The sequence below is a fragment of the Lonchura striata genome, chromosome 3 (assembly GCF_050655825.1).
Source record: "Lonchura striata isolate lonStrDom1 chromosome 3, ASM5065582v1, whole genome shotgun sequence".
Lineage (NCBI taxonomy): Eukaryota > Metazoa > Chordata > Aves > Passeriformes > Estrildidae > Lonchura > Lonchura striata.
The window spans coordinates 32739401-32811489 of record NC_140705.1 but is presented as its reverse complement, the minus strand read 5'-3'; the positions used below and the strand labels follow the sequence as shown (position 1 = coordinate 32811489).

Here is a 72089-nt window from a genome sequence, read left to right as displayed (position 1 = left end):
AGGGAGACATTTCAGGACATGGCATTCTGTCAAAACAAAAAGTAAAATAACAAATCTTGAGTAAACATTTCTGTTCTGTGCCTTTTGTAATGATGGGTATCTGGATTTCTGGCTTATAACACTAGTTTCTCTATAGAAAAAAAAAATAAACACTTCCTAAACATACTTTTTGGAAAAAGAAGGTATGTGTAGCTCAATAATTGGAATGAGCATTGGGCAGCATTGTAATCACACTGAAATCTAGTCCATTACATTAAAATCCAGCCTTGAAATGGTAACAGCAGGTAATTTTGATTCAGTACAGATGGAAAAGAAGTTTTGTAGTGTTGTTTACCCACCAAATGATGCTGAGATAGTAGTCTGGGCAGGTGGAAATATTCCAGCTCTAATCTACCCTACCTAGATAACACCAGGAGATGGAGATGATGGTTTGGAGCAGCAAGCAGGCTTGCAGCCTGAAGATGTAGGTTTCCAGTATACCCAGCACCATCTCCACCCTACTTTTGCTTCTGCTTACTAGATGAAGCTGGGGCACTGTGGTTCACCATACTGTCTAGGTATTTTCATTTACAGTCTAAAAAGAGCAAGAGGAGTGCCTCAGCATGAGGAGTGTCTGAAGAAGGAGAGGCCTTTGCCCTGTGGAGTTGTGGTCCTGAGCCTCAGTCACATACCTCTCACAGCATGTGACCTGCTGGCTCACTGAGGGTGTTTGTGGGTGCCAGAAGTCAGTGCTAAGGACACCCTGTGTTCATCCTTTGCCTCTGGAGGGATTGGCTTGTCATGTAGCTCTGAGCAACCTGTTGCTCCTGTCCTCACTCTCTAAGGATATCTTTTATCTCCTAGAATTGTTGCAGTCTGGACAGAGGGTACAACACACTATTTGGCAACTTTTACAGTGACTGACCCCATACCTTCCTGGAACAGAATCTGCATAGCTCACACCAGGTGTGTTTCACACAGGATCATTCATTTCCATGTGGGAAGTTCAGCATTCTTGACTAGTGCCCTGTACCAAGGCAAAACCAACCTGGTTTGGTTTCCTTCAGTCTGTCACTGGCTGACTGTTGTCAGCCTTCAGCAACTCTCTTCTTCCTAGACATCACTACCAGAGGAGAAGCCTCAGCCAAACCTGCAACCAGGCTAGCCAGAAATTAAGTGTTTGCAAAAGTTATCTCCCCCAGGATTATCATCAGCTGCAAGCTGTGAGGATGATTCCAAATGTTAGATTTTTCATGGAAAGGAAATTTTCAGGATTTTGTGGATTCAGGATGAAGTTGCAATAGTTTCTATCTATTCAAATATACCTAATTTCCCCATTTGGTCTTCTTTTCTATGTAACCAAACACTGGTTTTAATTTACATATTATGAGACACTTCTTGTTCTGAGATATGTTGCAATAATATTCAGTCAAACACATGTTTCCAGCTGAACTGTAAACCTCTTAAGAGTATCTTTTTTTTTTTTTTTAACAGAACCCCTGTCACAGCCTTGATGGAATTTTTGAATATATATGTGTACATAAATATGTATATGTATGGCACTGATATAATAACTACACTGGTTTTAGCTGTTCCCATCTCTTCACTGTACAGTCCCAATTGCTCTTCAGACAACTGTCAAAAACACAAAAATGTTTTCACCTTACTCTGTGCTGTTTCTGTGTGGCAGAACAGCTCCTTCCTTTGACTTATTGCCTGGGTCCAAGTACAGAAGGCCTTGCAGCTGGACCCCTCACCCACAGATATAGAGACAGCTCCAAAGCTACCCAGACAAAGCTCCCCTGGGAAGAGTGGTGATGCCAATATGTTCTGGAGGGTCTGGATTTTGTTGATGCAAGCTGCTGGTTTCCCCTCAGGGGCTGGTGCACAAAATTTCTTCTTTGCAGGTTCTTGCTGGCCCAGATGTGGTCAGTCAATAACCCAGCCAGAGCCTCCCACACAGAGGTGCTGCACCAGTTATTTCCAGCTCTGGGGCCTTCAGCATAAGAAGGACATGGACCTGCTGGAATGACTCCAGAGGAGGACCCTGAAGATGATCAGAGAGCTGGAGCACTTCTCCTATGAATGCAGGCTGACAGAGTTTAGGTTGTTCAGCCTGGAGAAGAAAAGGCTTTGGAAAGACTTAAAGCAGCCTTCCAGTACCTAAAGGGGCTTTACAAGAAAGCTGGATGTGGACTTTTTACAGGGGCCTGTAATGATAGGAGAAGGGGGAATGGCCTTGAACTGAAAGAAGGCAGGTAGGCATAGGTCAGACATGTGTGCAGAAATCCTTTACTGTGAGAGTGGTGAGGTGTTGGAACAGCTTGCTCAGAGATGTTGTGAGTGCCACATCCCCAGAAGTTGGCCAGAAGGCCAGGCTGGATGGGGCTTGGAGGAACCTGGTCTAGTGGAAGGTTTCCCTCCCAATGGCAAGGGGGTTGGACTAAGATGATCTTTAGGGTCCCTTCCAACCCAAAGCAGTCTATGATTCTTATAGGAGGACCTACACTTCATCGTGCTGCCTGCCACCCTCCTGCCAAAGGGATTTTTCTAATGAGAGTAAGCACAATGTCTGTGCCACAAGAGATCACCCAGGGTACAAGCAAGGCTTTGCATAATTGTCATGCTTCTTATCCAAGTGATGGCTACTACAGCTGCATGCCTGGATGTCCTGTTGAACTCCAGCTCATGACCCAGCTCTGGACCACTCTGGTCCTGGCCCTTCCCCATTGCTTCAGTCAGTTTTGGTGGTCCAAACAGAAGAAAAACATTAAGAGTGGTAACGAGGCACTCTGTAATCCAAAAGAGAGTTAGTCACTACTGCTGACTTCCTGAAATCCTTTTAGAACTGAGGCCTGCAAAAATAGTAGCATTTTGCCAAACATCAAGCCAAAACTTGAAAAGTTTAAAAATGTGTTGCAAATATGTAGAAAACATTTTCTGAGTTTTATGGAAAGTGTTGAAAAACTATTAAAAGTAGTAGTTGCGAAACAACAGCTGTACAGATTTGTTTGCTTGGGCTGTGTATAAGCCCTGAGTACCTGTTTCAGCCCAGACTTAGATGGTGATTCGGTTTTATACAGAGGCTTAACTGAATCTAAGCTCAACTGATGCTCTCTAGCCTGACTTCTGCAGCTCATGGACAAATATTCCATTCCAGGAAATAGGATCACCCCAACTAAGAGCTGAGTGTCATTCCTGAAACTGTGGAATGTGTCTGCAGAGAGCATCGAGGCTGCTGGCTCTCTCATACAGCACCCTGGGGAAGCAGCAGGCCTTTAGGAGGCACAAATCCAGAACATAACCCTGCTACTGCTGTTTCTCCTTAAGTGAAAATTGCATTTTACCCACAGAGACAATAAAAATGCCAGCTAGTTAAACTGGGTAAGCTGCTGCAGATAAGGTCTTTCTCCTCTTATCATCCCCCTGGATATAAATAGTGGTTTCTTTTAGCCTGATTTTATTGAGAAAAAAGCTTGCACTGAAACAAACTCTTCTGGTTTGATGCTGCGGCATAGACACTCGAGGCAATACCAAGCATCTGGATGACACTACACCTCAAGAATCAGAATTTTAATCCCATTGGAAACAAATGTAAAGTCACACAACCTTTGAGCCGCCTATAAACCACGAAGCATGAGAAATATAATGGAATAACTGAAGCATTCAAGTATCCTTTTGGTACAATCCCAAGTACAGCACACTGCTGACAGTGCAGCCAGCAGCAGGGATTGCTGTGGAAGGAGCTGGGCATCTGAGCCAGAGCAGGCTGGAGTCAATAAGTTTTTCCACTTACTTTAGTGGACTTAGAGCTCAGCTTTTAATGACTCATGCATTCTATGGTGCTGACTGAGACAACCTTCCTTCCTAAGGAACCTGAACTTGGTATCAGAAGTGAGAGAATTCAATCAGAAGTCTTAGTTTGCTGTCCCAGGCTTTGAAAATAGCGATACTAAATTATATAAATAAAGGATATAAATACATAAAAGCTGTGTAACCTCAACATAGCATCCTTTTGCCTCACTGATGAAAATCAGATGGTTCTTTTCTCCAGTGTTCTTGTTACTGAGGAAGCCTTTGTTAAAATAGTTCTAAAGCTCACATCATGTGCCCTTGTACCACCTCTCCCGTGCTGTGACACGAGGGTGAGGCTGCTGTATTACCTTTGAACTGGAAGTCAGTTTGAAGTTACACAATTCTTTATGACTTCAAATTTGTCAGACAGAGGTTGTTTTGGCTTATGGTGGGTGACATACTGCACATATCCAAGGAACCAAAATAAACCACATCAGGCAGAAAAACTGTTAAATTGTGGAATACAGGTTTTTGAGAACATTTAACTGCATTCATAAAAATAAGTAAAACAAAACATTCTCTATACATAAATAAAAATATCAAATATCTTTCTACATACATAATCATTCGTGTAATTTCTGGGAGGACTTACCAGAATTAAAAAGAATAATCCCTTTAAGATAGGCGTATTCTTTTCCACTTATGTCCAGGTCCCAGAATTTCCACAATAAATTCTTCATCTTCTGAACTTCTTTGAAAGATGCTCCTGCTGATGAACTGCCCAGTTCATTCATAGCTGTTGAAGACTGATTGAGGAGGATATTTTTCAATAAACTGGTGCCTGGAATCTCTCTCAGGTCAAAATCCAGTCCTTCTTGTGCCATGCCCAGGACAAATAGAGGGGCCCAGTTCTGTTGGATGAGGACATACTGATCCTCCCAAGGCATGTGATAAAAAGAAGGTAGGTTTCTAATAAAAGTTGAAGTCTTCAACAGCACTTCAGAAGCTCTTCTGCGTGTGGCTTCTGGTGTTCTCAGGACAACTCTTCTCCTGTCCAAACAAGGGCAGCCTTTGCTTCTTGCACAGCAGTGGGGACCGCAATTCTGCTGGTGCCACTTGGTCTCACTTCCATGCTCTTTGTTAAGGATCTGGTACAGGATGCTTTCAGAATGGTGTGTCTCACACTGACATTTCCCAAATTTCTCAGCTGGGATCTTGGTGGCCATGGAGGCAGAGCTCCCTGTGGCAGGAAACAGCATGTCTGGACCTACACGTCAGCAGAAGGGGAGGGCCTTTCTGCCACACAGGGAGGCATTGTGTGGTTATATAGACATGGGCAGGTGTTGAAAAGTAATGTGACCCTGATCCATAAGGTTACCTTGAACTTTACTTCCACCAGTGTGATTCAAATGGGGCGTGGCTGCAGGCTGCTGGTGTCCCTGGGCTGTTGTAGCCCCAGGGGAGTGGGTGGCATGGGCCAGTCCTGGGGATGGAAATCCTGTATTTAAGAATTACCTCATGTTTCTTTGAGATTTGAGAGAAACTTCAGAGAAGGTCAGCTGCTGGAGCTCATGACAGTGTTCTCTTGCATTTCACACATGATAATTTCAAACACAGAATGTGAGGGCTCAGAGTCATAGAATTGATTCATTGGAAAAGACCTTTCAGATCATCAAATCCAGCTATTAACCCAGCACTGCCAAGTCCACCACCAATCCATGTCCTCCAGTGCCACATTTACATGCTTTTAAGTGCCTCCAGGAATGGTGACTCTACCACTTCCCTGAGCAGCCTGGGCACCTGGGCATTGACGTAGAACAAGATGACACAAGATACCCAGTACAGCTTCCTCCTTCAGATTATTTCTCCCAGACAGGCTGTGTAATTAAATTTTCCTCATAGAAACTAATGAGGAAAAAATGGCATTTCATATTAGTGTACATGTGACCTTTTGTAGCAGTTCAAGAGCTGAATGACTGAATTGTCAGGACTCTTCAGACAACATCAGGGAACACTAGGTAGCAGGAATGAAAGGAGCTCAGCCTTAATAAGAAGACATTAAAACTTCAAGTTTTAGTTACTTCACACTCTACTCTCTTGCTTGCTCTTACACAGGGGAAAAAGTACTAAGTTTTCTTCACCAAGCATGATGTTTATGCATTCCTATCATCTGGGCTCTTAGCATGTCTCAGCAAAAACTGGGCATTAAAAACAACAGCTTGAAGGTCTCTATCTGCCAGATCTCCAAACCCTTGTTGTGTAAAAGCCTCTTCCTCACCATCAGATGCGTAGCTGCAAATTTGTGTTTTGCTACACTAGGTTTAGGTTTTTTCCATGCTGAGCTATTTTAAGAATTACATTCTTTAACTCTTCATGATATTTATGTTGCAAAATTTTCTCTTTCTGAGGAGACGAAAAGTGGAAGAAGAGATGAGTGCTCCAAAGTTGAGAAATTAGGAGTGTAATGCTGCTGAGGTGCAGTGACTACTAACTGCTGTGGAGGTTCAAGGCACACACAGCACTGAATGCCATGGGGTATTTGCTTGTCCACCTGTGCATTCATTCAACAGCTCCCTGTATCCTGTCCATTGATGGGGTACCAAAGAGCTTTGTAAGTTAAATGGCACAGCCAAAGAAAAGTCCCCAGGAATCCCCTCCTTCTTATTTGTGATGTAAAATTCAAGCTGGCTGAATGGAATGAACTCCAGTTAGAGGGCTATTGCCATCTGAGGTTCAGCATGAATTACAGTGATTGGCTAATGGCTGTACTAGAAAGACAGACTGAGCTTGCTAAAGTCATTCTTGCAAAGTGTTTGCTTGTGAAAGGAGTTCTGTCTCCTAACTGCTGGTGATGTTTCAGTAATCTAGGCAACAGAGTTCTGAGCAACCCAGCTCCTGTGCTCCAAGAGCATCTCATGGTTAGCCATTTCACTGTCTTGATTCATGTCACTATTTCACAGCTCCTATTAACTGTGCTTATGAAAATTCTCCTTCAGGTTAAATTGGTTCTTTTCTTACTTTTTTCCTTCTGAGGTCTGATCAGTCATATGCAGAGTCCTGATGTCAGCACCATATGGTATTGGATACCATTTCTACTTGTCATCATTTTCCTTTGGTTGTGTATAGATCTAAGAGGCAGAAGTAAATTATACTTCTTTTTATTAGAAATTCCCAGTGTACATATACATATACATATACATATACATATGCATACGCATACACATACACATACACATATACATATACATACACATATACATATACATATACATATACATATACATATACATATACATATACAATGTGTGTGTATATATATATATATATAAAATTATATAATAACTTTATGACTATTTACCAAAAATAAGAGTAAAGGTCACTGCACCAGTATGACTGCCTAGGACGCATTACACATTATCAGCTTTCCTGAAAATAATGATTACTTAGAATTATGAGTCAACATTGAATTGCAGGTGAAACTGATCCTGGTCATCCTGATTCAAAATTGACTGAAATGAACTTCCTGTGTGACCCAATTTTCTCAAAGGTAGAAGAACAGCAGCTAAATTTAGCTCTATAGTCATAAATTAGGCACAGTTAATTTTTCTTTCTAAATCTTACCTATAGAATGGTTGCAGCCACATGTACCTAGATATAAAGCATCTAAGTCTTGATGCTGTAGTACTAATGCTTCATACTTTCAAATGTTTCAAAGGAAGCACACAATACAAAACCCAATTTTGTGATATGATAAATCCCCATGGATTTTTATCTATTTTAGCTGTCTCTAGCATGCTGGCTTGAGAACAATAAGACACACACCACTTTTTTCAGTTTTGTATTTATATACTTTTTCAACCTAGAAGACACTCGTGCCCACAAATACTGCCACCACATTCTCTCTGAAACCATCAGAATTGCTCCTCGGGCACAAGTGTTGCCATTTGGACAACAATACAGTGTGTCCTAAGTTCACACACAAAATTAAAAGAACTCAGAGAGAGCTGGTTTGGATTAGATATACAAAAGGAATTATTTACACTGAGGCACTTGTGAGGCACTGGCACAGGCTGCTCAGAAAAGATGTGCTCCCATCACTGGGAGTGTTCAAGGCCAGGTTAGAAAGGGCTTTGAGCAACCTGGTCAGTGGCAAGTATCTCCTGCACATGGCAGAGGGGTTGGAGCTAGATATCTTTAAGGTCTCTTCCAACCCAAGCCATTCTATGACTCTATGATTGCTGTAGATAGCTCTTTTATAGTCTCTCCATTGCTGGGAATTAAAATAATAAATATCTCATTGGGTCCAAACATATAAGACATTAACTATTTTTGGCTCATAGTCCATAGCATTAAATCATTTAATGGAATACCTGGAAGTCTGAAGAGACTTGTCATATTAGTAGAGGAGCTTACGTGGCAAACTTATCCTTACCTTGGCAGTAGCCAAACATGAATCTTTCAGGAAGAGTGTATGATATATACCACTCTTCTCATGACTGTTTTGCTTGCCTTCAATAATTTGCATCTTAGTGAAATCCTGAACCAGAATGATTTTATGCATTTAACACTTTCAATTAATTTCTAACCTATGTTTTATGCAGTCTGCTCCTAAAGCCACAAGAACGTCCACATTAGCCTATGTCAAGAAGTTTTCTGTGGATGCTTGTACGTGAGATAAAACTTGATCAAACATTACATTTATGGGTGCCTTCTTGCTCTTCTACTGTGGAGGAAAAAAAGGACTCAATCAATCAATCAACCAATCAATCCCTATTCATCCTGTCTTGCTTGGCCTACTTTATAAATCTCAGTAAGATTCCAATGGTCACTTTTTGTCCAAACTAGAAATGTAGCTTCTTTCTTTAGAGTGACACAAGGCCTTTGATCATCTGGTTAACCTTCTCTTTCCTAGCCTACATCTTTTCTAAGATATTCTTTAGAGGGATGTGCACAAAGCATCAGAATAGGACACAGTATCCAGGATTTAAGAAAGCATGGATTTATACAGAGACAGGATGAAATCCTCAATTTTGCCTTTCTGAGATGTCACTTCTGAACAATGAGCTGTTGTTGCCATGGAACAGTCCCAGCCCCCAGGTTTTATTCCTGAATGATGGTCATCAGTTCAGAGGCTCTTAACTTCATCAGGAGCAGAGTCAGGAGTGGTTTATGTGCATCTTTTGCTATATATGCATATACACATATACTTAATCATCATTTGACACCTTGTTGATGATTTTCATAAAACCTTTCTGCAATTCTTCTGACAGTCCTGTCTTCCTCCAAATAATTTTGTACCATCAGCAGACATTGGTGTTCTCAAACTTTGAAGGCACTGCTTTTCAGAATAGTTCACTCAATGCTGTGAGTTGTTTAAAAGACTATAATAATTTAACTATGAGGCAGAAAATCTGACACTGTCTTTATAGTAGAGCGTCCATTTATACAAGCATATAAATGTTGGACTATACATATGTACACCATGTATATAGTAACCATCTGATTACCAAGCATTGATGTGAACTCTCCTACTTTCCTAAAGTTAGAGGCAGATGCATTCCTGGAGGAGAAGAATCCTCTGCTGTTATTTCATATGGGCTTTAAGAAGGAAATGCCTTCCTGGGAAACTGACTGCAGCCTTTCTGGCGTCACACCAGGCTGATATATGCACACATTCCTTAATTCAGTGACCTCTTATCACTCTGGTCTCATCTAAAAACACTTAATTGGCCTATAAACATCCATATGACTTCAGAACAGGAATCTCTAGGAGTTTTATACAATGTGCTTTCTGGGAGACGTTGGGTGAATTCCACGTCACTGGCACTTTTGAGAGCAGCTGACCTCTCTAACAGCCTTAAGAAAAGGAAACAGTAATAAAAACATTATCTTTCTAGAAGGGTTCCATTTCCTCCATCTTTCTTGAGCAATAAAGGCATTAATTTGTCAGCTAGAGAAACTAAAAACTACAATTCAGACTGTCAGCTTTGGCTAGGCAGATATTGGGAAATACCAAGTCCACGTAGAAGCCTGCTCAGCTTTTAAACAAGTTCTGAAACACTGTCTCTAGCTTATGAGAATGCCATGGTAAAGTAGGATTTGACATATCTGAAGCAAGTCTACATGAATAACAAATCCAGTTAATTTAAACATGCTTAACCTACCTTGAAGCTCAAGTGATTGAGAGTAAGCATGTGCTTAAAATACTTTGGTTGGTTATGTCTGATAAAATCAGCATCTTTTTTTATGATAGCCATTTGAATAAATCAGCAAATTAATAGAGAGGCAGCTGTCCTGCCGTAAAGTGTTGTCTAACACTGAAACTAGGCTTGTTTTAAATTTCTCTCTGGTGACTGAGTTAGATAGAAGGCAAGCATCTCTGAACTTCTGCCTCAAATCTTGATGTGAAACAGGAGCTCTGAGAAGCCCCCTCCCTAAAAACCTATCTAAGGCATCATATTTAACTCCTCCTATTCTTTGTTTCAAGAAACCTTGGAGTAAAGTGACTTTTAAAGTGACTTTTCAGCAGGTGCTGCTCACTAGCTGAAGTAGAAGAGTTTATCTTCATTTAAAACCAAGGACATTTTCTTAGAGATATTATGCTGCCTGACAATATCTCAGCTGTTGCAAATGTGAATGCAAACATGTGCCATCTGGAGTTATAACCAAATATGAGACTAAAATATTAGCACAGAAAGCAAATAACAGCTCAGCAGCTCTCCTCAGGAAGAAGACAGGATGACACAGGAACATATTTCTTAACTCTTCAGTTTCTTATAAATCTAAAGAAGCAATAGATTTCTTTGCATACATATGCATAAATGAACCCAAAAGGGCTCTTCATGTCGTTTAAGAAAGCAAAGAAACAAGCAAAAACCAACAAACCTAGCTGGATAAGTAAACTCTTTCCACAATTTTTTAGTAGCTCTAACCTGCCTCACAGTAACATGGGGTCAGATCCTTCTTCACCACTTTGCACACCATAGCAGATGTGCTGCTTCTGGGACATTTCTCCCTTGGTGACAGGTAAGGGATTGGTTTAAGTCATGCTTGGAAATGGACATGAATCTGGAGACATGAATAGCTTTTAAGCTGCCCAACACCAATTGTTTGCTTTCTTCATACTAAAATTTTTACAAGGGTAAATTGGCAATTTTATAAGGGCACACCTTGGGATACAGAGATTCTAAAATAAACCAGAAGTGACCTTGTACAAGTTTGTGCCATTTTTCTCCAGCTTCCCCACTGAGGAGATGGTATTTGTACAGTCACCGCTATCAGCGCTGGGACAGGCACCATCTGTCATTTTAAACACAGATAGATGTACCACTTATTATTGCTCAGCAAGTGAAAAAGGCTGCAAAGCACAGTTAGAAAATGTTCCTGGCTAGCAATGCCATCTCCAGAGTGGCACTGAAAAGGAACTCCTCCTTCAGCCCCCCACCCTGCTGAGAAGAGTGGTTTAGATGATAAATGCTTTAATGTAGTATGGAGCCCACTATCCTATTAAAGTTTAGTCTGTCTTGTATCATTGAAGATAAATGCCTAATCTAGTGATTAGCACTCTGTAAATTCCACAGACTGGTGAGTGAAGGTTAGATGGCAGATTAGATAGTTGGTGTATATCTTCAGACTTGCCTTTATACATATCATTTATGATCAGACTAGAAAGGCCTAAGAAACTGAACTGCAAACTCTTTCATTTTATTTTGAAATCTATAGAGGACAAAAATCAGATGTCTTCTGTGAGAAACATAGGACTAATGTATTGAATTTTCCCTGTGACAAAATTAACATGCCCAAACTTCCCTCACTGTTTACCATAGGATCACTTTTCTACTAATAACTCTTGATTTAAATATCTCTCTGTTCAGATTGGGGAAAAGGAAGAAAGCAGCTCTGTCTCAAAATCTGGATTCTCTATGAGCTCAGAATACTTAAATACAGAAAGTTCTCTGGTATTACATACAATAGATACTTAATCTGTTAAACCTTTACACGACTGGCAGCACTGAAGGGCATGAGTCTGCCTGCCTTTAGGCAATTCTTTCTTTAGAAATAGGTTGGTCTGACAAAACTGGGGAGAAAGAAAAGATGTTGAGTCATACTGTAAATTGTAAATTTTTTTTTATCTCCATGTTAGAGGCTCAGCTGTCAAGAGACAGCTTTTTGAGAATCATGGAGTCCAGCAGGGGTGAAGAAGAAAGATTGAAAACCTTTCCAGAGAGCATGTATGGTTTTGAGCAAACAGTCCTGTGAAATTAAGGCTAAGGAAATGGATTTCAAATGCTCAAACCCAGAGAAGGATAGCCACTGTCTCTCTGTAGAAAGAACTAGGATTCTTAGTCTCTCAGGATCTTAGGATTCACAGTCTCAGAAAGAACTGAGAGAGTAGAAGATTCTGAAATCTGAAAATGTTAAAAAGTACAGGTTAAAAATAGAAGGGAGGGAAAGATCAATCTGAGCACATTTAATAAGAACAGGTTATGACAGGATAAATGTGAATACTTATATGAAGATGTGAGTTGCTGAGTCAAAGGTGGCCACAAGACACAGGCACGTCCATGCTGTTCAGTGGCAGTTTGAAAGACATTCAGAGCTTCTTCTGCACCTGTTTCTGTACACAGTTAATGACTTAGTATTGAAACCTCAGCGCTGCAAGATCGACTGCTGCTTACTCTGGCGTTTATGTTATTTCTGTCACTCTGAAAAACAGCTCTGAGATTTTTAGAAAAATGCACATTTGCAAACAATCATATTTTAAAAGAGAAGTCTGCCTCCATTTGTCTCATAAAAGTCTGTACTTAACCACTTTTTTAAAAAGCACTATTATTTTAAGGTCAGTGGAAACTCCATTTAAGTGTTTCAGGAAATAATCAGATCATTAGAACAATGGAAACTGAAATGTATGAAATGTATGATTTTAAACACATTATAAAACCAGGCAAGAAATCAAGTGTGCAACATTCTCCTTTGGGACCCACACAGTTCCAGAGTGATTTTATCATGCTACGTGCCAGTGACTGCTCTTAGTTTACAGTGGTTACTGGAAGGTGTTTTTCCTTCAGAGGTGCATCCATTGTCACCTCTCAAACCAGCCTTTGAAACTAAGCAGAGACATATTGTTTTATCATATACCCAACAAAACATATGTAGGAGGAGTTTTGTCCTCAGAAGTGTGTCTGATACCTAAATTTCCCACCTTGAAGGGAACTGACAACTAAGAGTCCTGCCATTGTGCATTGAAACTGTGCTCAGAAAGGCAGGGTTTGAAAACCACGAATCATCCATTTAACAGCAAGGCTTGTGTGAATGCACTAAAAGAAACAAAAGACCAAGAGAAGCACAATGTCTGCAGTGTGCTCAACAGTCCTTTCACCCTCCCCATGGTGGGATGGTGAGAGCTCTGTGCTAATCTTGTGAGAGGTCACATCCAAACTCAGGAGGACTGAAGCATTTATATCCCCAGGACCTCTTTCCCTTTATAGCTCAGTTTCCCCCAGGACCTGTTTCCATTTATAGATCCAGCAATGCAGGCCCTTCTGACCCAAACCTCTCTCCTTTTTCCTCCCTCTTCATGACTCATATGCTTCTGGTTCATTAGGTCAAGCAAGAATTTCCTTCCATTAAATCAGTACTTGATGCCATCTCTTGTAAGGATGAAATTCTCTTTTGGACAGGGCAGGAGGATTTCTCCAGGCACAGTTTACAGCTGTTCCCATACCAGGCCAGGATTTACCAAGTTCTCAGCTCAGCGTGCAGTAGAACTGATCTGGGAAATGCCCAAATCCCATTATATAAATGTTTCATGTTAGAACTCCTACTCTGAACCCACACCAAGTACCCTGCCCATCACATATGATATGATTTCATAAGTGTGAACAAATGACACAGCTCATTATTGATCTCGTTTGACACTGGAGTTGGCAGCAATCACACATGTTGTGGTGACAGGAATTTGGAGGGTACCTCAACCCAGTTCCCAGCCCAGTGTTTGGAGAGGCTTTTGGGACAAGCTGTTCTAAGCTGGCCTAACAGGTCCCATCCAGTGGCAGGAGGGCACCCCTTCAGAGCTCTGTGCTCCTGCCCAGTGCCCCACACTTCTGCAAGCAGAGTTTGGAAAGGGCAGCACTCACCTTTGCTCTGCTGTCATACTAACATCACTTCTCTAATAAACCGTGACAAAGAATAGATTTGTTTTTCAGAACAAATGTTGGAATGGAACACCCAGTAGAAAACCTGTGAAAATTTTAATTTCACACGTGTTTTTTCTTGAGTAACTATCCAAATGGGATGTCTGGCTTATTGTGACTACAAGTGTCACCTTTAAATCCTGGAGCAAAAATAAAGTAAAAACACATAGAGGAAAAAGTAATTCTGGTTTTATTTGTAATGTCAAAACAAGGCATCACCTGAAAAAACTTCTAAAGTTAAAACAAATAATATAGAATTTATTTAAAAACAGTATGAAGAACAGCTAAAACTATTTATTTTTGGAAGAACCACTCCCAGCCCCAATTCACTTGTCCACAGCAAAAAATATGATTTGAAAAAAAAAAAGCAAGTAGAGTTGTTTTGTTAAGTGGCCTTCCTCACCTTCTGTTTACTTTGTGTTTCAGTGTGCCCAGAGGATTAGCATATTGTTAATACAGTCTCAGAAAACACATATCTTGACCCAAAATGTCATTTTAGGCAGCAAGAGAACAGAAAAAAAATCACTAGATGATAAAAAGTCCCACTAAATAATTATAGCAGGAGAGGAAGTGGTCTCTGGAATATCAAACCTTCTGAAAAATTAACATTTTGATAAGGATAAGGATGAGATTAAGTGTGAGGTCTTGGTGCATTCTGTTATTAAAACCTGACACAAAAATCTCAACATATGGAGGCATTTAGAAGAAGTGAACAACTAAGGAAGAAAACTAGCAAGCAAATAAAATAAAATTATTGGGAAAAAACTTATTACTACTGGCTGTTTTCACTCTTATTGTTTATTAAGAAATTAGCACTTCACTGCCTGAACCAAGACCTTACTATGGAAGCGTTAATCTCAAAGAAGAGAAAATACAGGAAGGTGGGAAGATTTTTTTTTTTCCGCCCTTTAATTTTTTTTTCCAACACCAAAATAATTTATTTCCTTCAAATAAGCATTGCTGTCACTGATGTCCACATGAAACCACACAAGTGGTTGGGTTTGGTTGTGCCTTAGCTGCACATAGCTGATACTGTGGTTCGAAACTGCTAAAAGAAACAATGACATATGAAGTTACATCAAAATGGGCATTAATTTACTTCATAAACAAATGTTTTCTTCTAACCCATTTTTTCCTGCCTTCTGTTTTGTTTGCTTGTCACTGGATATTTGAGCAGGTAAAACAACTGAACCTTGGCCTTCTTTGGATTTATCACAAAACAAATTAATACAAGAAGTAAACAAGCTACAGCAAATTGCAGCTGCATCCTTGCTTATTGCTCTCAAAGCCCAGAAGATTTCTAAATGTGAAAGCAAAGAAGGAAGGCAGATAAACCTTGACACACAAATATCATTATTTCTAAGACAGTTACTGGGATATGCCCTCGTGTATCTGTATCACATAGCAGGTGCTATTTATGATAGTAGACATAACAAAAGCAATGCTGATAGGAAAATACTTCCTTGTTTGTAGAGTATTGTGGAGCTTTGCTCTGCCACCCTATTTCCAATTCCTTATTTTCTATTTTCATTTCTCACTCCCTCATTGGACAAATTGAGGTATACTTTTGAGTCCTTACATGCACAGCTAGATTAGCTACAAACAGGATGATAACATCTGGTAATTCTCTGCAAGAGCCCAGTGACTTTTGATCTGACAATCACCTCCATGAGCATGTTATTTATTTTCACTCTAACCGTTTTAAAGGTACACCAAACTACCCAGATGTAATTGCAAAATCCAAGGACAGAGAATCATATTCAGGTTGACTTCACAGATAGAAAACAACTGATAAGCCACCAATATAACAGCTGACTGCAGTTAACCTTTTCTTGGGATCCAGCAGCAGCATGTGCTCATTAATATGCTGCTTTAAAAGCAAAAAATAACATATTCCTGTCTTGTTTATGGAACAAGTAAAATTAATGGAAAACATTAATCTTTGGTCTAACATGACCGTGTTTACCCTGTGAAGCCACAATGTAGTATTTTTCAACACTAGCTCTCAAGTTGGACTACTTTGGCTTTGCCTTTACCTTACACTGTGAAACCAGTGCTTTAGTGTTCACTTAGCAGACATAAAAGTTTTTTTTTTTTTTTTAATTATTTACACTTACACATATTTAAACATAAACAGGCACTTCTCTCCGGTGTTACATAACTTTAATACTAATTTCCCCATTTATCTTCACAGGAGATATAGGGTAGGAAAAAGAAAAGGTAAACTGTGTAACCTCACTTAAATTTATTAACAGAGTCTTTTGCACCTTCATCCCCGTGTTCCACTGCATGTAGATATTCCAGGCAGTTTGAATCATTAGTATAGAATTAGAACTAGAAATACAGAACAGGTTTGCAATGACTCCTCTTTGGACACAGAGATGAAATCTTTATCTCACTGCAGCAGAGACAGTGGCCAAGGGGACCACCTGTGGTAAAGTAAGAACTTGAATGAAAACATGCAGTGCAGAAGATGAGGTTTTGCTGGTTTTGGCTGGGGTGGAGTTGGCTTTTTTCAAGTATCTTGTAGGGGGCTGTGTTTTGGACTTGTACTGAACACAGGGTTGATGCTATGTATATATAGCAATAACAGATGTTTCTGTTATTGCTCAGCAATTCTTTTTTGTTTTACTCTTTGTACTTTTTTTTTTTTTTTTTTTTTACTCTTTGTACTGCCATGCTGGGGAAGAGACTGGGGGTGTCTAGCAGATTTGGAGGAGCTGGGACAAGTGGCCCCAGTGGAGCAAAGGGATACTTAGGTCCATATGACTTCATGCTCATTATATAAGATGGGGAGGAGAAAGCGGAGGGGACGTTTGTAGTGATGGATTTCTCTTCCCAAGTCACCACCAGGTGTGACAGGCCCTGCTCTCCTGGAGATTGCTGAATACCTGCCTGCCCATGGAAGCACTGACTTAATTCCTTGCTTTGCTTTGCTTGTGTGAGTAGCTTTTACTTTCCCTATCAAACTGTCTCTATTTCAACCCATGAGTTTCCTATCTTTTGCCCTTCCAATTCTCTCCCTTATCCTGCAGGTGGGGGAGTGAGCAAGTGTCTGTGTTGAACTTGGCTGCTGGCTGGGGTTGAACTATGGCAGATATAAAGGTACTAGAAGCTGCCAAGCCAACAGATTTAGATGAAAGAAAACCAGGAGCCAGAGGAATTTGTATGCAGACATCCTTGTGGAATGGATGGAGCAATTGGGCAGGAAGAGAATGGAACTGGAGACTTAGGAGTAGAACTGAACTACCCAGCACCTCAAAGGGAGAGTATAGTTCACAGACAACTAGAGAAGAGCCCAGGGCCTCCAAAGGTAGTAGAAATACACCACCAAAGTATAGTCAAGCCTAATTCTCAGTGCCCTTTTGAACTGTGCAGAGGCCTTTTAAATAGTGATCTCTGAGATACCAGTGAACAGGAACCATTCTCTTCTGACACACCAAACTGCTTAAAAATGGTGATGGAAACATTGCTGGAGTCAATGTTCACAGCACATAGCTCCGTTTTCTTTCCAGAAGATTGGTTGGTTAGCTGGTCTGACAGAGGAAAGAGATAAAACAACTTGTGGAGTTGATCCCTGGGCTTTCAGACCACACTTCCATTCAAGAAGTAATAGACAGTCCCAATGCATGGGTTGGCTGGGAAATGGGAGACCCTCACACAGTTCACCCAGTGCAACAGCTCTGGGTTCTCACTGTGGAAACCCAGGGATTTATTTCTATCAATGTTTTTTCTTCAAACAGTTTATTAAAATCAGCTGATTTGCAGCCTCTATGGGGAGTGCAGGCTGAACCTCACTCCCAACTGGCACAGCCTCAGCTGATTGAGTGGCAGTCTCAAATCTCACAGCCTGATCACCAACCTCATTCAACAAAGCTGAAAGAAAGATAATAGTTAGCAAGGAAGCAGCTGACCCTGGGCAAGAGGCATTCATTTTTCCCACCCTTTAGACCAACACCAGCCTGCCTAAAGTCTTTTTATTGGGTAAAATTTCATCTGTTGCAGAGGAATTCTGAAAGAGATGATTCACTGAGAAAGATAAGGTTCTCAATGAGGCCATAAATAACAAATCTAGACAGCAATGTCACCCCTACATTTTAAGCCATTGAATGCAAACATAATAAAATGCAGTGTGCAGCTACTGAAGCTCAGAGAAAACCTAGTTTTTCATACAACCTGGTGGTAGATTTGAGACTCAAACCAATTTTTCCTGTTTATTTGCCTGGCACCCTGCCAGCCAGGGCCCTCTGGAGTCCTGGGTTGAGCCCCACTTATATCAGTTCTTAATCTTTCTTGCATTGTAGGATAGATCTCCCCTACTGAAGCTTTATGCATTTGGGAGCCCATTCGTGTGCTGGCAAGCCTGCAGTGGCCCAGCCTCTGAAATGCAAGTAAGAAACACTTTTGGGGCACAACTCCAAGGCCTGCAACACTTGGAAGAGCAGCACATACCTCCTCTTTTTTATTCCTCTGAGATAATAAGCTTAAATTCAAAGTACCCTTCAGGAGGTTTCACCAGAGAGCTCTTTACAATGCTTTGAAGGACTCCTGACCTGTTAACGACTGGCCCTAGCAGGAACAGACTACTTTCTGGTTTACTCAGATCCTCAATAAGCCCTCTCTGCCAAAAGGGCTCTAGAGAGGGATCTGGACATGCTGGATCAATGGGTCAAGGCCAACTGTAAGATGCAACAAGGCCAAGTGCCAGGTCCTGCACTTGGGTGACAACAACCTCCTGCAGCACTAGAGGCTGGAGGAAGAGTTCCTGGAAAGCTGCCCAGAGGAAAATGACCCAGGGGTCCTGGCTGACAGCAGCTAAACACGAGTCAGCATGTACCCAGGTGGCCAAAAAGGCCAATGGCATTCTAGTTTGTATCAGAAATGGTATGGCCAGCAGGACCAACACAGTGACTTTTCCTCTGTATTCGGCCCCGGTGAGGCCACACCTCAAGTGCTGTGTCCAGTTCTGGGCTCCTCACTGCACTAAAGACACTGGGAGGCTGGCACATGTCCAGAGAACAACAAACTGATGAAGGGTCTGAAGCACAAGTCTCATAATGAGCAGCTGAGGGAGCTGGGGGCATTTAGCCTGGAGACAAGGAGGCTGGGAGGTCACATTTTATCAGCCTACAACTCTCCAGGTTCCTGAAAGGAGGTTGTAGCCAGGTGGGGACCAGTCTCTTGTCCCATGTAACAAGTGTAAGGGTGAAAGGAAGTGCATTTAAATAGTGCTGAGGAGCTAGAATAGGGGAGAATTTCTTCAGTGAAATGGTGGTCAGACACTAGTATCAGCTGCCTAGGGAAGTGATGGAATCACCAACCCTGGAAGCATTCAACAGGCCTGCAGAGGTGGCATTTAGGGACATGGCTTAGTGATGGACCTCTCATTGCTGTGTCACCAGTTGCATTTGATGTCTTTTTGAGCTTTAATAATTCTATGAAAATTCAGAAACCTCCCTCTAAAACCAGCAAGTAACCATCCCTCAGCCACTGCCAGCATTGCTCTCCTTCAAGCAGCCAAGCCAAGGGGCTGCACCTTTGAGGGGATGTAGGGTGAACCATGGTGATTCCTGTTCTGGGGCTTGTTCAGCCTCTGCTTCTCTCAGGAGCTGTGCCATACTGGAGGGACCTCCTCAGCCACAAAAAGGTGACCTTATTGTCAAAAGAACTCGCTTGGCTGAGGGAATGCAGCTGCACCCAAACACGGACAGTGTCCTGCCTGCAGGGAATGCTGCAGAGGGCAGTAACAAACATGATGCATTAGGCCGGTTTTGCATATGAAAAGGTCAGAGCTTGAGAGTAAAGCTGTGCTTGAAGGGAGAGAAAGAATGGGATGCAGACATGGAATGGAAAAAGGAAGGAAGAAGAGGTTCAGCATCTCAGTGGTAGCAGAGGCTTTGCCTGCTGGAGGGAAGGTGCAGAGAGCTGCATGCCCAGCCCACTCCCCATGCTAAACACAGTATGTCCCTTTGGCTCACAGGCCCTTGTCACTGCCCTGGCTTTCCCAGAACAGCTGGTATCTCAGCAGAGCTAAGAACTAAATTACTCCTTGTTTTTTCCTCCATTTGAGTCAGCTCACCCACAAAGCACATGTCCCTCATGGCAGGAAAGGGCTGGTATAACTTGTGCACAACAAGAGGGTCTCGTGTGTTGGGGCAAAGTGTCCACAATCCCAGGGAAGGTTGAACAGAGCAGAAATACCCTTTCTTGCAATGTGGTGGTGGTTTTAAATAAATTTTGCAGTTGGTTGGTTTGGTTTTTTTTTCCCTGAAGGATTCCTTTAAAGTGCAGGGTACAGTCCCCCATGCAGTTAACAAAATCCCTGCCACCAGCAATACTGTGGTGCCCTCAAGTGGATGCAGAACACTGAGAAATGTGCTACATCGCAGTCCCTGCTCCCTGCCTTGAAAACCCAGCCTGCAATCAAAGCTCCTGCTCACAAGAGCTCTTTGCAATGCTAGAGGAATAAATGTGTTTCAACATTGACTGCCAGACCAAAAGTTTCTCACTTAGGAAAAATTTATTTTTCAAGACATTATTTGATTTATGAAAAAAACTCCAAAAGGGGGATTAGTTACAGCACTACCCTCATGATATTTCCAAGGAATAAGCTGAAAATAGAGATGTTTTTGGGTCAAATGCCCTTGAGCTTGATTACCCATACCAGATGCAGTATTGTTGGCCTTCCTCTGGAAACTGGTAGTAGATGCCACTGCCTGACATCAGCCCCTACCAATGTGCCATCCAGCCACTTCTCAGTGCCAGCAGATGTGAAATATCCCATTTCCCACCTGCTGCTTCACTGGTGGCAAGTTACCCATGTAGGGCTTCCTCCTCCTCATGATTCTTCCCATATACTGTGTTCTTTGTCACACCACAAAGATGTAGGGGCAGCACAGACTCAGCTAACCTTAAAGAAGACAGGGAAGACCTTGAAAGGCTGGAAAGGTAATAAAAACACCCTGACACCCAGGTCATATAATTTTAAAATATCCCTAACTTATACGATGACATAGTGAGCATGGCTGTGCTTACTGCTCAGAGGTCACAGGGCAAATCATGCCACTGCTAGAAAGAGTTTGAATCATGGGGAATGACACAAAACTTAACAGCAGTGTTTAGCTAATTTACCTCAGCTAAACACTCCACGGGCAAAGGCTCTGTTAGAAAAGCACTGCAGGTGCTGATCTGGGGTACACACATGCCCAGCTCACTGCCTACCATGGCCCTTTCCACAGAGCTATTCCCCAGCAGTCCCAGCTTATCCTGGTGCCTAGGGCAAGGCTTGGCATTTACCCCTGCTGAATTTTATGGGGTTCTTGTTTATCCATTCCTCCAGCCTACCTGGGAAAAGCATCCCTGACCTCAAGCATTAATCATCTGCAAGTTCGATGAGGGTGCATTGCATTGCCTCCTCCAGGCCATTGATGACATAGAATAGGACACACCCGAGCAACAAGCAGAGAACTGCAGGGGTCTGAAAGTGCAACTCATTAACCACTGCCCTCTGATCCCAGTCATCCAGCCAGCATTTCACTCATCTTCTAGCTGTCCATCCACCCAATCCCCAATATCCTGCCTTGGTTACAAGAGTCTTATGGGAGGCAGTGCCAAAAGTGTTGCTAAAGTCAAGGGAAACCATTTCTTGCTCACCCCTCATTCCCAGATCCAGTCATTTCACCATAGAAGGCCATCAGATTAGTCAAGGGTGACTTAATCTTGTGAGCAGCTATGGAAAGAATTGGCAACACAAGACTAAAGCTACCTCAAACCATATTGATTAGAAAGAACATTCCTAGGTCCATAGAGGAATCATGGCCAACCAAAATCAAACAGAAGCAACTGCAGCAGAGCAAGAATGAATACAAAACTTCTTAAAGCAGTGAACTAAGTTCTAAAATGGTTTACCTAATTTAGTTCTCTGAATCAGCTGCTTTAGATTGTTCCTATGCAAAATTATCCAAGCTACTGTTAAAAACCCAGTAAAGATTTAACTCTTAAACAACCTGATTACAATAACTATGAGTCACTGAAGGAGAGATGGGCAATGCACTCTTAAAGCACCAGCAGGACATGGGGCTTCTAGCATGTGGGCCAGGCACAGACAGACTCCAACAAGCAGTATGTTTAAGCAAAAACAGCAGCTTCGACCACAGCCTATAGACACAGCAAATTTTAGACTCACTACTGGAAGACTGGTGTTTGACTCTGGACAAAAACCATTTACCATCCCTGTCCTCAAGAAACATGCCTTTCAGACATAGTCAAAAATCCCTGTGTGCTTTAAGGCAACATAGATAACCCACAAATCAAACGCCAACCTGGGAAATATTTGGTGAGTGAAGAAATTTTTCCTTGCAGATCCATCAGATGCGAGTTCAACTGTAGTGCAGAGCCAGTGGCATGTCAGTACTGTACAGCTCAGCCAATCATTATAAGACCTGTAACTAAACCTAAAACCTTACCAAAAGAAGTCAGAGCTATGAATATAAAAGATTATTCATAATCTCTTTGTAATAGATGAGGAAGCTGTCAGTACAGGTAGAAACATGTTTAAAGGCACCTAGACTCTCACTAATAAAATTATTTTTTATAGAGAGAGATCTAAGAAAGCTAAATGATATTTCATATTGCTTGAAGGTGGTCTGAGGACACTGTCAACACCTGCCAGTTCTATGCGAAAATACAGGCCCATGCAGAGACCAGGAGGGGCTGCTGACATTGCCATAGCAGCTCTTACACCGATGCCACTATCGACTGGACATTGACTGGACAATGACATATTGCTCTGTAGCATCGTTACTGATAAAGCACGATAAGAAACCCTGCCCACTCCTGGCACTTTGTTCTGACTGTGACACTGGGATGGCTGAAGGAAGCAAACCTGCACTCTGGCTGCCACTGGTACACACCTGGTTTGCATAGTCACAGCTCACATTAAAAGCTTGCAGTCATTAAAACAAGAGCAACCAGTAAGCAGCAGTTACTTGCAACAGAAATACAACATTGTTACTTGCAGAAATGAAGCACTTAAATGGATCAATTAAAAGGCTATGCTTTGATCGAGGCAAAGAGTTGAGTTCAGGATGTAGAACTCTACAGAGGGAATGTCTTCTTGGCCCTTAGACTAAGCACCAGTCCTGGCCCAAACTGAAATGCACTTCCCAGGGCAGGCTTGTGGCCACACCAAGCCAGAAACATGAGCAGAGCACTCATTTATAGCCTTGTCTCAGACCAAGCTCCTCAGGCTTCTGATTCCTTCCTGACCATTCTGGCCAGCAGATGACATCCACCTCTGCCACTCTGGCCAGCAGCACTACCTACAGAGAAGAGCTGCTCTCCAATGACACAGAAGCTAAAAAAGAGATTAATATCACCTTATGCCATAACTTCAAAAATAAAAAGTTCAAGACACAAACTAGAGACACACATTTCTCCTTTAGCTCCTAAATCTGTAAGTCCAAAATCCAGGCAGTTTCATTTTGTTAGGCAAAGAGGATAGAAGGATTGCAAGATACTCTTAGAAACAACAAATGATCACAAAGTGGCAGGACAAACAAATGCAGATCAAGGAATACAGCTTCCGATACCTAAAAAATTCAAAAAGCAGGAATTCCAGATACAACATTTCAGAACATAATTTCAAAAAAAGCAGGGGGAGTTTTAGAACGTCTCAAAAAAATTGTTTTCATCTAAAAAGTAATCAAAATGAACAGGATGTTCTCCTATATAAAGAGAAACAGGGAAAATGAGGACAATAGACACATAACTAAATTTACATATAACCCCAAAAGAAATCTATTCTCTGCCTCAGTTTTCAGCGAGGGACATGATGTCTCCTTGGAGCAAAGGTATGGTAGTCATTGAAACTGAGCATGGTGTTGCACAACTCCATTGTCCTGGAACTGGAAGAGTGGCTGTATTTGCACCCAAGGGAAGGTGCTGATCACCATCTCAGAAGCACCACTGAACACCTGCCCCAGGCCACTCTTTCCTTAGCATCTGGTACTGGCTAGAGACAAGCTCTGAGGCAGCATGGACCTTAATTCTAAACCCAACAAGCTGCTTTGAAAGGACTGGCATATGAAACTGCAGCTTAGGTAGACTCATTTTGAAGTGAATGTAACATGGTTCAAGATCATCAAAACTACAAAAGGCAAACGTGCTGATCCATGCAAGACTAACTAGCCTGATCTCAAAAATAGGTCTTTATTTAAAAACATGTAACAATCATGTAGAAATTTACACAAATTACAGCTTAGCTATTAATGATAAATGAGATCCTACTGAAGTTCCTTTTCTTACAACAGCGTATCAGGATGCATTGCATTTATCTTCCCATGCATCTTCTGGCACAACTTTTTACTGGTTGAAATGGGGGAAAATTGAACCATTAAGACAGATACAACACACAGTACTAACATTCACGTTCATCATGTAACTTTGATGTTATCCTGCCGGTCATAAAGAAATCAGAAGCCCAAGTTGTTCAGTGAAAAGCAATACCAGTTCCAGTAGGCTGAAAACATGCTCTTGGTGCACCTTTAAAGTTTAAGGATCACAGATAATTTATGACACCACCAATAGTCTAATAAAATTTATTCTTACCTCTACTTTTATCACCCTCAATTCAGGATCAGTCATTTGGATCTAGGTGGTAAGGAAAGAAGTCACAGTAACCTCAATCATACATAGAGCAGGTTAAGTACCTGGTGCCACAGCCTTTCACTGAGTGCTGTAAGCTAACCATGGAAGCAAAAAAAAGGGGGGCAGAAGAAGAGTTCTGCATTAGTCTTTTTTTATTAGTTATGAAGCATAACTGCTTAAGCCAAGGAAAAAAATGCTGCCTAGGGATTGTACTTAGAAAAGTATTCCCTGAAAAGATAAATATTTCCCTCTAAAAAGTCACCTAGTGAGACTTCTGAAATTTTTTCATTTTCAATGCATCTTGTTTGAATATACCAACCAGGATGTGCAGAAGAGCAAAGACAGGTGGATCAGGAAAATGCTCTATAGAAAATTCTGACTGACTCAGCCAAGAAGAAAGAAGTCCGGGAGAAAGGAGAGCAGACACCATTCCAGATAGGCTCATAACAGCTCACAAGGTAGAACAGTGGGGATGTAGCACCTCCCTCTCTCTGGCTGGGCTTTTTTCTTTGTTGTGTGTTTTGGGGTTTTTTTTAACTGGATCCATTCAGATCAGGAACTGCAGTAGGGTTTTCTTTTAGCTAAAAGTAGATGCTTCATCTAGTCCTGGATTCATATCTTCATTTTTCCTTTATGCTTGGCCTGTCTTAAGGAAGTTCATTATTAGACTATGATGTTCTAAGAGGTGCTTAAGATGAACATTATTTAACCTCTATGATACCATATGTCAATACAGACTTCAAGTTATTATTAAATTAAAAAATTGAAAGATACAATATTTCAGTAAATATAATGAGTAAGCCTTCACTTGTAGTGACTCCTGATTACTGTAATCAGACACAATGAATAAACTTTTATGGGAAATGTGCTTGGATGTAGCTTTGGATGCACAACTCCTGCATTAGTAATGTTTATGGACTGACTCATTACACAGCCAGTCTTTCTGCCTATCCCTACTGAAAACATGGATTTTCAGACAGAAACAAAAACAGGATATCCAATATGTAGGAAAGTTTATTTTTTATTTATCTTCCATGAAGCATAATCTCCCTGAACTCAAAAAAATTCTTGGCCAGAGTTTGGAACAGACAAGATTTACAAAGTGGTCAGCAAATGCTCTGGGGCTCCTTATTATTCAGCACTTATTCCAGATCCTGGAAGAACCTAAACTCCAGGTCATGGAGGCCTTATGTTGAGAATTATGGCAGGAGTCTACCCAAACAATACCAGGCCCCTGTCTAAAGTGAAACCCAGAATAATTTGAAAGGAACACTGTGAACTCCTTGAACTAGCACTTCCCCATGAAACCACCACTGGAAAGGTTCCAGCTATTGCCTTGAAACAGGGCGTAAGGACATGCATATAGCAAAGTGTGAGGCAAGGTGCTGTGGGAAGACAGAGTACACAGGGAACTCTGCAAAAGAAGGGCTAGCTGAACAAGTTTTGCAGGGCCCACCCATGTACAAAAACCCACCAATGTGCCAAAGTGGTTATTGAAACATCACGACCTGCACCGACCTAAGCTGCCGGCAGGAATTGCTGCTGGTGTTAACAGCAGGCAGCATGTGAAGTGGGACCTAGTGCCAACTAGGTCAGGACATGGTTACGAGTCAAGAAAGCCACAGCATGTATACAGAACCTAAAACTGAATCTGTGGGACCAAACCTCTGACAAGCACATCTGAACTCTGCTTCTACCACTGCTGTAGTTGCCTATTCTAGCTACTTGCTTTCTTGTAGCCTTGCTCCAAAGCTCACACCCAGGCAACAGCCTGCCACGATCCCAGCTTCCAGGTGCCCTTCTGAGGCACAGCTATGATCTCAGTAGGGAAGTTACAGCAAAGCTACAAAACCTGCCTGACTCCTTGAGGCAGTGGCTCAGGAGGCAGGTGGGAAGAGAGATAAGGCAGCACAGCTCTGGCCAAGCTGCTGTTGGTACACAGTTCCTGCTAAAACATGATGCCTTCCATTGACACTGATGGAACAAACACATTCAAATGCTGCTTGCGAAAGGTGCCACACTGACAGGCATGGAGATGGAAATGAACTACCCAGGACCCAAAGAAACCCAACCAATTAAGGAATTTATTGTCACAGGGGTCAGAGCACAAGGCAGTGTGGTTTGCTAAACTTTATTGTGAACCCTTTGCCAAGGTAAGCAATTTCGTTTCTGGCAAAATATCCCAGGCACTCGGAATCATATATATATATATATAGGGAATTCTCAAGCCAGAGATTACATCTTACCACTTAGAGTGCCAAGGATCATCCTGACCTCCTTGAATACATCCAATCTCTTTTTGAATACTCTAGTATCTTTGGCTTCCACAATACTTCAGGTGTACTTACATGTTGCATACTAAACACTAGCATCTTCCTTTCAGCTTTTTCTAACAATCTGACTGATCATTTCATCAGCTTCTAGCCCTACGCAATGCTGATTCCTCCTATCCAGCAGCTAGCCAGAGTGAAAGTTTCCTAAGGGAGTCATACAGCTTTTAAATCTTGTATGGAAGTAATTTCCATTGCCTTAGAGACCTGCATTGGTTCTCTCCATATTCTCTAGCTTTATTAAACCTTTTCAAGGACTTCAGAAAACATTCAAACCAAATATGTTTACATAGCAGCATACCAGCATTTTTGTGCACTCTTGTCCTTTCCCAATAATTAATATTCTAGCTGGTTCCTTTGGTACAAGATTTGGGCAGACAGAGAACTACACATAATACAGAAGAACCATCCCTAGCTGCCACTCTGCAGCCCCTTGTGTCGTATGTATATTAGGATACTTTTTTCCCATGTGAATTCCTTTGTGTTCTGTCAACATAGGCTTTATTTACTATGGAACGCATATTTTGTAGTCTAATTTACAAGCTTCAACATGCATGAAGATGAGTATCATATTTGCTACCTTCCCTTTCTGTGTTTTTAAGGCTAATTTAAAAGTCACACAGGACAAGATCTCACACAGCCCTTACAAATTCCTTTAGACTCCAGCAGTCAAAGCCACCTGGGTCTGGAGAGCTTTGTCAACTGCCCTAAAAAGCTGCTACTGGCACATCAATTTCAAGTAGTTCCTTGGACTTATATCTTACAGAGCACAGCTTGACATGAAAATTAGCAAATTTCTCATTGATGCGTGTGACTTGGCTTTCTTTCCAGAGAAGCTAGAGCAGCAAAAGGAGCATTCCCTAACCCATGGCAAACAGCAAGCCAAAGGCCAGGGTTTGTTTGAAGCTTCATCTGCTGTCCCAAAAAACAAAGCTTTGTTCATATTTGCATTGCTCACCATCCATCACTGCAGTTAGGAAGTGTCTTTACCTTTGCAGTGCTGGACCAAAGTCTGCTAAGTCCAAAGACCAGACTGAAAGAGATTTAGGCAGACACTTGCCTTTCGCTCAGGTACCCAAGACCTGCTGAAGACTCAGAACTTTTCATTACTGAGGTACCTTCCTGAAATGTTGGTGAGTGCTTCCTGCTGGATGGCTCAGGAGTCCCTCCACCACACAGCAGTTGCTGCAGAGCCTAGAATTTCCCCACCACTGTGGAGGGGACTTCACTGCCTTCTGCTGCACAGAACTATATCTCCTACTGCATGAACATCCAAACACTCATTTTGTGCCTGATAAGAGTATTTCAAAGTACAATGCCACTGCAATAGCAGAGAAGAGCTTTATGCCCCCATGAGTCACTGAACACAAGCAGCACTGTACAGATCCATGGTACTGAACAGTTCTCTGCCAAACTCTAAGCAAACAAGACAAGGAATGTAAAGAGCTAAGACTCACAGAAATATTTTATCCATGACTTGGCAGTGCTAGGCTTAACAGAATCATTTGGGACCTCTAAGAGTTAGTCTATTCAAGACTACAAAGGAAGCAAGTGCAAATCCAATTCATATTTCCTTAAATATACTTACTTAAAAGCCAATTAAAAATACAATTAACAGTGGCATAAAACAGGGGAAAGGCCAGAGACAGAGCATGTAACAATGAGGAATTCAAAGCTTGCTTGCAGTTACCAAATAACATACACATGAAGCAGGCACAGAGACAAGCCAGAGAGCCTTACAACATATAAGGGTTAAGGCAAATGGACAGATATTGTTTAAAACTGACTTATTCCTTCTGTTTACTCAGGGTGCAGAACTACTCAAAACTGACCTATTACTTGTGTTTATTCAGGGTTCAGAACAGTGGTACTACTATTCAACATCAAATTAGTCACATCTTTCATTGCAAAATCTGCCTGGATTTTAGCAATTCATCTGATTAGAGCCAGAATCTTCAAATTGCATCATTGTTTAGCTGTGAATATTCTACCTGCCAAGAGAAGGAATTGAGGTGAGGAGTCAGATTTTTATCTCCGGTTTCAGCAACTCCCATGAAAGTGTATGGACAGACTGTATAAAGACTTCTGTGTCCGTACCTCTATATCCCACAAGTAAATAACGCTGCAGTGCCTGCTCCATTCTTTATAGCCTTTATCTCACAAGATTTATCTCTTAATTACTTTATGTGAAGCAGTAAGCAAACAAGGGCACACTGTACCAGCTCCCTGACAGACTGACAAGCATTGTGCTCCAGGCAGGTGGGACAGATAACCAAGTTGGGAAGAGATATATACCTCAAGAAGGAAGGGAATACTCCCAGATTAGCAGTTTACCCTTAGCTGAAACAGGATGTGCCTAAGCAATAAGTGTTAAAGAAGGAAATACAATAAAATGTGGTATTTGTTTTATTTGTTGCTGCTGAAAACTCAATTTTGTGTGAGCAGCAAGGCAATAAGAGTGTAAACAACTGGAAGACAAGCAAGGAATTGTCATAACTGGCACCTGCAAGGATAAGCCAGAGATCCTTGCTGAGTTCAGGAAGCAAGCTAGATTTTACACCTGGGCTAGAACTGAAGTTTCTTCAACTGTTGAATTTTTAACTTGATACTTATTATCACCACTCACAGAATTAGTTAAAAATAGTTAGCATGCAACCATTATCAGGTACTTAAACGAAGAACAGAAATCCACAGGAGGGACCAAAATAGTGACAGTTTGACAACTTGCCTTCAGACTCACACACTCTGTTCTGCACTCTGCTGTTAGGGATTTTACTATTTCCTTCCTGCACAGCTACTTGTACAGCAGAAGCACCTTAAGAGTGCCTTTGACAAGACTAGATGAGAAGCCGGAGTTTAACTCCTCCAACATCATGGTGATGGATTACTGAACAGATTTTTCTTGTTCCTTGGTCAAGTGTCCTTAGGGCAGAGGTCTATGTAAGCAAACAGCCTCCTTTTCTTGTATTTCTCAAGGACTCGATTCTAGGTGTTGTCACAATAAGAATGACTACATGAGCAAAGCCTTCAAAACAAACACTGTTTAGTGTTTGAATTCCAAATAACTTCACAGAGCAGAGTTCAGGCAGAGTCACAGAATCATGGAATCAAAAAATATCCTGAGGTGGAAGGGACCTACAAGGAACATCAAGTCTAACTCCTGACCCTACAGAGAACACCCCAAGAGTCACACCAGGTACCTGAGAGCACTGTCCAAACATTTGAACTCTGTCAGGCTGGGTGCTATAACCACTTCCCTAGGGAGCCTGTTCCAGTGCCCAACCACCCTCTGGGAGAAGAGCCTTTTCCTGACATTCAACCTAAACCTCCCCAGCTTCCCGCCACTCCCTCAGCTCCCACCACCAGAGGAGAGGTGAGTGCTTGCCCCTCCACTTACCTTCGAGACATCTGGAGATTGAGTAATGCTACACCCATTCATAAATGAAAAGGGAACTCACCCTTCTGCAGTTAGGTTTCTTTTATAGTGCCAGCTGCTGAGCGGAGTTTTTGGACCACAGTTTTAGATTTAAAGGCTGTAAGTTCCCAAACCCATTTTTTCCAACAAGAATTACAAGGAACTTACTGAAGTGTTCCCATTTACCTTTGTACATTTCACATAGCTGTGGTATCTCTCTATTAGCTGATATAGTATTATATTGTACATGTATCCAATAACAACTTTTACAGAGACATTCTCTGCTTTACCAGCCATCTTCTCCCTCCATTATATACAATACCCTGAAATGCAGCCTTGAGGGTGACAGTAATGCAGGATGGACATTTTGTCACCTTGAAAAAGCTTCTAGCAGTTAAATGTTGGGTAATGGGTAAGATTGTTATTTTTTTGTCCTTTAAAGCTAATCACACAACATTTCTGTAATTTACTTACCCTTTTAAGACTTCAGCAGAACCTGAAAAGGGTTGTTTATAAGGCAGAAAAGAAAAACTGGAATAGATTGAAGACTGGTAAGTGGCAGCTACCAAGGTAGACAGACATCCAGCAGCATGTCATTGAGGTGGGAAAGGAGTATAAACCAACTGTCCATCCACAAAGGAAAAAAATTATTTAAAAGGTATGACTGATAACCCACGGCCTCCCATCAGCCCCAGGGCTCTTTCATAAGCTCCCTCTCATGCCAGTTATATTTCCTGTGGGTTCTTCAGTTCTTCAACAGTTGTGGAATAAGAGAAAGGTTTGATAAGCCATACACTACAAAAGAAAAATAGCTGTAGCTATTGTAGCACTTCTGTGCAGTTATCTAGCACTGCTTCTCAATATTCAACACAAACTAGAGAAGCAAAACAGCAAAAGTTGGCAACTGTAACATTAGAATAATTTAAAAAAATTCCAAGAGCTGTAATCTAGACAAGTATTTCAGAAACTTTTTGAAAAGATATTTCTGCAGAGTAAAGATTTTCTTCACAGGTTTTTCTCTGAAGAGGCTGATACTTCTTTCATCCCCTTCCAGAGAAAGCCAAAGTGTTTCATTTCCCATACCTCAGCAGTCTCTCAAACTGTTTAGAATATGAAATGTGCAGAACAATAAATTTTTTTCTTCACTGGCTTCAACTTTGAAAATTTTAACATCTATGTAACTATAAACAAAGGTGGAGTACAATTAGCATAGGTATTCCTTATGCCTGAAATACCATTGAACTACTGCAGTAGCAACACTGTCTGACGCTGTTGAGGCAGGACAGTATGAAATTACTCCACATCAGAAGGTTTGAGAGTAGAATCTCTGATTTCAAATACATCACTTTTTATAGAGAGTATCATCCAGACCAATTCTGTTGGTCCTGAAGTAAAAGATCTCACACCATTGGTGTGCAGTGAATGATGCACAGTGGCAGAACTTACCTATAAACAATGTGAACAAAAAGAGAGATAAAGAATTATTTACATTCTTTCTCAACTGCTTCCGCCTGGTTAGAAACCTTTGTTTTCTCTCTGACTGAACTGAGAATACCAACATAAGTCCTTATGAAAATTGGCAAGAACAAGACCACTATGTTTTTCACTAGAAATATGGAACAACTACGCCCATCCTGACAGATGACAATTGAGATTCCACACCCTATTTCACATAATGACAATGAGACCAACACTAAGTTTATCATTCCAGGTTTGCTCATAGGAAGATGTGCTGTTCCTGTGTGTGCTCCGACACTGCAGTGGAGCACACATTCTCTATCCCTGCTTCAGCCCTCCTCATTACCAGGAATAGTTCCCATTCTGATCACTCTCCCTGTGTAATGTGAAGAATCACAGCTAACCCAAAACAAAGGAGGGCAGGTATGAACATACATTTGTACCAGAAATGTAATTCAGTTAATACCTGACCAATCCAATAACAACCATGTAAAATCCACGTCTCTTACATTCACTGCATTTTAGAGAATGCTTAGTATTAATGTTTTTAAAAATCCAAATTAGTAATTTATTACCATTGCAAATCCTGAAGGAATTTCTATTATTTTGAAATTTGAAAAGTAGACTACACTTATAATGGCATTTTTAATACAACAAGAGCCGTTTTATTCACATAAGTTCAACACAGTACTGATGATTCCATCATAACACTTATCCACAGGAACAGCTCAAAAACTGGGTGACATTTACATGCATCTACCAATATTGTAACTGGTGGTTTATACAGAGTGATCATTTCCAAGGTATGTGTTAGCAAAGGACAGAACAGCATAGCACTCTGTTCCTGCCTTAGGAGATGCTTCAAAAGGTATTTCATGTTTTTCATGTTCATTAATTGGCATTTTTGGGGAATTTTTTAATATTAACTTCTCATAAGATTTCATCTTAAAAGATCCTCATACAAGTTTTTGTACTCCAGACACTGTAGTGCTTTGTAAGTAACAGACCATAATCACCAAATAGCCATTGTCATTGCTCAACTCAAGCAGCATGCAAGGAGTAAAAGAGCCCACAGTAAAAAGCATTCCATTAAATTCTTTTTAATGACCACCAATCATTTTCAGAAGAACACAAAGAACATATAAAAATGCAAACTTTATGCTGAGTGTCCTTTTAAAAGCTAGCAGCACAAAATACTTTTTGAACAGACCAGACATCTGTTGCCTCCTGAACAATAGTACATCATTTTGTTGTCCACGTTTTTTGACTCCCAGGTTTTGCAAATGCTGATACATCAAGAGTTTTACCACTGTTGCACTGTTCATATAAAGTCTGAAAGTTAACAAACACACAGAGCATTCAGGTGAACACAGTTGTACTGCATATGGATTCAAACTACATAACAAACATTACCATTTGAAATAAATCATCACATACTGAAATATTCCATACTTGCTCTGTCAAATAAAAAATAAAAACACACTTAAGACAGCTTAGTTGTACCAGCTGTAAAGCAGTGCAGTGCCCAGAAGAGAATACATACATTGACTTAGCAGTGTGAGCAGAAATAGAGCTTCACAAGTCAGGAGAGAACAAATGAGCTGCAGAGACCTAAAATCAAATTTACTCTATTAAATGTCTCCTCTATGGAAACCCCAGCATAGAAGGAGAGAGTTGTGTACTGAGGGCATGCAAGCTTTACATGAGATACTCAGATGCCCACAGCCACATCACCTATTTTGTTACTAACTACTTGTTCACCCTCATATTTAAAACAGATCAAGTCAAACTAGAAGTGTAAGTATGAACTCCTTTAGATTTAATATACATTGAATTTGCTTTCCTGCTCATGAAAGCAGCTTTGCATTCTCAAGGTCTTGATATTTTACCACCATCACTTCTAAGACACAGGTAGAAAGAGCAGTTGAAGATTTATCAAGCTTCTTTTTCAGGCAATGAACAGAGAGGCTGCAATACTTCAACTAATTTATACATAGCACTGCATTAACAGTTCGGCAACTTCCAGGAAGGAAGAACAGTTGCAGTCCAAGAGTGTGCACACTTAAAAGATCAATTTAGATAATTCCTCCATATTGAGGGTTCTTAAATTAGAAGACTGATGCATAGGGGCAGATTAAAAGCAAAGCAGATCTACTGGGAGATGGAAAGGAAAGAAAAATTAAAACTAAAGATTACTGGCATCATTTTCAACCCTTCCAATTCAGAAGAATGTAGAGATTTCATATATATATTGTTTCAGCTTTCACTACTGAACATTCTAACCTTTGTCTGCATGAGCATGTACTACTACACAAAATAGAAAAGACAATTTACTTACCCTTGCAGCTCTAGAAATAGAATTGGGAGAATTCAAGCCAACAAGCTGGCCAAGGATACGTTTCATTTCCTCTGTTGTTCCTTTTGCATTTGGGACACCTACAGTTAATTTATATTTATGCTGAAATTGTATACATTATCAGTGTAAAAATTGCCAGACTAGTTTGCAAGAGGTTTAAGAATTAAAATATTGAAGCCTTTTATAAAGCAGATGTAGGCACCAAACAAATTTGAGTCACACCAACAAGCTCATAGTAAATCTAAGAGTAAAGTGCCTTTTAAAGCATAGTTACAAATACTATTTAATAAAAATATTTTAAAATAAATGTACCTGTTTGACAGTGACTTTGAATTTGAACATAGGGATGTACCAGCAACTCCGAAACAGAAATTCTCTCTTTAGGATTTCTTACTAAGCAGCGCTGCAAATGAAAAGAGAGGAAGACTATTTTGCCTATAAATTATGAATTGCCCTAGGAATTAACAGTATTTACTTAGGTTGTTGAATAAAAGAACTTAAGTCAGACTGCTTTCAGTACTTACTTAGCTGGTATTGAGCTGAAAAGAAACTTTAACTACATGAAGTAGCTCTAGCTTCATTCTTTTAGAATAAGGTTGATACTGCAAGTAGTACTGAACATCTCTTTGTGGAAAAGGTCTCTCAAGTACAACTCATTTAGTTTTAGAAAATATACTTCAAATAAAGAAATTACCATTATTTAAAACAAAAAGAACAGTTACCTTCAGCACATCTTGAAGATCCTTCTCAGCAATATCTGGGAACCCTATTTCATAACTTGGATCAACAATAGCATGCATTTTATTGATGTGACTTGTTATATGCTGAAACGGAGTCCTTCCATATGTCATACAGTACAAAATGCAGCCCAGTGACCACACATCGCTTTTGGGACTTATCTAACATAAAAAAAAAATTAAGATTACTCTCTACTTAAGGAACTGGCCCTTCAGTCAATTTATCATGCATTTGTACAGTTTTCATTGTATAAGAGATCTTTGTTACTATTATACAAAATCACCAAGGCAGCTTGCCATTATCTGCTAAGACAGTGATGTGGCTTCCTTCACTGATATTCTGTAAGAAAACTATTCTTAACTATTTTTGAAAAATCAACTTACTTGAAGAACTAACTTAAAACTAGAGTTAGTCTTTAACAAGTCAAACTGCAGGATTCTAATTCCAGATTTAAAAATAAATACAAGTAAAAGCATACTAAATTATTTAAATCCAGGAAACAGTGAGAGATCACCACTATGTCTCCAAAGTGGAAAGCCACAATTCAATTCTTCTGGGTTTAAAGGATTCAGATCCATATTTCAACCCTGACACTCAGACTGTTCCTCACAGGACAACTTTGCACTTGTCCTGTTGAAGATGAAGCACTTTAAGAGAAGCACAGAGTGGGGGAGAGGAGGGAAGGGGAGAAAGATGCATACAGAAAACTTGACTCCCAGCACAATGGTTAGATTTTTGCTTAGATGAGCTGAACAAATCTGCACTTTGCATGCAGTATGAAAAGTACAAAAGGTAAAAAATTATCAACTTTAAAAAAGAAATCCACTTATAAAATATTTTATTCACCATTTAGAAAGACAAGACTGCATTTCATTACACAATAATACTTCCATTCAACTGTTAATAAGTTAGTCTTCATATGCAAGTGCATATGGATTTCAAATACTTTTTCACCAAACCACATAACCCTCAGTTGAAGTTTGACTGCCAATGTGAAAAATGCTTTCCCTTCAGTACTTCTAATCATTCACGTTCCATTGCCCTGGTGATATCATAAAATTTACTACTACACAATACTCTGTAGCAGAGAAAAATTAATAGGATACAGTAAACGCATACATGTGGCCCTAAAGTGCCCAAGCCTGTGCCTCTGTTTTACTTTCAGTTTTACTCAGTAATTGAGCACTTGCATTTTTCTGAACACCATCTGCCAAATGCTTTTAGGTAGTTAGGAAGATGAAGCTTAACCTTCTAACTCTGCACACCATCATCATGGCACAGCAAATTCTTTTATGTTCAAGATTCAGTGGAAGATTTTGAAAAAAACAAATTTGAAGATACATGACTAAATTACTTCCTTCTTAACAATGAAGGGAATAGGAGGAAAAAGATCATACTACCTTAGAACGAGGCTTCCCATTTTCTCCATAGGAAGACCTATCTTCTATTGCTTCAGGTGGCATGTAATTCATTGTGCCAGCCTAGCCATAAAAATGAAAAAAAAATTCTTCTAAGCAAAGCATGCATTAAATTTAATTAACTTAATAACAACTTAGATTTCTGTCCCAAAACACTGAAAAGCATCTTAAAAGTTTGCTTCTATTAAGGCTGAATGCCATTATTATTCTGTTCATTCAAAACATGTAAAAACCAGTATACATGAATATTCACATATACATATAAAACAATTCAGCATAAAATTTCAGTAGTAATTGAGGTTATTACAGTCAAAATTATCAACAGGTATTATCACACTTGACAGAAATATGGACATGAATTTTCCAGAAGTATTTCACCTGAGAATCTTTAATGATACTTGTCACATCTGGCTGCATTTGGTTTGCAATACCAAAGTCAATTAGTTTTAGCATTCCATCAACTATCAGAAAGTTTGCTGGTTTCAGATCACTGTGAATAATGCCTGTAAAAGAGAGTTTAAAGTAAATCCAAATTACCACCATAAGGGTTAGCATTACTCAATTCCCATAACCCTTGCACAGAGAGAAGGTGCAGATTGGCTTTATCTGAGTCTCTGCAGATTTCACAAAAGTGCTTCCATTTCTTCCTAAACAGTTCCTAACTTGCACAAGTTTAGTTAGTATTACTACTTATTCAAACCTGCAGCTACTCCAGAACAGCTCCAAGCAATTTGAGTTGCACAGTTAGTCTCAGTTTGGGACAGACACTCCAGCTTTGTGTGCACATGGCCACACTGGATTGCTGCTCTGGAGCAATTCAGTGCCCTGTCCATGTCTGTAGTTCTCTCTTTAATTAGTTAAGCAGGTAGTTAAAATAATTATATTGTTTGGTCTGATTAAAGGTACCATTCACTGAGGAGTATACACAACTGACTTCTCACAAACTTTGCTTGTACAATGTAAAATGAATTTTGATTACTATATACATAATCAACCAATCTTGATATTTTACACTTTTTTCAAAACATCACATGTATGTATGCACCCTGAATTTCAGTAGGTTTTGCTGTTTGCTATATTATTGAATGCTCTAGTCCTGAAAATGGATGATGCTTTCTGCTACTAGTCTCCACTTCATTATTATATAGGAAAAGATCCAAGTCTGTCCTCTCCTTTGTACTATACAGACAAACAGTATATAGATGCATACACAATTATATAGGTAAAGGCAAGAGGAAGGCCAGAAGAACTCTAGGAAAAAGCTGAAACACTTCGTCAAAGTAAAGAAAGCAGAGCTGTCATTAATGTCAAAGCTATGTCTGGAGAGACTGAGTGGCTAAAATTTGAGTCTAAGAGAGAACAAGTGGAATTGAGAATACATGAGGTGGTCTAAACCAGAAAATAGTTTCCGGCTGTTGAACGAAAACATAGCATTACATAAACAGTGATATTTGTAAGATCCTTCCTGAGTTAGCTAAGTTTATCTCTGGATCAAGATTTATCTTGGCTTTTTGCTTCACTGCCTTTTTAAAAATACAATAAATACCCATCTTTGAAGTTCATTAAGATTACACCAACACTAAAAAAAAATACCACCTCCAAAATTAAACCAGATCCATATTATCTGCCATATATCCTATACAAATACCTAGAATTATTTAAGAATACCATGTTCATGGATTGTGTGAACAGCTTCCAGCATATTTTTCCAATAGCTCTTTCGTTCCAATGGATCCATCTTTTTTTTCTTTTTAAGCCAGCTATTGAGATCAATATTTCCACACTCCATTACCATGTAGATATGTTGATCAGTAATTTCACTAAAAATAAAACATGTATGTTAAAAGTGAAGGAAGTATCTTTTTATAGAGAAATACTGATTGCATAAAGTTAGTATTTACTCACTAGCTATAAAGGCGGATGATTTTATCACTATGTTGCTGCAGTTTACTCAAATGAGCAATTTCATTCTTATAGCTCTCAACAGTCTGTTGATCTGCTTCCTCTAGATTCACATATTTGACAGCATACAGCTGCTTCTTGTCATTCAGTACTTGAAATACCTGAAAAAAGTATCAGTTAATAACTTCATTCAGCCCTAATTCCAATGTACTATGGTCCTTCATCGCAACTCAGCCAGCATACCAAAGAATTCTACCTTTTCAAATGAAAAGTACAATACAAAAATCCATATGATCTGCATGATAAAATCAAGAAAGACACAGTTACAACAGAAGCAACCCTCTATCAGAAGATATCTTGGTGCCACATTATATTTCACCAGGTGTAGTACATCACGAGTGTGCAATGTTCCTAAGATAAAGATTACAAAATAACACTCCCAGAGATACAGGTTTGGTTTGCCCTCACACATTCACTTTGTCACACCAAAATCATTTGGGGGCTAGATCACATAGCACATTAGAAGAGGTTGACAGCACAAAGTCTCATTCAGTCTGAAGATGAGAAATCTGTAGGAAATCCTATTGCTGCCTTCAGCTATTTAAAGGGAAGGTAAGATAGACTCCTCTTGAACCATCAAAGTATGAGATGCAACAGACATAGCTAACAATAAGGAAAATTACAATTGGATATTTTGATTTTTTCACTGTCATATAGTCCAACAGGAAAACTGCTTGTCCAGATAGGCTATGAAATTTCCATCCTTGCCTATATTTTAAACACAAAACCCCATGCATAACATGCTCTATTTTGGCCTTGTTCTAAGCAGATAATGATAAAGTGACACAGAAGTCTCTGCCATCCTACCTCATTCTACAACCACACACTGGCAACACAGGGAGCTCTTCTAGAGTTCCCTGCTGACTGGAAGCTGGCTAATATTAGTCCAATTGACAACAAGGATGTGAGGAAAGACCCAGGAAACCTATTAGCCAAATCTCAATTGCTGGAAAAATTACAGCGAATATCCTACTGGGTACTACTGAAATGCAATCATCAGACACAGTCAACATGGATTCACAAAAGGAAAGACCTCTAAGTAATTAGTTAAATTAGCTATCCTTAGGACACATCCTCCTAGAGGCTATACTAAAACACATGGAGAAAAGGGTGGTGATTTGAGAGAGCCAGCACTGCTTCACCACATGCAAGTCTGACCAATCCAGTAGCCTTCTGTGAGGGAGGGACTACATCAGTGGACAAGGGAACAGATAGAGATGTCACCTATCTGGACTTCTGTAAGGCCTTTGATGTATGTCCCCCACAACATCCGACTAAACTGCTTATGCTGTTAAGAAAGTAAAGACCTATAACAAACGCAAGAGATTTTGCCAATATTGTTTCCCAAGCTCCCATGACCCCAAACTTCCATGTAAAAAGCAGCTCATTCACCACTTCAGACATAACGACAACTTCTTGTCATACAAGTTACAGAATTAGTTAAGAGATGATCTGTCTCCTTCAGGCTCTCAATCAACTTTACAAGTCACCCATTTCCCAACAGTGTAATCATACTGCTCTAAACAACAGCCTCTCACATTAGGATGTACACAATGCAGCACATCTCTTATAACAGAAGAGCTGATTCTACCAGGAATTTTAATGCTTACTTTACCATAGAAATTATTTTCAAGAGCAAAAAGTCTAAGCATGCCACTAAACCAGCAAAGTTCTAGATTCCCTGGGTCAAACATTTTGTACATGTGAACACTAGGCGCTTACTAGGCAATTTCAATGTGTATTTATAATAGATTGTACTGCTGTGTAAATGAGTAACTGTCTAAAAGAATAAAGGAGCACCTTACCTTACTTGAGCCTCCACTACCTATTTGCTTTAACACTGTATAAACTCTTCCATTGATGACAAGGCATTCATGCGAAGGTACAGAAGCTGGAACCTGTGTACACAGAGAAAAGGTTAAGAAATAAATATTGGTACATGGAACAGAGCTCTAGTTTTTATTAAGTTAAAATGCTTTGTCTTGCTATTTCTGAAAAAGAAAAAATTGTTTAGCAGCAGTAAAGAAACTTCAAATGAAAGCTAGATCCCCATATACTGGTCATCATTTGGCATGTGACATTACTGCACTCTTGTAAAAGGTGCCAATGCTCCTCACACTGGAAATCAAGGAAAGGATATTCTTTAATAAGGCTTCCCAGATCATTAGAGACACCTCCCTCCGTACATATAATATCAGAAACTACATTATTCACAAGACTTTCAGTCTCAGCATGAAATTTAAGAGCTGTACTGAAATCATCTACCATTATATTTGAAGCTAATTACTAGCTAGAAGACTGCAGTAGTGTGAAGTTGAAACAGCCTGCATTGCCCATACCTGCTGCATCAAGCCACAGAAAGGCCTCAAGTTTGATTTATTAATTTATCAATACTTTGGTAGGAAGCTTAAACCCCAGTATCATCTGCAATTGGTAAGATTCCTACCTGAATATGCAACACATCTAAGGTAACCCATTTTTACATTATATCAGGTCACAACAAATGTATCAAAATTTGTGAAATCTCCCAAGAATGGAGGAGAAATGCAATCTTTTACCTCCCTCACACTCATGGTTTTCAACACACACTACTTCTCTTTTTTGGTACTGAACTGGCTACTACCACTGTAAAAGCACTGCAGAACAAAAATAGAGGCTCTAATTCTTTTCTCTGTCATTAAGTAGGATCTAAAAAGGCTTAGATTGCAGACATAAAGGCTCCAGCATTTTGACAAAATTAAACTGATTCTTCAGCACCTGACTTAGGTCATCTAAATTCAAACACAAAGTTATTTTAGGAGTACTAGACTACTTTCCATTACTCATCCAGGAAGATGAACAGTAACTTCAGATTAAAAAAAATATATACAGACTTATCTTACCTAAATAGTTCTCAATGAAAATATATGCTAAAGAATGACAGAAAATTGTTACCTGCAAGCCAACTTGATTTTGAAATGGAGTTGCTGGAGTATGTGGCAAATAATAAGGGAACTGGCTGTAGGGAGTAGAAATTTGACATCCTGGTACAAAGTTATCCTTTATGACTGGTGTGCTGAAACTAACAAAAAAAAATGAATAATATCTGCATTAGCTGCATTTTCTTGATTATTTTAACAAAATTGAAATCTTCAATGTTTCTTCTTAAGTTGTTAATTTCTTAAAAGTTAAACTCTATTGACTAGCAAGAGCCCAAGCCTCCACTTCATTCAATAATTATCATTAATACCACTTCATCGTCTTAATTTAAAAGTCCTTTTAGAAATACACTGAAACTTTAAAAATACACTGTTTTTAAAAACACCAACTCACTATCTTCAGACAATAGCTGGCAGTACCCAGCAACTGAAAAGTGAAATACCTATAAAGCTGGAAGAGCTGATTATAAGAGTTTGAGCCAGTTAGACTTCATCTTATTGTTATTTATTCAAAAATCTTTTAGATTAGCTGTTTAAATTTTAAAGTAAGCATATTAAGACTGACAATTTCAAAAACTCACACTATTGCCTTGAGAGCTTTAGCTACACTGTGTATCAGCAGAAAGATCATGGATTTAAGAAAACTAAAGTTTGAAAAAAATCCTATTTTTTTAATTTGTTCTCCTGATGTGTCTGCCATATCTTTAGTTATATTTCTGAACATACTTTATTTTTCCCCCACCATATTTACAGAAACTAATGCCAAGATCAGAAGTGGAAAAAGTGTATATAACTAAGATTTATTTGGTAGAGTAAAACGACAGAAGTAAAAAAAAAAAAAAGACAAAACCAGTGCAAAGCATGGCTTTCTTTGAATACAGACACACTCAGCAATCATGCATATTTAGTACGCAAACTAAGTACATTAGCATTTACAAACTAAGTAAAGAGAATTTAATCAAGGACTACTATCACGATCCTTCATGAAATTATGTGGTTCATGCCCTACATATACTCTGAATTCTACATCTGTAGAGACAGAGGTCCTACCAACAGGAACAGTGCTTACTCAGCATACAACCTTAACCGATATGATTCATCCTAGAGACTTATGAAAATAACAAGTAATCATATAATTAGAAAGATTTGCCAATGAAGGCATAGGGGTTTATGCCTTATTTAAGGTAACATGGATAAGCAAATGCTATAATTTCCTAACATCAGCGCTTAATTCTGCAAGCCTCTGGATTTCTCAAAGTGCTTTTAAAAAACCTCAGACACAGAAATAAGCTGATATATAGTTATCAATCTAAGAAGCCTGTCAGCCACAAAGATATCCAAAAGAAAGCATCATGTAGCAGAGATCAGTGAAAAAGGTAAATGCTCTTCTAGGGACTTGTTGATTTTATGGTAAACATTCAAGCACTGAAAAGCTACCCAAAAAGGCAAAGGTCCCTAAATGCAATCTGAATCTCAGTCAGGCACTTTACAGAAGCACTTGGAATGTTCGCTATCGAACAGAAAAATTTTAAAAACCCTGTAAAAATCTGCTAAACCTTTCCAGATATCAACTACCATCTTATAGTAGGCTTACCGGGCCACATAATCATTAGATGTGGTGGTGCTTGGTGTTCCATAAATGTGTGATGGGTGATTTTTCTTCAAAACAGCATCTGATGGTGATAATCGACTTGAAACAGGATGACCAGACTGTTCAAGGTTTGTTTGTTTTCCCTACAAAGGGCAAAGCACGGTATAATATCACACAAGGAGTTGCAATTAAGAACACAGAAATAATTTCTTCAAAGTGAGAAGGCTGCTATTAGCACACATGTAGTCAGTATTTTTGTTACTTTACCTCTCCATAGCAGCTTTCCTGTGACACTTCTTGAGTTGGCATTTTTTTTCTGGCATTAACACACTTCAGTTTAACCTGTTCCAACTGCTTTTTATAGCTTTCTCCAAAACTAGATGGTTGCTGTTGACTGTCCAGACTCCTTGGCTCTGGTATCTTCAGCTCCAGATGCTGAACTTTATTTTCTGGGGAAAAAAAACCCAAAAACCAGATTATTAGAATTATTCAATATTCAACACTTGAAAAGTTTCTAGAATAGTTTTACCTTTTCTAGATCAGACTAAACACAGATGATTTAGTCTTAAGGCCTAATTAGGCCTTAAGAGACATTAGGAATTAGGCCTCAGGAGACATTAATGAAGTCCTCAGGCTCCATATTCAATTCAGTGGAGTAAAATGGCAACTTTCTTCAAAGTCTTAGGATAATACTGTGACAGTAACAGAGATAACTTCACAAATTGTATTACAACATCCTGGGATATTGAGCAGGTTTATAAAGCACTGAAGATAACCTTATTATCATACTCCAAATTTGAAGCCTGTTGTCTGTGACAATAGGCAACCTATAATCCATGCGTAATGACTCAAGCCAGAGGCTTAAAGGGACTTGGCACCCTGTCTCCTAGTTCCTTTTGCACAGGTAGTACAAGAGTGAAATGGTGGGATGTTACAGTGCAGGCTGCAAACAGCACAGCTTAAGACTGTTCCTTCACAAGCTTGAAAACTTTTCTTTTCAACTTATTAGAAAGCAGCATCCCATGCTGAGCAGCTTAGTGCAAGTCAACTGCTGAAGGTCTGAACTACCTCAACCATCATCTCACCTGGAAACATGAATGAAGAACAGGGAAGCATCACCTGAAACCCAAACTGTTCCCAGTGCAAGTCAGTGAGAAAAGTTCACTGGGGAGCTGAGGGGACAGTTGAAAAACCACAATTTTTCAATCAAAATGTTTCTTTCCTACAATACATATGTACGTATACAATCCTAAATATTGCAATATTAGACATTTTCACCTAATTTTTTCAGCAGGATGAGAAAGACACTTAGGGAACCAGCTTTCTGATGAAACACTGAAGTAGCTAGCAACTAACCATAGGAGGTTAGTACATGTATTCCATATTCCATGAAGTTGGTAAATTAGTAGCAACCTTCCAGATTTTATTAGCCCTAAAATCCTTGCTATAAATCTAAGCTGGTTACAACATTTTCCAGAAAGACAACATAATGTAATTCTAATACCATCCTTATTTCTAGCTGACTTCACACAACAGTCAAAATCCACACAATATCTAGTGAAGTATTTCTGAAATACACCAAAACTGTTTTTAAAAGAACTTTAAGAATCAGTCTCCAAAAGTATGTTAATAATGCAGTAACATTCACTTTTTGAAAAACATTTTATTTAGCAAAGCATTTTTAAAAAATACAGAACAGCACATTTTCAACGCTTATTCTATTTCAAACTACTCAGACATGACATCAATAATTACCTGCTCTTTTTGTCACAAGACTTGCATCCACTTTGGTTTTGAGAGTTACAGTTGAATTGGTAGCTGTTTCTGAGCTGCCCTCATCCAACATCTGCAACTGTAAAGCTGTTTTTTCTTGTAAGGACTAAAGAACATAAAAAGCATCTTAAATAAACAATCAAAGGCAAACTCAGGAGTAGTATACAGAAGGCATTTCCTTAAGGTAATTAAATGGCAGGTGCACTGCAAAGCAAACATGCTTCAGGGAACTGTGCAAGTTACACAGACAAGTATTACTGATGCTACTTTTAAATACATCAACATTCTGAATTTTCATAATCCAGTTTCTATAATAAAGGCCTAAATGCTTTCTATTCTGGATTTTTCTTTTATGGGATGAGGACATGGGACATGAAAATGTACGACATAGTAATGTAAGACATTTGTTTTTTGATGAAAAAAGTATCTTTATCAAAAGTTGTAACTTATGGCTTCATAGACCACTAACTTAGTTGAATGGACTTCATTAAATAGGACACTTCCCATGGTAAAATTCATGACTACAGCTGAAGGAGGTCTTGTAGTCAAGTTGAAATCTTATTTATACACTCTTCATAAATCATATTCCAAATACCACTCCCATTGCTCCCATCAGATGTACTGCTCAGAGAAAGCTCTGTTATAATACCCTATATTATGCATAACAATTTTCAAGTTTAAAAGCCACAATGAATGTTTCTATCCACAAATGATTACTTAAAGGGAAATCCTACATTATTTCTTTCTTAAATTGAAAAAGGCGCTATTATCTTTCTTACTAATATGATAGGATAGCTAGAGCTCCTTTATGTATATAGAAAACATTTAAGTTACCTGCAAATCTCCCAGGCTGTACAAATCACGGACACAAGGTTTTGGTTCTGATGATGGAAAAGGTGCAGCAAGGGCTGTTTGTTTGGAGCTGGATGTTTGCCTGTTGAAGTAACATCTTAATTACATCACATACCAACACAGTGTGGTGGTCTTTCTTGTGAATGAGATGAAAAAAGTAGTTGTGTGAAAGATTTTTGGCTACAAGCTTCAAATATACAGAAAAGCAGGTCCACTAGAACAGCAAAGTGCAAAACAATACAAATAAGTGCTACCAAATGAGGATTTTAAAATAGCTTGAAAATTACAAGACTGCCTTCTCTTATTTTAAAAACTGGACTACATAAAGATATTTGAACTACATTTATTTCCACTTGAATTTACTTTTCTTTTGAGCTTACTGATAAGCCAGAAAATTATTTCTCTTCATCTTTACATGCTTTCATACAAAGAATTCGCTTAGCAAGAGTGGAAGTAAGTTACTGCAGTACTTGTTGCAAGTATGACTATTTTTCTCTATCTTGCAGGTCAAATTTAACATTTTCATCTGACATTTCCACTCTGCAATAAAAGTACCATTAAAAAGAAGTATTAAAATCTGTTGTGCTGTAAGTAAACTCAATAACCATACCTCTTCATAACACTAGCCGTGAGTGGGACATCTGAATCCTCCATGTCATCACCATCATCAGATACTAGGGTAACAGGAATCCTCCCAAATGGGCAAATCTTAGAACAAATTCAAAGTTATCAGGTGTGTACAGCAAAATAAAGAGTTTAAGATCTTAAAGAAAATGTAATATGTTTTACCTGGTTAAATTTGTTTAGTGGTCTCAATGGATTGTGGTAATTAACTAGGGCACCCAGTTCCTGTGACTTTTCTTCCCTAAAAGAAAAAACAATATCAAATAAAAAAAAACCCACAAAACAAAACACACAACACTGTAGTGTATGTGTTTGGTTTTGGTTTAAATAAGACATTAAATAAGAAATAGAAACATTACCTAAATAAAGATCTGGTAACAGTAGAAGAATTTTCACTAGAATCATTCCTTTTTAAGCTTCTGTGATTTCCACCTATATTATGAAGTCCAGAGTCCTGTGTACTAGATACTGTAGGGAAAATAAAATCCTTCAGCTCATATCAGACAAATTCAACTAAATTATTCTAAGCAATTAATTGTGTTAAATTAAATCAGCTGATTGCAGTGATAGCAAATTTGAGTGTGGTCATATAAGCTGTGCAAGGTCAGGGAGTATCAAGGCAGGCAATAGCAAAAAGCTCATCCACCAGCCCCATCTTCATCCAGAAGGTAATCTTGCTTGATTATTGAAGATTTAGCAGAAGTTTTATGAAGTTGTACTTTAATATTAAAATAATATGTCAAGTCAACTTAAACTTTGTGAAAGTATATATTTCAGATATACTTTATGGTAAACACAACCCAAAAGCAAATTATTTGAGAAGTCATTCTAGAAACTCAAACCCACAAATAAACAGTTCAGAACAAGACAGTCTTCCACATTTATTTTTCCCTACAGATGAAGGAAAGGTCATTTGTCAGAGACAAAGAAACCACAAGAACTCGGAATATATTAATGAAAGTGTATCAACACCTTAATGAACACACATTCACATTACTACAGTTTAATTCTTCATTTAGAGAACAATGTTGAGTACAAGCTATTTTAAGCACCTTCAGATTAACAATAATCACTTGAACTCAGCTATTTTCCTGACAAACCCTTTGTAAAAAATTTAAATTGATTCTTTTGATTAAGATCTCTTCAATGCAACAAGATTTTTTTTTAAGAGACAACAAAGACCATACTTGAAAAAAAAAAAAAAAAACAAAGGCAACAGGAAGTGTTCGAAACCAGGCTGAATGGTGCTTTGAGCAACCTAGTCTAGTGGAAAGTGGTTTTGCCCCATGGCAGAGGGCTGGAACTAGATGATCTTCAATTTCCTTTCCAAACCAAACCATTCAAAGATTCTAACTAAGATACTATATAATATGACCACCACCTACATCACGTAGGCCTTGTATTACATCAGTATAGAAAATTATCTGCTTGACCAACAAGATTCACAGCTATCCACAGCCTTCCAAGAAATCACAATTTAATGACTCTTGTATATAGCACTTATCTTAACATTTTTAAATTTGTATCAGTTTATAAAAATTGATTTTACTTATATTTTGAACTTTCCCATAGCCCCCATCTACTTTCTGCCAGAAGTCAGACTTCTGGTAGATAAACAGTGCAGTATTGGCTATTTCTAGTACTTAATGTTTTATAAACTACTTATGCCAAGAGACCAAACAACTCATTTAAATAAAACAAGTGTCTCAATGTACAGTGTAATTTTATTACCAACCCAGGACCATTACCACCTCACAAATGTATCCCATACCATCTTTTTTCCCAAAGATTTGTTTTTTTCACTACCAAGCTGGCCACTGGACTCTCACACCCAACTGGTCATCTACAATACTTTCATTCCTTCACACTCTAAGACAGCCCATCTGCTTCTCATGATACTCTTTACCACAGCTGGACCCCATGACCCAAGGCTCTCTTCCACCCAAAATGTTTCCAAAATGGTTCTGCAACCTACATTTCTTAAATACTATCTTTTCCTAACTAATAGTGTGTGATTGCACCTGGTATGTCAAATACTTTAGATTGCTGTGCATTAATGTAAGAGAAAAAAGGAATTAAACCAAAGGTTTCTCGACACTACACATGGTTTATATTTGCATCACATCACTAACTGCATATAACTATCAAAAGCATTCTGTACAATCTTTTGAAGCTGCAAAGAAATGCATGCACATATACAGCATTCATATTAAAAAAAAAAAAAATCAAAAGCAGCTCTCCAAATGGTAATACTAAACAAAAAATATCTAAATGCCAATATACTAAAATAACCTCTGTTGCTCCAGAGGACCATACAAATACACTTAAAGCCAAAATCAGCAATTTAGGCCATGTATGTTCAGAGTTTGAGATATTTTAAGTCTGGTGTTATTTACCTTTTAAACTTTCATCTTCAAATAACTGAATTAGTTGTTTGCATTTTTCAAATACCTAATTACAAACTCATATGAAAAAATAAACGACCCTTTCTTGCCCCAAAGTTCACTGCTCCCTAACTGGCAGGCAGGGTTTTGCCATGCATTCTCACAGGTACCCCCTTAGCTCTGCAGCAGCAAGTCAATAACATCAGCAAAAAAATTGTACAATCCATGAAGGATATTGGTATCCTTCAAGATATTCTCCAGTGGCACAGTACATCAGCAGAGGCTTTTATGATTTCTAAATCCAATTAATGATAAACAGAGTAAGACAAAATAGAGTTTATTAAAAATAAATGCCATAGCCAAGCACTATTAAAAGGGTTCGCCCCCACTAGTGTTTCAGTCAAAGGTTGATCCAATAGGTGCCAAGCAAATCTCAAACACCATTCCTGAAAATATATCCCTAAGGAAATTAAATCAGACCTATTTTATATTAATTCTGTTGTTACACAATGCAAAAATATGGAAGTGTTAGACATCACTCTTGACAGAGTTAGCTACACACACTTCAGTGCTGAAGTCCGTATTTTTTGAAAACCGTATTTCTTGCTCAGTTCCACACCAAATTTATCCCTTGAAAGCTTCAAGAAATAACTGTTCTCTTTTTGAAGTTATATACCCAGCAATAAGAATCACTTAGGATTTATGGTACAGCCAAGCACTTCAATTTTCTACTGACAAACATATGGGTTTTGTCCAAAATAAAGTTGCAATGGATTATTTTTCCTAGATTTGACTTCACTGAAATTACTGTCAGAGCTTTCCCAGTCTGTCACAAGATACACCTCCAAGCAACCTACATATGTGTAGTTTAGTCTATATATTTCAGTCCTAATTCTTTTCTACCAACAGTAGTTCTTACAAACCGCAAATCCCTGATGACAGCCAGAGGAACACCCCCTGCAGAATTACAGAATCAACCATACCACAGCTCCTACAAACTACAGCCACTGCACTGAAGATGAAAACAAGCACTGAAGGAATAAGATTCATAATATAGAAAAATATATCTGTTTATTAGGCAATAGAAACTGAGTTTGCATCTAGAAGGGGAAAAACACTAGTGATTTTTTTCCAATCTTGAATCACAACACACATAAACAAGCAGTATTTGAAGAAGCTGCAATCACCTGCAAAGTTCTCCTTCTCCTCATCTGAAAGTAGCTGGTTTTTTTTCAAATGTAAGTTTTGCAGAGCAGTTTCCAACAATTCTAGAGGAACAGCAGAGCACTCCACAGCTTTCTGAAGAATCTGCTTACACTTCTTCTCATTTTCTAAGTATGAGAAGCACAGAGTTAGAAATCACAGAAGTAAAAAACCAATTACACTGGGGCAAGATTTTTTAAACAAGATTGTTACATTCATGTTGTCTTACATTCACTTTGCATAGTTCTATGAAGCCATTGCTTATTAGGGACACCTCCTCTTACATTGTCATTTTAAGGAAACTGCCTGGATATACTTGCAAGTGAAACATACAAGTCAATTTTCACATTAAATTGAATGCCAAGTCACAAAATATGCATTCCCAGCATTTTTTTCATGTTATAGGAACTGTAAGAAAATTGTACTAATTTTAAAATCCATTTTTTCTGTTGTATCAGCAAGGAAATATGACGTTTATGGACTTCCATTTAGATCTGACCAGGTAAAAGTTTTATTATGTATATATTATAGAACATCTTTAATGCACTTAACAGAAATCACATTTAAAGCCAGCTGTTAAATAAAACAACTCTGTACAGCCCTACCGTTAAGAAAAGGAGAGAAAGGCAAGGATATTTTTTCATTAGTTTTAGAGATTAGTAAATGGCATAGACAACTTTGAAAAGAGCTGGGGTGGGAAAGGAAATGTGTTAACAAAACATATTGAAGCAGTCAATTTGCATATGTAAACATGTACACAGGTATCTATGAGAACAAGTCAAATAAGGAAAAAAGTGTACTGTAACCACAATACTCTACTTGGTTTGAAGAACATCTGGGCAAAATGATGTAATATTTTGCTACAGTTGTCAATGGCCCTGAAACCCCAAATGCTCCTCTTCCTCCATTCCAAAGCAGCAAAACAAACCACTTTGTTCTTACATCCCTGCCACATATATATTATACAAAATCTGTTATTATGTATATACTTGAGTATATTTTGAGTACCATGTCCCCCACACTCAAAACTCCACTCATAAATGAAGTTAGGCATCACTGTTGCCCACAGTTCAGGCTGGTGGAAGTGTAGGTATCAGGAACTTATGCTTTAAGTAACTTATGTTAAGAATATTAAATGGATGATATCAAACACTGAAGCGAGGAAGCACCAAAATTAGATGAGCTATAATTTCATTTAAATCAATTTTGTGCTAATTTGTTATAATTTGGTTTTTAACCATATAGCCAAATACTGTTTTTTCTCCTAACCAGCATTCTGTAATTCTGCCTTTGGCTATATTTAGTAACCACATATTGCTTCAACAAGACCTGCTACTTGAAAGTAATTCCTCCTGGTATTATGTGCCTCATTGAGTAAGAAAGAACATGACACCAAAACATGTATGTGAAAGATGAACTGCTTCATTCCCCTTAATAGATGAAGATCCAAGGCACCAAATAAAGCCAGAAGTATTTCTGAATTCCAATCAGTCCACTTCATCACATACCAAAAGCCTGGAACAACCACCTTGGCTTAAGATTTGAAATAGTCATGAGTAGAGCTTTTTCTGTGGTTGTGAGTTCTGACCAATTCACGGCAAATCATCTTCAAGTACACCACATAAGTGAAGACAAGATAACTCCTCATCTGAGGTATTTAAATGAAATAGTAGTCAGTATTTAAGTTAGAAAAAAAAAGCCACAAAAACCAGACTGGCACCTTTATTATGTCCCTCCATTTCCAGGTCACTAATATTCAATTATTAAGAAATCAACATCAATTTGCCAAGTCTAATTTCACAATTTCAGCTTGAGCTTCTATCTTGAGCAAAATTGTGAGCTAAGGAAGAGAAAGTGCAATTCGGTTTTTCTTCTTAATGCAAAAGAAAATAATGACAGATGTGCCAACCACTGCTGAAATAACTGGGATGAAGAAGCAAAGCACTACCCTCCTCCTTTCCCTCTGGCCTAAGTGGACACAGTGAAAAAGGAACAGCACTCTTAAGTAACAATTTATAACTCACACATTCCACTAATCCCCTTTGAAGCACCCAGCAGGAATACTGTAGCTCCATGCATATTATCAAAGGACACCTAGATCAGCTCAAGGGTAACAGACACAAATCAGAGAGCACACCACAGATAAAACAAAGCCCATCATAACTGGCTTATTTCCTTAGGGATTAGGACTTCATTCTAGGTTGGTTACTTAGTGTCAAAGTAAGATAAATTACTGCACGAACACATCCCATAACTAGAGGATTAATTTAGTCACTGGTAACCTGTAGCAACATTTCTACACTGTATTAAATTACACAATAGGTTTTATTACACTTATTTAATAATATCTTTGTTATTGCAGTATTAGTGTTTAATTATCTGTTTAAATAAACATCCAGTGCTCACTGAATAAATTATTAGCTTCTTTTTACTACTGTTTAGAAATTCAATACCACAAGTTTATATTAGAACAAGACTGGTCAGATAACTGACTTATGCATAACACAAACTGTAATTTCAAGTCACAAACATGCAGATTTTTGTCTTCTTTTCCCCATCCTATACAGGAATCATTCCTAAAACATAACACATACTTTGGGGGGGGGGGGGGAGAGGACGTGGAAGGGGGAAGTTGGTTCATAGCCTTTCCTGCTCTAATGCCAATCAACTTATCACTAAAGAAAAACTGGAAAATCTGAGATGACAAATGACTATCTACTTTGATTTTAACAAAACGGCTCTATCTCATGCGCCACAGTTTGAATAACTAAACAATATCCTAAAATACACTTAAAAAGTAGTACTGGAGCAAAAGTGTATAGACAAAACCACTATTGGTAGAAAATAAACAGAAGTTAAGAAAGAGGAATAATTAATAAAATGTATTCACAATCTAGAGTGTAGAATAGGTTAATTTATTTAGTGTAGCTAAGTTTAGGGAGAATTTCTTATAGTAGGGAGTACACAACAACTTGCATGATACTAAAAAAACATGAAGGAAAATAAATCACAAAAAAACTAAAATATATTAATCAAGTCTTCTCCATTCAAATAAGAAAATTACTTTCACAGAATGTCCTTGTCTTTCTGTACAGAGCAAATTGTCAAAGGAAGAAATATAGCAGGTGACATAGGCCGCTGTTCAAATCACCCATGGAAACAAAAGAGACACCCAAAAATACAAGCCAACACAGCCTTGCTAGTAAGTACCAGTGCAACCAAATTGCACATTGACAGTGTATATCAGTTTAATAAATACATACTCAATCTACAGATGCTTTTTGGAAGACAGAATTTCTTCCACAAGCAAGCAAAATATCTGAGCCTCAATCTTCAATGCAGGAAGACCCATACTCAAAAGCCTTCCCCTGCAAGATCCAAATTAGAGAAGTAGAAACTACTAACAAATTTCACCTGATTTCAAAGTTATTTCTAAAATAGAAAATAACAATGAACTGTGTGCATATTTTAATTTTAAAAGTAAACGTATGTTCTCAGTAAATTTCAATTTTTAAAATCCCAACTTTTTTCTGATACAATACCTATAAGTTTCCTTAAAAATTACTTAAAGGAGCAGAAATTTAAAACAAAACAGAACAGCAACACCAAACAAGTTTTGGGTTTTTTAACATACCTTGTGATAGCTCAAACTGTGCAAAAGCCACGTGCACAAAAGCAAATTTCTTGCAGTTCAGTCTGGCCAGATGAAATTGGTCCCGTGCCTCCTCTGGATCTTGAAGACTGTAAAGATAGCATATTCATAGTTATACAAGGTGAAGAACCTGAGGATTTAGTTCCTTGTACTGGATGAAGCCTTTAAACAACTTTCCAAAAGCAGCCCACCTATATGCTAATGATTTTCCTCTTTCTCAGAGCAATCAGTGTACTACAAATAAGCAAAGAACTTAAAACCCTAATAATTGAAAGATATCAAACTGAACCTTCCCAAAACTCAAAGAACCAATCCTTAAGCTCTTTCACACTTCATAATTCATTTACTTTTGGCAAATTGCCATCCTAGTGTTACATTCAGCCATAGATTACGGAGCAGGTTCATGCCTACACACAGCACACCAACATTTAAATGTTCAAGAGCAACTACAGCCTATGCAAATACCAGTCAAGATACAAAAGGCCTAAACCTGTATTACTATGAGATACATTATTATGTTTCAACCAACATGAATAAAAGGGAGCCTAACACTTACCAGGAACATATACAACCAAGACATAAAGGAAAATTCTTTCCTAAGTTCCCCTTGGCTCAACAGGTACATGAAGGTACCACTAAGAAGTGGGAAGAGTGAAAGATGACCATGGTTCAAAATAAAAGTGGAATTTTAAATGAAATAAGTTTCTCATAGTTTAGGCATGTTGCTAGAGTCACATAGGTTTACTGAACTTGGCTGTGGTCATCCAAAGCAATAGGCACAGACTAACCCATCTGCAGACAAAGTCTGAGCCAGAGAAATTAAGCTGTAATGTATTACATGAACTTCCAAAGAGTTAAAATTTGAGTTCTTGTAGAAAGCAGCAACAGCTTGGATAGCAATGGACAGAACAAGACCTGACACTAGCAATAAGCACCAACTGTCACACGCTTGGTGGCACTGTGCTATAGCCAGAAGCATTCCACGAGAGCAGGCCTGGCATTGCAAATGTACAAGAAGCATTAGCATTTCAATCATAGAAGCATTTGCATTTCAATTATTTCAGAGGACACTCAAGGGTTCTTCAGACAAATTTGGTAAATTAATAGGTCAAAAGGTATTGGCACAGCTGGACTGCAGCTAAAGATACCAGGACAAAACAGTGCCAAGAATAGAATAATCCAGTTTCTCACCTAAAGGCGGGGCAGAGATGTGATTGCAAGCAGGCTTGGGGAGAAAGACTTGGGGGCGATGGCTGATGAAAAAGTCAACATGAGCCTGCTATGTGCACTTGGAGCCCAGAAAACCAAACAGAATCCTGGGCTGCACCAAAAGGAACATGGTCAGCAGGTCAGAGGCGATTCTGCCCCTTGGCTCTTGGGAAATCCCACCTGAAACACTGCGTTCAGCTCCCAACATAAAAAGGACAGGGATCTGCTGGCACTAGTTCAGACAAGGGCCACAAAGGTAATCAGGCAGCTAAAGCACCCCTCCTAGGAGGACGGGCTGGGAAAGTTGGGGCTCTTCACCTGAAGAGAAGGCTGCATGGAGACCTCACAGCAAACTTCCAGTATCTGAAGGTGGCCTGCAGGGAAGCCATAACGGGACTTATTGTCAGGAATTCTAGTGGTAGAACTAGGAAAAATGGGTACAAAATGAAAGAAGAAATTTAGACTAGGTGTTAGGTAGAAATTCTTTACTGTGAGGGTGGTGAGACACTGGAACAGGTTACCCAGGGAGGCTGTGGATGCCCCAATCCTGGAAGCATTCAAGGCCAGGCTGGAGAAGGCCTTGAGCAATCTGGTCTAGTGAGGGGTGTCCCTGCCTACAGCAGGAGGGGTTGAGACTAGATGATCTTTAAGATCCATTCCAACCACTTCACATTCTATAATTCTACAGTCAAAACAAAACAGTGTTGATGGCAGTAGATAATAAAATCTCAAGCCACTGCTTCTGAAGTTTGTGATGCTGATTTGCTTTTCCATTTTGTTTAGGTGGAACACCTGGGAGAACAGCAAACAATTCTACTGAAAAGCACATTTCTTCTCCCACCCAAGATAGCATCATCAGAGTTCCTATCACTGTCACTTAACTTGCAGTATCAGTATTTCTTTACTTGCAATAGCTAAAAAATTAACCAGAAGCAAAGTCATGAGATGAGAGGAATTTCTTTAAGAGAAGATAAAGCCACATAAAGACAAAATACATAGTACTGGACAAACTGACAGACAGGAATAGAGAAGTGTAGGACAGGGAAATTTGAAACAAAATTATAAGCAAATAGAATAAGTTATGAGCAGTAAGTAAACATGCCAAACACAAAAGATCCAATCAACATTGTTGGTTTTTAAGTCCAACCAGCCAAAAGTAATTTCATTGCTGATGAGATTACACATGTAGTTCATAAATGAAGTTTCATATACATAATTGATATTATATGCTAGTCTGGACAATGACATTACTAGCTTATTAAAATTATTAAGAACAAGGTAGTATCTGAAAGCAATTTCCAAATGAGGAATCATCATTTAGGGAGATCCTTATAGTGACATTCCAGTGGGATTGATGCTATATCAGATTTTGGTGGATACATTTTTTTAAAAGGGGTTTGGAGTGGATTGTTCATCTTTTTAAAAGAAATTTTTATTAGGCATGTCAGGAAACATGACTGAGGATATTTGACAATTAAAAAATATGCAGCAGAAAACACAAAGCAGATCTGAGCTACCTAGTGAGATAGGTAGATTCAGTAATGCTGGCTACTAAATTAGAAGTTATTTTAGTCCTGCTGTAGAGTGCATTTTATTAGTGAAACAAGATAGACTACTCTCCTAAAAAGATCCCTAGAGGCTGTAGCAATGAAACAACTTAAGACATTTCAGTGAGACACCACAACTAGAATGGTTCATACTACTCATGTATTAACAAGCTACTGACAGCACCTTTAGTTTTGCTTTCTGCAATACATCATACAGAATACTGAACATAGCTCTTGCATACATATTAACAGTATCCACCCTCAAACCATCTTCTAAAGATAAAGTGAAAATGGGTCCAAGTGACTAGAGAGGTAGGAAATAACCTTTCTGAACTTAAACCCTCCTACAATGAGATAACAGATGTGACTTGATCATTGTTCTGGAAAAGAATTTCCACAAACTAGGATCCAGAAGCCTACATTACACAGTTTCTGCTCTGAGGAAAAGCAATTGATCTTTGAATAAGAATGCCATTCAAAACTTTAAGCCTTTCTGGAAGAGATTCTTTACTCCACTTGCACAAAAAACACCTTCCCTTTTCAAGACACTAAAGATTCACGAGGTCATTATTCACTCCTGTTTCTCCATAGAAGATTCAATAGATTACTTCCACTGTATGCTTTTAGTAACAGTGATGCAGCAAGATCCGTGCAAACAACAGTGCAGAGAAGTAGACATTTATCATACTGCAAGATGAAACCATATGCCAAAAAAGTCAAATAGGGGAAGAAATACAAGAAAAATATTAGCCATGTTCACTGGAAAATTTCTTGCTCAGCTCTGATTGTTAGGTTTCTGCATTGTTTAAATACAGCTCTTCATCAAAATATTTGCTATAATATTTCAAGTGACAGAAGTACCCCCTCACAAAAAAATTTCTAATTATAACCCTGTCCCAAATTATATCTGAACACGTCTGAACAACCACACTGCTCGAATTTGAACTGAGTAAAACAATAAATTACTACAACCAAAACTAATTTTCAAAGTGTGGAACTTGAGAATGATGTTCTGAGACATTGTTCCTATCCTAAGGCAGCTAATTTAATCTGTGACAATCTTGTCTAATAAGAGAGAAAGCATACTAAAATACAACTCAAAAAATGATTGAATGCTATTGCCTCTCGTACCTTACATAGAGAACCAAGAAAAGAAGTAGTGTGTTAACATTGCTAAATCAAATAGCTCTAAATCATGTTTATAGATAAACTGCCTAACCAAAGCTACTTACATTCAAGGAAGCAGAATGAAACCACCCACACTCAAAATGATAATTTGTTGCAGAAAACACTAATGACAGAAGGTAATCTTAATTCAAAAACAGAATGATGAGTTGTCACATTGAAAATTTATACTTACGCTTTCAATTCAGCAAATCTCACAAGGATGCGAGCATAGCTCTCATCTTGACTATATTTTTCTGCAGGTAATGCAGTCACTGCTTGACTGTAACGACCAATCAGTCTATTGAGTAGGCTAACATCCATCTGAGGAACACCCTTTTTTTCTAGTTTAAGTAAAAAACATAGCCAATCTTCTGGATTATTTGTTGTCATCATTATTTGATTGACAGTTCCAGAGTTATCTGACAGAAAAACAAAAAAGGAGATTGTTTAAAACAGCAGCAGCCATGTGCAGAAGAAAACACTTTTTACAAGCTTTTGTGCAAGACAGTTACTGACTATTTTTTAAAGAAGATTAAAGCAACAGAGCTAAGAAATAAGGAGAGATTAAATTAACTTTGTGGTCATTAATACTGAAGAAACACTAAACCTGAAATCCTTTCAGTTAATGGTTCTTTCACTCAGTCTAGGTTAAGATCTTGTGACAGTAGAATAACAAAACAAAATACCTGTTGTATCAGCTGAGATTTTAGTATAGCTAAATTCATCTGTGATATTCTCTTCATTTCTGTATTTGTTTTTCAAGTTTCTAACTCTATTCATGATTGATGTAATCTGTGGCAATCCTCTTTCACTTAGGTCTGTCTCCTCCATCTGCAGGCACAAGGTTAAAAAACAAAGAAGTTACTGAAGAACCCTGTTGTAGCTCACTTTGATTGGAATTACCTTGGGAAAGCCTCTCATGCATAATTTGTAGCTTGAGACTCAACCACATTATGTAACAAATACTCTATTAAGCCTTTGTCAAGGTAGTCATACAAGTAAACTTCTTCACAGAAGACAACTTGGACAAATAAAAAGAATTGATACTTAACTGATCCACCCAAATCCTACTCTTTGCCACAGGTTATGGCAATTAGTCCTCACAGTGGGCTAAGCAGAAAAGAATTCACATTCTCCTCTGATCAAAAGACAAAGACAAGTGACACCACTTTTTAGGTTTCTGAAAGGAGGTTTAGAGATTCAAATACTTCTTATGAGAAACTTATGCCAAATCTGACATTCTGACAGTTTATCATCAGCTGAGATAATACACGTATATAGCTGAGAGATAAGAATTTAGGCAATCTGAGCAGAGCAAGACTGCTAAAATAAACTAAAAAACCCTAATGATTTCTTCCTTTTCTGCCTACAATGAACAGCTTTTCCCACATCAATGGTCCATGCATCTAATGAACGTGAGAATTCTAGTAAAAACTGTGGTGAATTTAGCACATATTCAGGGGGTTTGACATCCTAATTACTGTGAAGTTGGGCCCAGAAACAGGGAAAGTTAATGCACTTCAGACAGATTAAAAAGGCTCAAAGACTAAGTTTAGTTTTACAGTGAAATGTTGGTTTCTGTTCCTCTTGTACTGGTGTCTAACAGCCCAACAAAAAATTGCTAGAGGGCTAGAAACTTTAGATGTACTTTTAGATGAATTATTGCTAGAGAAAGAATTGAATGGAGTGAACCTCATCTACCTTTAACCCCACTATCTAAAAAATACACCGGGCACCACTCTCAGGAAGTCCCACAGATAATTTTTAGAGCATTATTCACCAGAAGCTGGCATGTCTTTAAAAACACCAGGCTCCCAGCTTTCCCCAGGCAAAGACCATAAATCAGAAAGCTTACAAGACCTTGCTTATAAAGCAGAAGTAGGTATATTTCTTGATCAACCTGAACTAGATATGGCCCACCAAGAATACCAAGACTGCTCTTGTCTATATAGAAATGTTATTTTGTAGGTTCAAAACACAGTTCCACTATGTCAATTCCAAGACTTCAGCAAAAGCACCATCTACATTACGACTATGAAGAGGCTTTAGCACCTAAGGGTCTGGAGAGACACTCAAATAGCCTCAAGCAAGACCTATGATGAAAAAAACCCAAAATCCTATGAAAGCTAAAGACTGTATGCTACATCAGTAGTATCTGAAATATTATTTTTGTTTCACTGAACAGAAAAAATAAAGGAAAACCCCCCCCCCCCTTATTTATATTCAAAAACGTACACTGTATAGATTTTAATCTCAATTTCTCCCCCAGGGCCAATTTAGGCTGCTCTGAGAGCAGGTCTGTAAACTGTCCCATCTTTTGGGGATCACACTGCTAAAAATTACAGATGTGATTGCTACAGCAAATACTGTTCATATGCCATTGTACAGATAATACTTATTTACACCATATGGAAAATTTTAGTACACATTGCAGGTTTGCCCTTTAAAAATACTGTGGAAGGGGCTACAGGAAATCAGATACTCCAAATCACCTCTGCGGGTGAGATTATCCACAGAGATGTGATTTTCAACTGCACCCACTCCCTCAAAGTATGGATGAAATCAGCTTCTCTAGAACCTGAAGCACCAAGACAACAAAAAGAAGTTTACCTCATGTTAAGAAATACCACAATATCTCACTACAACCATAACTGCTAAAAATTCCCAGGTGGATTTTGGATTTCTTAAACATAGTCTTTATATTTTCCTCACTAATGTCAAAAGTTCACTATTCTTCCTGCAGTGACAGCTTCCCAAATGCAGTAGACAAGAAGAAAAACAAATTTCTGTATAAATTTGATCTTAAGATGTAACAACAAACATCAAACTTACATTTCTGCTGTGCTGTTTAACTGCTCTAGGTTCAACGTATTATGGAGAAAAACTCTCCTAAAGAATGAATCTGCCTTGTCAAAAAGGTAAGATGGATGAGGCCCTCAGATGATCCCAAGAACCCAAAGGCAAGAAGGGAAGTTCTCCATCCTGAAGAAGTTCCTGTGTATCAAAAATTAATGGGTTAACCATTGAAAGCTTATCGTGTAAGCTTGCCTAATCTTCATATCCCAGAAATACAGTTTGCATCAAAATCAATTAAACTATTCCTAGTTAATAATAAAATCAGAACAGAAAAGGCTTAAAGACAACATTTTGAATGAGGAAAAGCCCTTTCAAAAGTGTCAGCTTGCATTCAGATAATAAAAAGTACATGCCAATGTTCAACCATAAGCAAGTATTCAGAGGTTTATTTGCTCTTAATTTGCTGCATAATTACTCCTAAAGAAATCATTTGCCATTAATTTCCCTGGTGTATATATACATATATTTACTTAAGATCTGACAACAGCAAAGACCTAAACCAGCCACATGCTGTTACAAAGGCACTGAATAGGAACTGAGGTAGTAACTGCAATAGCTCCACTGCAGCATACCTGTGATGCAGAAATGCCTGCAGGAGAGAAGGGTCCGGAGAACGAGGGAAGAGGGAGAACACGTAATGCAAAGATCAGGAAGAACTACCTCTAAATAAAGTGTAGTAGTTAAAGTTATTTCAACCCCTCATGTAGACCCACTACACAAGGAGCCAAAGGACAGAGACTTGAGAGCAGTAAATGGATAAAATGGCACTACAGGTTGGTGGTAAAATTCCACATCTAGCACACTCAGAAATACTCACTGATAATAAAAAGAAGCAACAGCATCCAGTCTTGAAATACTGTATTTATTGTATTACACTATTTGTTCTGTCTATGTCTTTTATAGAGGAGAGGTGAAATAACATGTTTCTGAAGCATCCGCCCAGCCTTTAAAAAATACTATCTATAAAAATCTTCTTTCCGTTTTATTTACAAGTCCTAAATCATGAATTTTTTTTAATGTAAACAAAAACTGCTAGCACTAAGAAAAACCGTCGTTGATTTTAAAAAATTAGCAACACTAAGAAAGAAATACAATAGAAAAATATTATAACATAAGACACAAAAAGGATAAGACACCAAGATGCAAAAGTGGGCTAAAAGAGAGTTGAGCAGCAGCGTAGCAGGTGAGGCAATGTGGCATAAACAAAGCCCGTGAGGCGAAAGACGCAACCAGCTTTCCTGCCCTCAGGGGCGGAAGCCCAGCGAAACCTCAGCACCGGGGCTGCCGAGCAGCCCGGCCCAGCTCCTCCGCGGCCTCACCGCAGACCAGCACCTCTGCCGCCCCCCGAGCCCTTCACCCACCTTTCCTCACTTCGCTGCTCCCAGGCCCGGTGCCGTCACCCTCGCTGTCCCTCCCGGCCGCCCTGCCCCCGCCCTGCCCCTCACCGCCGCCGCCGCGGGGCCGGGACGCGGCTGCGACCGAGCGCACTCGCGCGCTGCCCCGGTTTGAATGTGACCGACGCCCCAAGAGCGCGCCTCCCATTGGCCGGAAGGCGGGAGGAAGCGAGCGCTGATTGGCCGCAGGAGGGAAACACGGGCGGCCCGCCCGCCCGCCCATTGGCCGGCGGCTGCGTCGTGCGCGGCGGCCGCGGCTGCCAGCGCCTTGTGGGGCCGAGCGGAGGGGCGGGCGCGCAGGCGCACTGGGGCGGCCGCGGGGCTGCCTGGCTGCGGACGGGGAGCGCCGACTTACTTAAAATTCGTATCTGAAAATGCTTTCCTCGTTTGGCCATAGCCAGCTATGGTTTGAAGCTTCACTTGGTTGTAACGGAATAGCCGGGCTGTATGTCCTTAGCATGACGTCTCCCCTCTGCCTTTTCCTGCGAGGGATCGCTCGTAAGCTCATCCCGTAACTGCAGTTGCCTAAGGCTGCTAAAAGCAGCTCCTTCTCTGAGCTGGCCCGTCTTGGACTGTAGTAATGCCAACGCACCAAGCAGGACAGTTCGGCCTCTCGGTTTGTATTCTGGGTGTAGACAGTAAATTGTGTTCTTTGCAGCTGTATGGTTCTTCTGATGCTTATAAATGTATTCAGTATTATGCTTATTATAGTCTTTTTTAAGATTGATGGCACATTATAAAAATCAGATGTGTGTTTATTCCTTATTAATTTGGTAAGTTGCTAATCATTTGCTTGCCATAGACATCACACATGATTCCTAATAATAAGATACCTACACTGGCCTGTGGCCTTTCATTTAAATTTATCTCATTCTTCTTTATTCATCTATGTTTTAAATATCTCCTCTCAGCTCATCTAGTGACACAGGCTCACACTACACTCAACAAGAAGATTTCAATAAGGAAATTTTGTCCAAACACCTTTTTTAGAATGTAATGGATGATCCCCATGGATGTCCCTATGTTTCTCTACTAAATAAGAGCAATTCTAATTCTCAGCTAAGGCTAAGTGAAATGATATTTTTCACCACTGTGTTACTCGTCCTTCCATATTTTTGGTAGGTTTGTTGTGTTGGTGATCTTGAATTCCACCAGAATCCAAATCTAGTGAAAATTTAAAGAAATAGCAAAAGTTGCCTGAATCTGCTCTGCATTTGGCTTCACTTGAGATTATTTTATTAGCAGGAGTTTTGATGGGTGTTAAAGGAGAGGAAAGTGGTATTGTTCTAGTAAGTGAAAAATGCCATAAGGAGCAGTCATTTGATTTCTGTAGCTGTGAAAAGAAATCTTGATACCATATAGATTCCTGGCAAAACCAAAATAAATAGGAGAAAGAAAATGGGGTAGATCTTGGAGGGGAGTGAAAACCCAAACAAACAAGAGAAAAAGAGTCAGTGAAAGAAAGGTTGTGATACTCATAGAAAAAAAATAAATGAACCTCCATTTAGTATTCTTCAGCAAAACATGAAATATGCATGGGTTTCGGATGGTTGGTAGAACCATTCTTTATTTGCTTATAAATGTTTATGCTTCTCATTTTATTTAATATAAAGTCATAGATACATAGGGAATTTAAGAAGTATATGAAGTCTCCACCTAAAGGTAATTCCACTTTGAATGACAGAAGTGAATTGTGAATTGCAAAAACAAGTACAAGACTGGGTAACAACCAAAAGGAGAAAGAGGTCAGTCTTTTGTAATGAGTCAATATCAGGGGAATCTTGTTTGACTCTTTTAAATGCCTCATTTTATGGTAGGATTTTATATCATTTTGGTTAATGGTATTGTAAATCTAAATGTAGCAAATGTACAGGTTAGTTATGAAGGATTTTTCAAATGTTGGTAAAATCTTTATGCCACATTATGGTGTTTTCTCTTATAGATATAAGAGAGAGGACTTCTTCCTCTTGAAAATTTGGCAGCCACTAGCCCATCCTCTCAATTTGGTACTTGAGGTTTAATGTCTGTGAAGGAAAAAAAATGGTAGGTCTTCAGTTGCAACAGACATTCGGTGTAGCTAATTTGGTGGAAAGTGCATTTGGAGAAAACTGTTGAGTATTTCATGGACAGCATTTACTGAGAGCATCTGGACTATTCCTGACTCCCAATACATTGCTACACCCTATGGATGTCCATGAGAAGAAGCACACAAACATTCTAGAGTCACCCCAGCAATTGAGAAGTTCTGAAAGCAGTAAGAAACAGCTACTAAGATTTTGAGCAGCAAAAATAATCACCAGATGTCTAGTATTCTCAGTCCTCCTACATGTTATGCTTTCATGACATACTAGTTTTTGTCACTACTGACTACTTCGAGATTTATGTGTAATTTTTTTTTATTGTTTCTGCGTATCAGTGGATCTTATCCCATGGTATTTATTAATTTAGAGAATGGATGCATGCTTTGTGACTGGACTTGGAAAGTAAACCTTTTTTCTATATTGATGGTCATATCCAATCAATAAAACAATAAGAACCATTGCACTTTTGGGTTTCTTTGTGTTGTCTGATTCAATTTCTGCTGGAGGTCTGTAAAACGCACACACAGTACTGATGTAGAAACTGGCTAATCAACATTTCAAGAAGGAAGTGTCAATAAGAAGTGTTCAAGCTGTTCATGGTAGGAAGGATACCACAGGGATTGGCTGTAACAGTGATGTGCGTATTATAGTGGTGATTTTAAATTTTTGGTGATTAACTTGATAAAAAGATGGATTTAAGGCTGCAGGCAAATGATCAGGCTCTTGACTAGGGCCTTGATGGAGATTAGGCTGACTGAGGGGAGGTGGAAATATAGACAATGTAATGAGACGTTGCTGAGCATAACATAAGCAGCTGATGAAAGCTACAGATCAAACAGTGAAAGTTGGCTAGATCTCAAATGTCATTATGAAGGACATATTGTGTGAGGGACAGCCAAACTTCACAGGTATTTGAAGTGGAATATTTTGTAAAGGTCATCTGTTGTGTGGCAGGATCATACACCATGAAGAGCACCTGCATAAGCACATCAAGAATACCACCACCACAGAAGTTTGAGGTCACTTGGGTAATGGTGCCAGCCATACCAGATGTGAATGTAGATTTGTCAAAACTGGGACCAATGGAGAAGAAGGAATTAGAGGTGGGTTCTGTATGGGGGAGACTGACACAGAGAAAAGCAGGTGCAATGCACAGTCATGTCCTTAAGTGCCACATTGTCCTCATTTTTGTTGGGATAGAGTTAATTATTTTCCTTATATCTGGTAAAGTGCTGTGATTTTGATTTAGTAGGAGAATTGTGTAGATAGCACCCTGATGTTTTGTTTGTTGCCCAGTAGTGCTTACCCTAAGTAAAGGACTTTTGAGTTTGTCATACTCTGCCAGTGAGGAGTGGCACAAAAAGCTCTGAGGGAACATGAGCAGGACATCTGAGCTAAATTGGCCAAAGGAATATCCCATATCTGAGAACATCATGTCTTGTACAAAAACTGGGAGGATTTGGCTGGAAGGGCTTGATCTTTCTTTGGGGACGGGACAGGCATTGGGTAGCAGGTGGTGAGCAATTGTATTGTGCATCACTCTGTTCTTTTAGGTTTTACTTCTGTCTGGTTCATTTTTGCCTCCCTTTTTGCATTAAAATTATATTGTTATTTTAATTTTATTTTACTTAAATTATTAAACTGTACATATCTCAACACATGGGTTTTACCATTTTTTTTCCTGATTCACCTCCTCATACCACCAATGGTGGGCTGGGGAGTGGTGAGAGATGCTGTGGTCCTTTGCAGTTCTTTTTGGCTCCCAACATGGAGCATGATGGAGCTCCATGCTGGGAGCCAATGACATGTCTCCATGTTTTGAGACAATGACAAATCTTATTAGAATGTGTTAGAACAATTTTGTTATAATCATTTGTTATATCAGTCACTGGTCACAATGTTGATTTATTTGCTCTCAAAGTTGGCATGCTTGTTCTTTTAGTTGTGCTATATCATACCTTACTTGCAGTATCTCACCCATGGGAAATAAAGTTATCACGCTGCTGTACTTTGTAACACTGGCTTATGATATGACAGAATTGCTGGTCATGAAACAAATCTAGTATTTGTATTCAGCATTGCTGTCACCACTGTGACCACTGTCACCATTGTACTTTGGGAGCCGTCTATTGGAAACTATTAATAATGATAACTTTTTTACCTACCAAGTTCATCACTATTCAATACTCTGCAGGGAAGAAATAGTCTCTGGATGAGAGAACAAAACAACAGGCACTGTGGTTGCCCCAACCCTGGGGACAGATACCACAGTTAATCCATCTCCCTTGACAGGCACTGCAACTGAACTTGAGAACCAACCTGTGCTGGTGTCAGATGCTCCTGTAGACAAGAAGAAATGGATGTGAAAGGTCACTTAGTGAAGGACAAAGCAGGGTTACCAAAAGAACAAGGAGGAAGAAGCAGAAGAGGTGACCCCCTGATCCCTATCTTTGATGGTCTGCAGGATGTGTAAAAAGATTTCAGCCATCACCCAGATGAGCACATTTGTCACTTGGCTGCTCCTGTGCTGGGATAATGGATCTAGTATCTGGGACTTAGAGGGTAAGGAAGCCAAGCAGATGGGATCACTTTGTAGATAAAGGGAGTATTGATAAGGCAAATGGAAAGGGGAACACAAGTCCTCAGCCTTTGGTGGAGATGTCATGCATGAAGGAAAGGAATCCCTTCAAGAAAGACAAATGGACTACCATGAAGACATGGGTCCAGTACCTTCAGAAATTAGCCATGCTAGAGATGATTTATGCTGACCCAAACAATACACAGTCACCCACAGATCAAGATGAAATCTAATGTACATATGGCATAAATTTGTACAGAATGCACCATCTGTGTATGGCAGCTCATTGGCACTAATTATCTGGAAAGACAAAGAGGATGGATTTAGTGGGTCACCAACTCCAGCAATAAGAAGAAAATCTCTGTTCCTCCCTATGAACCTGTATTTTGGCTGTAGAAAACCTGTCCAAAACTGGGAAAAGCTGTTCTAGGAGTTTCAGCAACAAAGAGGGGATAGGTCCTACTCCTCACCTGTACAGACCAGTATCTCAGCTATTGCAGTGAGCGTTCTTTTGCTCAAGAGGGAGGGTGTAGAGGGTGTACACCACAAGACACCCTGTGGTTTTACCTGAGGGACCACAAAGAAGACATGAGGAAATAGGATGGAAAATCTACCTTGACTCTAGAGACATGGGTGCATGGGTTGCAAAGAAAAGCAATCACAAATGGGGTTTCTTCCAGAAACATTACTGCTCCAGTCTTCAGTGGGCAGTTCCCCAGTCAGAGTGGAAGGATTGGTCCTACTTCTGATCCTATGGAACTTAATCCTGATTTTACAAGTCAATGGAAATGTCTGTCACCAGGACTAGAGGGGCCCTGCCTGCAAACAGGCAAAAGAAGGGGACAGTCTGGTTTACTGAATTATGTGGATCCCAACGCCCTGTTACATCAGATCCACAGGACTGTAAGGCTCTTGTAAATACCAGCGCACAGTGTACACTAATGCCATCAGATCACAGAGGCAGAATCCACCTGTGTTTCTGGAGTAATGGGAAATCACAGGATCTGTCTGTTTTGAAGGTTGAATTAAGTCTAACTGTGAATGAATGGCAAAAATCCCCCTCTGCGACTGGCCCAGAGGCTCCATGCATCTGCCATGTAGAGATGTCAGGAGAGGGTATTTCAAAGACCTAGAAGAGTATTGGAGAGCTTTCAGTATAGCTGCCTTGGAGAAGGAGGAAATTAGGCAGCTGTCTACCTTGCCAGGTGTCTTAGAGGTCCCTTCTGTTGTTACATTGCTGAAGGCTGAAGAGCAGCAGCTGCTGATTCCTACCACTGCAGTGTATTGGCAGCATTATCACACTGAGACTCCCTGATTCCCATCCATGAGCTGATTCATCAATTGGAGAGCCAAGGAGCAATCAGCGGGACTCACCCTTTAACAGTCCCATATGGACAGTGTGAAAGTCTAACGGAGAAAGGAGACAAACAATGGACTATTGTTGCCTGAATGAAGTCATGTCAACACTCAATGCTGCCACACTGGACATGCTGGAACTTCAACACAAGCTGGAGCCAAAGGCAGCCAATGAGCATATCACCATTGAGATTGCTAGTGTGTTTTCCTCAGTCCTTTGTCAGCAGAGCGTAGGATGCTGTTCACAGGGCATCCAGTACACTTGGGATTGACTGTCCTGGGAGTGGAGACACAGCCCTACTATCTGTCACAGAGTGATCCAGACTGTACTGGAACTCCAGAGCACCTGTAATACATGGATGACAAATAATTGAAATTATTGCAAGTGCCTTGATGAGTATCTCTGCCAGTTCCCTCAGTATCCTTGTGTGGATCCCATCTGGCCCCATAGACTTGTGTGTGTCTGTTTGGTGTAGCAGATTGCTGTTTCCCTTTGGATTATGGGGGTTTCATTCTGCTTCTGGTCCATGTGTTCTAGCTCAGGAGGCTGGATACCAAGAGAGCTACTGGTTTTACTATTGCAGACTGAGGCAAAGAAATTATTTAGTACCTCAGGCTTTTCCTTATCCTTTGTCACTACATTTCCCCTGCATCCAGTAAAGGATGGAAAACATGAGGAAGAGCTTCTTCACTGTGTTGGTGACTACCACTGGAACAGATTGCCCACAGAGGTTGTGGAGTCTTCTTCCCTGGAGATATTCAGGACCCGTCTGGATGCAGTCCTGTGCAAAGTGCTCTAGGATTACCTTTCTTGAGCAAAAGATGGTGCCCTGTGGTTCCTTCCAACTTTACCCATTCTGTGAGATTCTATGAGATTCTCCTCAGCCTTCCTTTTGTTTATAGAAAAATGTTTTATTTTCCTTTATGTCAGTAGCTAGATTAAGTTCTAACTGGGCTTTGGCTTTCTAATTGTGTCATTTCATAACCCTGTGACACCCCTGTAGTCTTTCAAAGCTGCCTGCTCCTTCTTTCAAAGGTGATACACCCTATTTTTTTACCCTAAGTTCCAGCCAAAGCTCTATGTTCTATCAGTCCATATTTCCCTTCTGGCTCACCTTTTGGCACATGGGAATGGCCTGCTCCTATGCCTATAAGAGTTCCTCCCTGAAGAATGTCCAACCATCCTGGATTCCTTTGCCCTCAGGACTTCTCTCAGGCGATTCTGTAAACCAGGTTGACACTGAGTGTAGCATCCCATGTACAACAAACAAGATGATTGCTCACCTGCCTGTTAGATAATTAGTAATCTGCCATGGATGGCTTTTCAGCTGGAGCTCTTCTGTGTTTTGTTCTGTTATCTGGCCAGTATAATGCCTGTATGAGGCCACACAGGAAATCCGTGATGATATGAGAATTGTGGTACCTCCAGTAGGAGGATAATTCCCAGCTGTACACACTGATTTCATCAGATCCAGCTGGTGCTGTTCAGCAACTTATTTCATTTATGACCAAACTGAGTTACAGATTTATGTGGGCTGGAAATAACTGGAAAAGAACAGAGTTGAGAAATCATAAAATGTTGCTTGTGCAGGTTCACAGCTTTGGGTCATGATGGATCCACGGGTTCTGTTGAATGTCCATGTAAAAAGAACAAAAGAAAATATATATATATGTATATCTGTCAGAAGTTTCTTTTACAGTGTCCATTTTATAGAAGCTAAGCATGGTACAGTTCCCATTTTACTGTAGCACACTTTTTATTAGTGTATTCTTGAGTATTTCTAAAAATGTCAAATAATAATATATATTAACTGCAATAAAACCTATCAAACTGGTTACACTGGGTGCTAGTAAAATTTCTTAGTAAAATTTTAAATCTGTGTTTTGATCTTTAAAACTGTAAATAAAGCTGACTACTACTTTTGAGATTAAAGCTTTGGCAAAAGCCATCGGTTTAGGCAAATTAGTCAGATAGTCTCACATTATAATCTTTCCTGTCTACATTCTGGTTTAGTGACACATGAAAAAAGTCCATTTCAGAAGAAACACAGTTGTACTCAGACAATCCTCTGACACCTGGAAAGCAGCATATGCTAGTTTGTGCAGAGTTCCTCTGCACAGCCCTTGGACTGCATGTGGTTCCTATGTGACTACTTGAGCATGGCCAGAGAAAGCTGAATCTATTTCTGCCACTCCCTAAAGAGTGAGAAAGCCCTGACAGACTCCCATTTACTTTTTGATGAAAACAAGGGCTGTAGGCAGAGGGATGTAATCAATGAATGTCACCCAGTTTAAGAAATCTGAGACCTGAGTTTGTTCAACATCTCTTCTTGATGTCTTTCCTCATAAATTCCTCACTTGAGACCCAGCTAATGTTAGATTTTGGAGAAAATACTTAGACTAGAGAAAGAACCAGGTAAAAGTAGTTTTACTTGGGCAGCTCAAAGCAGTAAATTTAAGGATGTGCATGGGTGAAGGATGCATTCATGTGCAATACCAGATCAGGTTTTAAAGTTATTACAACATATCACCATTGTTCACTGCCTTATTAGAGTATTTCAGAGAGGAGGTGGCTATAACGCAATAATGTGTCAGTCATTTTAACATGTTTTTTTCCAAAGATGTGTAATAGACATCTGAACAGCAATCACCATTATATCTGTAATGGGACATACAGGTATGGTATCAGACACTTCTTGTTTCACTGTCCAAAAAAAAAAAAAAAATTAATAGCAAACCACACTGTTTATTGCCAGATCATAAGATCTTGCAGGAAAAAAAAAAAAACGGATACAGATTTGTTTCTGGTAATTTGTGAGTCCATGTGGGATCTTTAGGAGGTTGGAAGAGCTATAAAGTGTTGGCCATGATGTTCCACAGACTGTTGACTGCTGATACCATTGCAACTGTTAAAAGTCTTCTTTACCACAAACAGTGAAAGCAAGAAAAGATGCTACATATAATTGTGAATTTGGTCCTGAAAATGTAATGTTAATATCTAGATTTCAGTAACCTAAATTAGCTCTTAACCACAAAGACATGAAACCACTTCTAAATCTTTAACTAAGAAGCCATTTCTTATCAGACTGGTTTTATATGCAGCTTCTATTAGCCAGTGTACCTGTGATATTTAGTAACAGAAAAAAAGACTAAACCCCAACAAGAACAACAGAAGGCTTAATTTTCCGAAAATCATCTGCTGGGAAAAAAAGAGTAGAACTAGAGAATTAGAGAGATTGAATATATTTGAGATAACTACATCCAAGAAGGCACAATCAAGGTCCCAGAAGGTTAGACACAGTCTTCAGTGAATAAATCTAACATATGGTAACATTTGCCCTGCTCCTCACGTGTAATTATGACCCTATTTCTAAGCTACTTCATACTTGCCAGCTACTTTTTCCACCATTCCTTTTCAATAATTTTATAAAATCTGAGCTGACAAAAAGCTAATAAGGAAAAGGCCTTTTCTTTACAAGTTTTCCACTGTCTTACTAACATACAGCTAAAGCTTAGAGTGTGTTATTTTCTTCTTCCTTATATATGAAAAATGATGATGATAGTAATGGAATTGTAATCATCACAGTGCCTCATGTGGAAGACACTATTATGAGTCTTAATATTGCATATATAAAAATATATTTGTACTGGGACAAAGTGTCCCCTCATAATTAGAAGAAGTAGAGTTCAAAATGTATTTAAATAATCATTAATACTCCACCCTCTGAATTATCAATGCATTCAAACAATGTATAATTAAGCCACAGAGATTGCACTTCTGACCTATTAATTAAACCTTTATTAATGGCCTTAAGACGGAAGTAAATAAAATATTAGTGAAATTGATAAGTGACTAGGAGGAGTTGGAATAGAATAAAAAGTTAAACCAGATCATAAAACAAAATTATAAAAATACCCTGTAAGCATTAAAAAAAACCCCTAAAAGCTAAACCAGATCAGAAAACAAAATTATGAAAAAAACCCTGTACGCATTAAAAAAAAACAAAAAACAAACCAACTAAGTGGGCAATCAGTAATGCTGCAAGGGAAGTGAAGGTGTTGTTACACAAGGACTTAAGTATGACATAACTGCTCCCCCAAAGCAATGGCATTTTATGCAATTGAACTCTGAAAAAGTTCTCATGAATCTTGTTTTTCACCCCTTACCTGATTTCTCGCTTTTCTGTTGGAGGTCTCTACTTTCATAATGCAGATAAAAATCCAGAGTAGTTCTTTAATCCCAGTGAAAGTGGGATGTCCACTGCAGCAGTGCAGCTCAAATAGACATTCCTTTTGATGCACTTTGCTACAGGGAAAGTAACCTGAGGCCATGGGATGAAAGGAGTATCTCTGACTGGCTCACCTCTTTTCTCAGCAGCATGATCAAAACATTCCAGGCCAATTACTTTCAAAATCATCTCCTAATGCTGGAAATGGATAAATTATTTTCTGCCTTGAAAGTTCTCACTGTTTCTCCTGATAATAATGAGAAAACAACCCCGACGTTAACAGCATGCAGCATTTGACATTTGTCTCACACTTAGCATTAGTGGAAAACTCCACTGACACAAAGCACTCATCTCCTCATTTCAACAGATTTTCCTGTGTCAGAT

General features: G+C 39.2%; 2 protein-coding genes and 1 long non-coding RNA gene across 3 annotated transcripts in view; 1 reads left to right on the top strand and 2 right to left on the bottom strand.

Moving 5' to 3' along the window:
• LOC110476535 (nuclear receptor subfamily 0 group B member 2) overlaps positions 1-5164 on the bottom strand; it is a 6460-nt gene extending 1296 nt beyond the window's left edge. Inside the window, exons 1-2 of the mRNA XM_031504494.3 lie at positions 4427-5164; positions 1-26 (exon numbers count right to left, since the gene is read on the bottom strand). The exon at positions 1-26 is cut by the window's left edge and continues 1296 nt beyond it. Coding sequence (XP_031360354.3) covers positions 1-26; positions 4427-5033 — 633 coding nt within the window. The 5' untranslated portion in view covers positions 5034-5164. The remainder of the gene's footprint in view (positions 27-4426) is intronic.
• Positions 5165-32901: 27737 nt separating this feature from the next.
• TTK (TTK protein kinase) lies at positions 32902-61580 on the bottom strand. The gene is made up of 23 exons (XM_021541595.4): positions 61429-61580; positions 60044-60205; positions 57898-58042; positions 57405-57630; positions 53271-53377; positions 49621-49764; positions 46409-46517; positions 46215-46290; positions 46036-46133; positions 45408-45507; positions 44556-44679; positions 43068-43249; positions 42804-42943; positions 41226-41352; positions 40097-40189; positions 38235-38392; positions 37998-38149; positions 36708-36832; positions 36312-36392; positions 34896-35072; positions 34486-34576; positions 34156-34253; positions 32902-33149 (listed from the first exon to the last, which is right to left on the bottom strand). Exons 3-23 carry the CDS (start codon positions 58040-58042, stop codon positions 33060-33062), a joined length of 2643 nt encoding a protein of 880 aa, XP_021397270.1. The 5' UTR covers positions 60044-60205; positions 61429-61580; the 3' UTR covers positions 32902-33059.
• Positions 61581-61755: 175 nt separating this feature from the next.
• On the top strand, positions 61756-64005 carry LOC116183486 (uncharacterized). The gene is made up of 2 exons (XR_004148121.3): positions 61756-62077; positions 63404-64005. It is a non-coding gene; the product is annotated as an uncharacterized LOC116183486 (long non-coding RNA).
• Positions 64006-72089: the final 8084 nt, after the last annotated feature.

Bases quoted from the DNA above. Each gene is read 5' to 3' on its own strand.
- TTK (XM_021541595.4), bottom strand. From the start codon at position 58,042: ATGGAGGAGACAGACCTAAGTGAAAGAGGATTGCCACAGATTACATCA. The intron at 46,518-49,620 runs GTGATTGCAGCT...TTTTCCCTACAG, and splicing joins GGAGAAGGAGAACTTTGCAG to TATCTAGTACACAGGACTCT. The intron at 43,250-44,555 runs GTAATTATTGAT...TTTTTTCCCCAG, and splicing joins TCTTGTGACAAAAAGAGCAG to AAAATAAAGTTCAGCATCTG.